Source organism: Coenobita brevimanus, chromosome 101 (assembly GCF_032717465.1).
Source record: "Coenobita brevimanus isolate Jiangsu-jjx chromosome 101, ASM3271746v2, whole genome shotgun sequence".
NCBI classification, from domain to species: domain Eukaryota; kingdom Metazoa; phylum Arthropoda; class Malacostraca; order Decapoda; family Coenobitidae; genus Coenobita; species Coenobita brevimanus.
The window spans coordinates 59,809,247-59,881,335 of record NC_137054.1 but is presented as its reverse complement, the minus strand read 5'-3'; the positions used below and the strand labels follow the sequence as shown (position 1 = coordinate 59,881,335).

Below are 72,089 nucleotides of genomic sequence, written 5' to 3'. Positions count from 1 at the left end.
GTTCATCGAACTCGTCATCTTCAAGGTTCTCTTGCATATCAACACAGAATTGTTTGTGCTTTCTCTTCTCATCTGCCTTTAAGGTCTGAACGAGCTACAGCTTGTAGGGTTGTCCTCAGGACACGCCAAACTGTTGTTGTAGGAATCTTGGTTTCCAGACTTGCTCTTTTTATGGACTTCTTGAGGCTTTGCAAGAGTTTTTCACGAACCCACTCGACTGTCTCTTCCGATGCTGGTGGTCGTCCAGATCCTTTTGCCCTGCACAGACACCCTTCCTCTCTGGACTTTTTATGCCATGTCCAAATCTGCATTGCAGTTGGTGCATTTTTAGAGAATTCTCTAATAAATGCACGCTGCACAATCTTGTTCGACTGTCTTCGAGCATACTCTAACACACAAAAAGCCTATTCTTTTCCAGTGAATGGCATTTCTATACCTGAAAAGATAAAAACATAAAAACATTAAACATAAAATTTTGACCTGTTTATAGCCTACACATGCTGTTAAAATCTGAGGTCATTTGAACGACAATTGGCACCGTTGTTAGATTGCGAAATGATATCAAATTTTTTCAAACACCCTGTATAAACTTCAATAAACACTTCACTGTTTTCACCAGTACCGAAAATAATCTGCACTAATGCATGCCAGCAACTCTTCACAAACTTCTCTGACAGCACTACACTTAAACTGAACCAAAACCGACTGCACTTCACTTAAACTAACCCGAAACCCGAATAGACCTGTAATAATCTCTACCCCATCTTATATAAGCTTAAATTATTCGAGTGACGTCTAAATTCTACGAGAACAACAGTTGCCAACTCGGAGATATGAAAACATGCCTGAGTTGTCTCACAGTACAAAACACTCTAAATCATTGGTAAATTTTTACTTTAGTCCCACCCTGCCATATTTTCTCAAGAGTTTCGGAATGCAATGTTTTATAGTGTTTCTCATGTGAATCTGATAGTGATTTGGTAAATTTTTACTTTTACTCCCGCACGCCATTTTTGCATGGAATTTTCATTTTCCTAGTATTTTCAGTGTAATTCATTTGAATTTGACCTTCATTTCTGTCGGAACTCACTCGTTTTTTAGTTACACCCCCCCCACCCCCAATGTTTCACTGTTGAACAGGAGGTTCTGGCAGGTTGGATTACGCAAAAACGAGCGATTTCCGACAGAAATGGTCAAATTCAAATGAATTACACTGAAAATACTGGGAAAATGAAAATTCCATGCAAAAGCCTAACCTTGCTGAAATAACCCTAACCTAACCATACTTAAACCGGTAAATTTTTACAAGTGGACAATACACCCCCTAGGTAGTGCAATATATTTTTCTGGCAGTTTTTGATGCGATATCGAATGTTTCTGACCTTCATTTTCGTCGGAACTGCCTCATTTCCCCTCTTTTCCAATCATGAACTTTGGACAAGTAGGTGAAATCAAGCATTTTCCCAAAAAAGTGAAGTAAAAAACAACTCAAATCGCATCAAAAACCACAGAAAAATATAATTTTAAGTTTCTTATCGAACTTGTTTCCTAACTGGGGGCTCCGCCCCCAAACCCCAACCTGGCCGTGTTTCCCTAACTGGGGGCTCCGTCCCCCAGACCCCCAGCCTGGCCGTTTCTAACTGGGGGCTCCGCCCCAGACCCCCTGACATTACCCTAACCTAACCTAACCTATCCTAGGGGAGTGCTTACCTTGAGATACGATGGTCCAGGACGAGAGTCGTCCGTTTCTTGCGTCTTTTCTTGGTCTTATTCAAATAAAAAGTATGCCTGCACCGCCAGATCTTGTCTTTTTCTGTATTATGTTCTGGGCACTTTGGAACTGTAGATCTAATTACTCCATGGTCTTTCAAGAACGATATGGCACTATCTTCGTTTTCATAAAACGTAGCGAAAGCTTTCATGTAATTTAACTCGCACCAATTACAGATCGCCAGAGCGCAATGACTTAGTTCAGGGGACTGACGAAGTTTCAAAATTTGAAATTCGAGGGGAAATGAAAAGGATGCACTTGATTGGCTATTGTCTATTGAATGTGATTGGTTGAAGCCGACTTACATGCGCAGTTCCACCCACGCAGCGGTAACGCACGTACTAACACACACCCTACCCTTGCTAACGCACGCACGAACACACATAATATCCTAGCCTCCACTCCGTCAACATGTCCGCCCGCCTCTGTCAGGTACATTAGTTAGTGGTTAATTAAACTAGTAAAATGAAATTTGCGACGGGTAGGACACACTCTGCGTTGCTAAGTATCATATTCAAAGTAAGATAATGGAAGAAAATGTGTCCGGTGCTGTACGGGAGTAATTATACAATAATACCAGTGATTTCTGTCGCAAATCACTCGTTTTCCGTAACCCCCCCCCCCACTGTACCAAGGTTATTGGGGGAATACGACGAAAACGAGTAATTTTCACTGAAAATGACCACCAGAATCACATGAATAACACTAAAACATTGCATTCTGAAACTCCTGAGAAAGAATAATGGGGGACCTGTGGGAAAGCGTGGTTTTGGGTGGGGGAAACACGGAAAATCGAGTGATTTCCGACTGGAACTGGTATCCAAATCAAACGAAAAACACTAAAATCCTTCGGAAAAATATAATTTTCAGCTCCTTGAGTTCGTGTTTCCTAACTGGGGGGCTTTGCCCCCCAGCCCTGGCCGTTTCCTAACTGGGGGGCTTCGCCCCCCAAACCCCCATTACATTAACCTAACCTAACCTTTCCTAGGGGAATGCTTACCTAGAGATCAGAAACGGTGAATTTGCACTGCACCTTCCCCTTACTCTTATTTTTTTTTTTTCCACCGGCCACAGTACCACTGATGTCTGTCTTCCCGATATTTGCAGAGCAAATCACACTCTTTACACTGCACTGCACTTGGCAAAACCCCGTGTTTTCTTAGTAGTTCAATAGATGTTTCGTTATTACTGTGACAGTCCTTGATAATCTGCCAGTAGTCCGTCTTATTCCCGATACAAGCTTTGAAATCGACAACACGTTCCCCTGCACCGGAGGCCATGACTGTGACTGACTTTCAAATCTCGGGCGTACTTGCGTCACCCACAAATACTGCAAGCTGATTGGCTGGTTTTACTTACGACTGTTGTGATTGGCTGGTTTCAAAAGTCCCTCTTCCTTTGCGACGCCTGATTGGCTGTTTTTAAAGCTCACATATACGAAATTACCAGCCGAGTACACTCGAGTCCAGCCGACTTAGACCGAGTGAACGTGCCCGCACCAGCAAATATGGCGCGACATTCATCTCAAATAATTAAGAAAAATAACATTTATCTCGGAAAGTATTTATTTGCGACGGATGTTTACTGAGAAGAAAATGATGTACTCAATACACCCGACATATAGAGATAAGTCACATTTTCCAGCGACCGGGTGGGATTAAAGTAAAATAATACCAAATCATTTTCCATACGAACTTAAATTACATATTTTAACAAGCAATCACTTAAAACATTATAAAGAAAAAAAACAAAAATTAATGCACAGCTTACGAAAAAACTACGCTCACAAATAGCAGACAAACCGGCACTCTGAAGTACCGATACTGGAACTACCGAACACGAAACGCCGAGAAGCTTCTCGAGCAGTACCTACCTGACAAATCTCACATTTTAACAGAAGGAAGTGAAATAGTGACAGGACAAAACTCTGGGGAACCCCATTACCGATCTAGCTTTGTAAGAAGAACGGTGGCCGTCTACAGCAGCAGCTATAGAACGACCAGAATGGAAGCTGAAGTCACAGATAGAAGGACAGAAACCGTTGGATGGCAGTTTAAAAATTAATGATTTATGTCAGACTTGGAAATGGTTGTAAGTGCCTTCTTTACCTTATGATAATTCACTGAGATTCACAAACTCTGCACGTCTCTCCAGACATTTTTATCTCGCTAATTCGGACTTTTCTTTCTTTCTCTTTTTAAAATTTAGGTTTCAACAAGTATTATTCATTTCAGTTGGTATGTACATTATTATCATCTCATGGCAGTGTGCTGTCAGATGTGCGAAACTAGACTTTAAATATTTTAAATCTTAACGGGAACTTTCGAAATGCCTATAACTACGTCCAAATCCAGTCCTATGCTCTAAAGCAGTCGTGAATTATATTTACTCCCGTGTCGAACTGTGAGATATAGATATGACATACGTCATTGAAATTACTAAAATATTACTTAGAAAAATAACCAGTACTAATTACTGTTTTAATATTTCATTTACGGTAATCGGCTCGCTGCTCATCCGAGTCCTTCACATCATCGCACTGAAATATTTTATATGGTTTAAACACTGTAGATGCTCACTTTCGTATTATCAAATTAATATTAACTTACCTTAATAGGAAGGAAGGAATAGTGAAGAACTAGCACCAAGCCATAATATGGCTATATGGCACTGTAGTAGAGGGAAAATAAAGGCCAGAAGAAACACGGAAATACCATGAAGAGACAGGACGGAAGAGCAGAAGAGGACAGGAAAGAAAGACTGGAGACAGAGAGGCCCCTGTTAGTCGCCTCTTGCGACAAACAAGGATACTGGGGAAGTAATCTTCCCCTCCCACGAGTATACAGTACTTTAATAGGAGCTGCCAAGCATGGGCCAATCAACGTACTGCATCTAATCATAACCTTAACCAGCAGGCTATATTGACTAAATTAATTGCAGAAATGAGGGTTTTGTCAGAAAGAAATGTAAAAATTATGATTACTTTTCGCCTACTTATAGATAGACGAATATATTAGGGTGACTATAACCGGTTCATATTGAAAACTTTAGAGATATCCTACAACTAGCACATAGCCTACAGTATGTAGCGCACAGTACAGCATGCTAGGTTTTGTGGCACCTCTTCCCTTAGCGACACAGGTATTTTGCATATTACAACTTAACAGTCACTTCTATGTATATCGTTTTAATAGCGACACAATTTGCTAATACATACAAAGGGACATATAAGATGAAGTTGTACCAAGTCCCCAGTGTCGTTTAGAATTCGACGGTCCTATAACCCGACATAAACCTTCCTTCCTTCTTTCCTTCGGTTCATAGATGGGATGGGAAAGGGAAACCGTACTGCATGTAGCACATGAAAAGCAGGCAAGACCCTAATTGTGCCTCGGATGTAGTATGATATGACTTTAACTTTCTTCATACTACTACCAGACTCCATTTACAACACCCATATGGCGAATGGAGTTAATGAAGGCTGCACTATCCTCCCGTTCAGTCTCTCCAATGGTGAGCAGGATCGTCGCCGAATACGAAGAATAAAACGAGATTTATGTCACTGGAGTGAAGGGAGTAATTTAACTAAGTCCAATAAGCTGGCCGCATTTTACCTGGTACTTTTTGCCAGCGAGCGCAGTTTTACGTCCGTTTTCTCATAACATTATACAGCATATATCAAGGTAAGGTACCGTACATAATAAGAATCAACAACTATTGGACCTCACTACCATGATTACTGCAAGTCAGCATAGGGTCTCCATGATGAAATGTTGAGACTTGTCACTCCCAAGCGAAAAGCTTAAGGTTCGCCTTTAGCGAAACCTAGTGAAAAGTGAGGTGTATGTCTGGAAGAAAATTCGTATCACGAAGCGGTATTTGGTAAATCTTAAGAGTCAGATAACTAAAGCAATGATACGCTTCAATGAAGCACTACTATTACTTGGAAATACAATGTGATTGTAGATATGACGGCAGACTCCACCAACCGACAATGTTTAACCCGCCTCATCCCGTTGACGTGAATAAACGTCCACACGTTTTGTCACTGCCAATCCCGTTGACATACATAAACGCGAATCAATTGCAAGGTCCCTAATTTGCACAATTTTCAATTTTCGCAAGTGATTTTTGGTACATATACACGGAACACCTTCCTCTACAAGATGCCAGGCAGGGACAATGCCTTACCCAGCATGACCTCTCCCCCCCCCGAACGCCATTGTCTCGGCAATTCACCTGTTACCAGTGACCTGGCCAGTAAAGACATGTCGTGCCACGGTACAAAATTCAGGGCCAGAGTGGTTCCTCACTCAATGACAATGTGGGGGACAAACTTTACATTGCATTAGAGGAAGAAACAGTCAGAAATGATGATCAGGTAATGTCGCCAAAAAAGGTCAGGTATGTTGATGTGTTTGGTGAGTGAAACAATGCTTATATTGCCTATATTACTGTGTGAAAACCAAAATACTCTTGTACTACATATACATTCGTACCAAACAAATAAATAAAAACTGTTTATGAGTGGTGTGAAATGGTTACCCTCCCATAGAACTCGTTTTCTTTGGAGCCAGCCTGATAGAAAACACAGTAAGGTGAGGAGGTACTGCTACCTGTATCGAGTATTTTAAACCTCAGGTGAGCGATTTCTCTATGAATTTTCAATGTTTCTCACCAAAAGCAAAGGTTTGAGCCAAAAAATATTTTTTCCAAAAATGGTCAGGATTGGGAGGAGTCAGTGGTGGAAAAGTGGTCGGGACGGGGCGGGTTAAGGGATTGTGGGATGGAAGACTGTTATGCTAGGTGTTTAAGGGTCAGCTTCCCGAGCTGGGTTCTCTTTCTAGACTGGAACTTAGACAAATAAGAGAGAGGCAGGACACAAAAACTCAGGGCAACAACCTTACACGTGTATTGACAAATTCTAGATGTGGAACAGGCAGATGTCACAAAACAGGAATTCTGACCAATTATAAGTCATATACAGAGATAGTGGGCAGTAGTATCGCGCAGGATACTATGTAGACAATAGTTCAGGGCAAAAAGGTGAATAGCACAATGAACAGCACTTAAAGTCTTTGGGCAGGGGAATCGATCACTGTCACTTTGAGGGAAGTTTACACGGTACTTAGAATGGGCAGCTTGTACATAGATTTTATGATAAGGAGGAGCTATACTGCTAGGGCAGAAACAAATGTTCACTGGAGTCACTGTTGAGTTTTCCTTATTTTCTCACTGTTTCATTATTTGCCCCAAACTGTAGCGGCCACAACACTAATAGATCTTAGGCTTAGTTTCCCTCCAGTAATATAACACACTGCCCGATGTTTTAGGTCACTGTTATACTGTCACTGCACTTTCACTGTCACTCACTGTCGGAACTGGGTAGGGTGACGGCGTGGTTAGGGGCGGGCGTGAGGGCTCACAGCCCGACTCCTGATGGGGGCTGAGTCCCGCCAGTGGCCTCTGAATCCAACGGCCACGGGATCAATCATAGGGGGCGTCCTCTCTCGTCTGGGGCTATGGGTGGGGGAGGGTCTCTCACTGTCGGGCCCCGGAACTGGAGTGGGGCCCTCAGGGGTGGCGCTGAAGAGCCTCCTGAAGCGCTCGCCCAGGCGCCTGATGGAGGACGAGGGTTGTCTGTGTTGGGGTAGCAAGAGGCCTCACCCGGGAGTCCTGGGGGCAGCCTAGGGGGCCCATCAGCTGTGGTCTCCTTCCGTCGGGAACGCCGTCAGGGGTGAACTGCAGCGTCAGCCTTCATTGTAGTCCATCAGGTAGGGTCCCTCTGGAGCTGGTTGGGCAGAGAACAAACCCTGGGGATAGTACAGGGCCTTTCCACAGGTCATCGGGAATGAGGCTTTCCTCCTGTGGGTTGCCTCTCTGGTGGTGGACAATAGGATCGTCTGCACCTCCACCAGTCAGCAGGTCTTATGACAGAGGACCCTCTCATAGCAGAGTCACAGGGGGCGATGAGCTTTGGTGTTCCTCCTCGGCGCGGCTACTGGCCATCGCTGGGTTCCCGTGGGCAATGAAACAAGGGCTGCTACTGGCTGTCCCTTCATCGTAGGCGTGGCTACCGGCTGTCTCCCAGGCCCAACTCCCTGACGGGGGAGCAGGCAAAGTGTGGCTACCGGCCGTCACTTGCCTGTTGGCGCAGCTACCGGCCATCGCCTTATCCCCACATAGACAGCGACGTGCAGATGAGTAGCGGCTACCAGCTGTCGCCTGTGTCCTGTTCTCTGAGGCAACTACAGGAGGAGAGGGGACGTACCCTTCTCTCCCCAGCGTGGCTACCGGCCATCGCTGGTTCCCGTAGGGGGGTAGAGCAGCACCTGACAGAGGAGTGGCTACCGGCCATCTCCTGCCATGTGGCCCGGCTACAGACCATGGCCTTTTAAGGGTGCGGCTACTAGCTGTCGCCTGGACCCAGCTACAGGCCATGGCTCTTAAGTGAGAGCAGCTACCGGCCATCTCCTAAAGGGCAGAGTGGCTGCAGGCCATCTCTATTAAGCCTTCCAAGTGGCTACCGGTCGTCTCCTGAAGGTCCGAGCGGCTACTGGCCATCTCACAAATGGAGCGGCTGCTGGCCGTCGCAGGGGTGCTGCTTGGAGCTATAGAAGTAGCTCCACCCCGATCCCTGTTGAGGGTCAGCTTGCCCACAAGGTGGTCTCCGTTTCCCAAAATGGTGGCGGCGGGCAAGTTCCGCGTCATAGGGGTGCATGGCCCAGGCGGACTTACGTCCCTGTTGCCCTGAGTCGGGCCGCGCTCTGTCCACCCCTCTGTAGGCTCCTCCTGGGGGGGTTATGATGACCTCTGTGAATAATCCCGGCATTTTAGAGATTAATTTATGCAATTGCAAAATACCCAGTACTAAATATTCATTTACATGTGATATCTTTTTATTAACGAGTATTTTAGTGACGACAGGCCTTACCAAATCACATTAATTTATGCAGACATATAATATTCACGATAGTTACACTAATGTTTCAGGCCTAGGACCGACTTAGGTTTGTCACCTAGGGAGCAGACGAAGTTTAGGAGGTCTTCCATTCTCTCTGCCATCTAAGCAGCATCAGCTAAACACCTCTAGGCATGGGACGCTCTTGACTGTCCTTGTTGCCCAGGGATACTGTGCATGGTTGTGCGTAGAAATGGTCCAAAACAATGTTTTGTCAGGACCGTTATAAACCAGAGGCAGTTTTTCGCGACGTTACAAGTTATTTTGGCAATCTTACGTGTCATAAAAATACCCCCACTAATACCAATACACCAGTCCAGCATGAGACAGCCCTAGCATGTATTCAATATGGACGGTGGGTGTTAGCATCGAAGTGGTGACATGTAGAGGTGTATGATATGTAGGAGGACTACTGGGCCTTGGGAGCAGGCTGTGAAGCCTATGCCCAGAGTTGGACACACACACACACACACACGCACACACACACACACACACACACACACACACACACATATATATCCATCCATCCATCCATTGCCAGACGCCATGTATCCCAAACGGGGTGGTCAAGGGCTTAGAGTTAATTGTTTTACAGGGAGGGGCACTAATCCTCCACCAACCCCACTTGACACGTAGGGATGCCAACAGCATCTGGTGTTCCCAGGCGGTCACCCATCCAAGTACTAACCAGAATATATATATATATATATATATATATATATATATATATATATATATATATATATATATATATATATATATATATATATATATATAATTTGTGGTAGGTGGGGGCTCTCACCATCCACTCACTCGATGTAGTGCTGCTGCCGGGTGTCTGCCCTTTCCTCTCCTCCATCCTTCTTTCCTTCCATCCTCTTCTGCCTTCCTTTACTTCATTCTTTCCTTGTCTTTCTGCCTACGGATAACTTTACACTTCCTCTTCTATCTTTATTTCCTTCATTCTTTCCTCTTCCTTCTGACTGTGGGTGACTCTACACGAGTGACAAGCCAAATGGTTTCCTGTACACCAGGAAACCATTTACTACGCTGGGTGGTAACCATATAACCAAATTTTGGCGCCTGGTGGTTTAGTGAGTAATTATTGCGCTCCAATCGGATTGAGCCGGTGAAGGTTTATATCCAAGGAATGGTTGGGGTTGATTGCTCATGTAATGCCACTCAGGGATGAGTGAGGCTGGTTACTCTCATCTTAAATGTCGGGACCAACTGCTTAGCCTCGGACTCCTACGCTCCTCATGGGGCAATGTAGGATTGGATGATGATGATATATATATATATATATATATATATATATATATATATATATATATATATATATATATATATATATATATATATATATATATATAGTGCTGATACCCGTTCTTGTGAGCACCCAAAGTCAATACAAAATTGAATCTTGGTCAAGATTAGTCTCAATTAGTCTATGTTCCTCCCGCGGTATTTTGACTGGTACTAACTTAACATTAGTTTTCCATGATAAGAACATCAAAATCTCCAGCTGTAACCGGCAGGAAACAGTGAGAAAGAACATCTCACAGTATAGAAAAAACTGACGCTGATATTTTATAAGAAAGTTCGAAAAAAGACACCGCCGTGAAACCTGAAAAAGGCAAAAAGAATTACCTTTGACCTGTAGATTTTTCTTTGTTAATATTATAATTCCTCCTCCTTTTCTTAAATTTGTCCTTTCTTCAAATATTGTATTCCTTTTAGTTTAGGGTATCGTTTGATATCGTTTGGTTTATTTTGTTTCAGTTACGCAAATAATGTAGTTCTTTTTCTTTGGTATAGTCTTTCGCCTCTAATATTTTAGACAGCATTCCATCTACATTTGAGTACATCAACTTAATTATCTTGTCTACATACATGCCCTAGCTTGAGTCTACTACCGTCCTTCTTTTTGTTCCCTCTTGGTTATGTGCCACTTTCATACCTCCAATCCAATTACTTCCTAAAAAAAAAAAAAAATTACCGGTACTCTTCCTCTGATCTTTCCTCCTTTGTTTTTGCTTCCTCCCTCTTCTCCTTAAGCATTCCCAATTCCTCTTTAGTTAGGCATTTTTTTTCCCATACTTTTTAAAATTCCTTCTTTTCCAAGGGTTTGTTTGCATTTTGTGGTATTTCCTCCACAGTGTTCACACTTTGGAAGGTTTCTGTCAAGGGCCTTGGCTTATTTCTCTCATATTTCCCTAGCTTTTTGTGTTCCTTTATGTCTTTATCACAGATGTCCTCTGATACTTCCTTCAGTATGTTCATTATATTTACCATCTCCTTTTTGTCTCTCGAAATTTTTGTTTCTTATACATTTCTTCTTCATCAATACCAGTGATTATTACTGTAGATTTGTTGATATGCTGAATCTTTGACCAGTTTTGGGGTGTTTTTAATTATTTCTTTGACTTCTTTTCTAATGCTTTTTTCTTTGACTTTTGTTTCTAAGTCTTTCCTTAGGCTAGTTTCACCATTTCAACATACGTAGTTTGTACTTCATCTTTGCAACTTCTCTTCATTTCGTTCACCCGGGTTATCTTCTCTTCAGTATCACTGCTTTGGTCTAGCAGACTGTTTGCTTGCGTAAACTGTCTCTGAATCATTTCTGAACTCCTCCATAATACTCTCATAACAACTGTACAACTGTACTTGCCACTTCACTAGTTTTCCTTCTAATTGATGCTACCTCAACTGACAGCTCATCTATTGTTGTGTCATTATTGTTTAATTCCTTTACTCATTTTTCGTTTTCTTCCTTTTGCATGCGTAATTCCTCCTTAATTTAACCTATTTCACTGTGGAAAATTTTCTCCAGTCTATTCACTTTCACTACTAATTTATTATATGTTTCCATTTCAGTCAGTTCTGGATAGAAATGATCATCCTGTTTTCAACCTTTATCCCTTCTCTTAACTCCTTCCATATTCACTTTCCTAAAAAGGGTGCTCAACTTGCGGTAATTCTTATTTAGAAAGATAACTCTTACAGGTTTGCATCTCCCTGCTACCCAACTGGTGATAGACGACACCCAGCTGATGATCCATTGTATCAGCGAGTTCTTGCACTATTCTATTATAAGGACAACACTTTTGCTTATACTTGTTCTGCTATATGAGAACATCGCTTCATTTAACCTAGTACAGAACCTGACTCATACAAAGATACTGTTTAGCAGTGGCACGTTGTGGCCAAAGGTAGCCAATGCAGAGCGAAGTGACGGACGTCCTCCCTCTTTCCCTCTCGGTGTGTGTGTGTGTGTGTGTTCTTACCTAATTGTTCATACCTAACTGTATTTTTACAGGAATGAGTCAAGCTAGTACTGTCCCGTGTCTTAAACCATATTTATCGTACATATCCTTAAATTTGTGAATTGTTTTGGCACACACTATTTCATTCGGTAGCACATTCCACTGAACAATTGCTCTGTTTGGGAAACTGAATTTCCTTACGTCTTTATCACCTCTCTTCTTATGCAGTTTTTTGCAGTGTCCTCTTGCTGATGCTTCCCCATAGGTTCATTAATCATTTATGTCTATATTCTCCTTCCCTGATATGCATTTATATAGCATTATCATGTCACCTCTTTTCCTTCTCCTGTAGTGTTGGTAGATTCAGTTTATTTAGTCTTTCTTCGTAGCTTAGATCCCTTAAGCTTAGTACCCATCTTGTAGCGGCCCTATGAACTTTTTCAATCTTGTCTATGTGTTTTTTGAGATGAGGACTCTAGACTACTGATGCATACTCCAGGGTTGGTCTGATGAATGATGTTATTATCCTTCTTAGCATGTCTTCATTTATGTATGTGAATGCTATTCTCATATTTGCAAGCAGTGTATACATGTTCCGTACCTTCTCACTGATGTGGTCAGCCTGAGATAGTCGTTATTGACAGTCACACCTAAGTCCTTCTCCCATTCTGATGTATGTTGGGTTTTATTTCCTAACGTATAATCCCAATCAGGTCTTTTTCCACTTTTACCAAACATGATTATATGACACTTGTCCACATTGAATTCCATTTGCCATGTATTACTCCATTCATGAAGTTTATTTAATTCTTCTTGTAGCTCTTTACAAGAGTCTGTTAGTAATTCTCCCTTGTATTTTTGCATCATCTGCAAACATATTTAGATAGCTTTCATTTCCAGTGTTACTGTCCATATCATTTATATACACTAAAAACATGATTGGTGCCAGCACTGAGCCCTGTGATACTCCACTAGTCACTTCTTTCCATGATGAGTAATTTCCCCTTAATACTGTTCTCATTTCTCTTTTTATGAGAAAATCTTGCATCCAACAAAACAGTTTGCCTCGAATTCCTCCTTTATGGTACAGTTTCCATAAAAGTCTTTGGTGTGGTACTGTGTCAAATGCTTTCTTGAAATCTAAATAGATACTGTCCATCCATCCTTCTCTTTCCTGTAATGTGTCTGTTACTCTGTCATAGTAGCTCAACAGATTAATAACACATGATTTTCCTTTTCTGAAACCAAACTGTCTTTCTGTTATCATATTGTGTTCTTCTACATGATTTACCCAAGCTTTTCTTATAAGCTTTTCTAATACCTTGCTTACAACACTGGTCAGTGATACTGGTCGGTAGTTGCGTGGATTTTGTCTATTCCCTTTCTTGAATAAGAGGACAATGTTTGCTTTCTTCCAGATATCAGGTAGTTTACCTTGACTCAAGGATTTCTTGAAAATTAAAAATAATGGTTTACTCAACTCCCTTGCACATTGCCAGAAGCGAGAGTGGGAGTATATGTTCCCGTCGCTCCGAGCTTGCACCTCCCTCTTTTTTTCGTATGCATTACTGTTTGCCCTGTTATTTTCCTAGAGTCAAGTTGTCATGCCTGGAAAGTACTGCTAAAGCGATGAGAGGGTCCGTATCATTGCATGGAGGCAGGATAATGTCCCTATCAACACGATTTGTGAACATACTTGACGCGCAAAGTCGACCGTCATGAAGATTCTTGCTGCAGCGCACAATCTGTCACCTGATGTCGTACCAGAGCACAAGCATGGTGGTGGAAAGAAGAGGACGACTTCCAGAGGTTCAGATACTCTTCTGAAGGGGGAATTAATCAAGAATCCTCAACTGACAGCAGTAGAATTGAAGAGAATGTGTCCCCAGCTGTTACAGGACATCTCGATTCGAACTATCCAACACCGCTTGCAGAAGGAGATGGGTTTGCCCAGGATATAGGTGGGTCCTGAGTTTGCCAACCCGCACTGCAGCCAAGAAACCGCTTCTCACTGATTGCATGAAGAAGCAGCGCATTCAGTCTGCCAAGAAGTATGCACACTGGACATCGGATGAGTGGAGAAAAGTAATGTTTTCCGATGAAAGCACGTTTCAATGTTCCAGGTGTGTTCTGCCAAGGTTCGTTGCCCTGCCTCCCGTAGTCGATATGACCCTGCTTGCACGGTGCCGATTGTGAAGCACCCACAATCAGTAAAGGTATCGGGGTGTTTCTAAGGTGAAATGGGAAGGGGAGGCCTCTGCTTTCTTCCTAAGAACTTGATGATAAATGGTGGCTGGTACATTCAAGTTCTGAAAGATCATTTGTTAAACTTTTTTGCTATTCATGGGTGCGACTTTTTCATGCACGATTCAGCTCCATGTCACAAGTCAAGAAAGGTGACAAAATGGCTTCAGGATAATTGGATTGAGGTCCTCGACTGGCCTGGCAACAGTCCGGATCTAAATCCGATAGAAAACTGCTGGGCAGAGTTGAAGAAAATCATGACAAAGAAGAAGACATCCAATTCAGACAACCTCAGGACTGAACTGGGGATGTATCGGATGTCAGAATTTAAACATCCGCGGATGCAGATGTGAATGGGGATATCATGTTTCTGTATCTTGCGGATGCGGATGTCTGTTTCTAAAAACTGCAGATGCAGATGAAGATGCGGATGTGAAACTATGACATCCTCGCGGATGCGGATGTTTTCAGGGTATTTTGTTGCATAAAGCTCGGCCCTTGGAGACAGCTGCCTATCCCTTATCCCGGCCTTGGGAACTGATTTTTTCCTACTCTTAAAATATTCATAATGAACTCGGCTACTGTAAAAAATAGTGTGAGACAGTGGTACTTTCAGCACCTTTCTTTAACTTACTGTGACACTTCCCTAGCCATAGTCTCCATAACACATACACACAGGCACACACACACAGCCATACACACCAATATAAATGCATTTTGACTCCTAATAACCTTGTCAGACATTACAAAGTACCAAGGTAGGCATATTACCCATACGACTCTTATCGACTAGATGGAGTTAGTTTGGTCTTGTGCAGACCAAAGCATTATAGTATAAGTACAAAATTTTTGCCCTTATGACCGCCTACCAGGGTAAACAGTAAACACAGCAAGCTGGTCGCATCGCGGAAAAACACTGTTTTTGTTTATAACGAAGGCGTAGTATTTTGTATATCCACCACATCCGGTTTGTCTCATTGCGGATGTATATTTTTACATAAATGTGGATGCGGATGCTGATATCCGATACAGCCCTAGATTGAACTGACAAATGTTTGGTGCAAAGAAATGTCAGCTTACTTTAGAGATCTAAGTGATTCCATGCCAAAACGCATCCAACTGGTCCTGAAAAACAAGGGAAACATTATTTCATATTAATGAATGGTATTTCATGAACAAACATTGTGATATACTATGATTTCTGTGTTTTTTAATACTTTTTTGGGGGAGGTCATATCAATTTGCAGTAGCTGTATCTTGAGAACAGTTATCGCTGTTAATGGTAAAGTGATGTGTGATGGATTGGAGTGTTTTCTGCAGTGTAAATACTGACGTCATCACCAATATGGCGGCTGCTTCTTTCCAGCCGCAAAGAATTAAAGTATTGACAGCTTTGTCAGTGCAATTGAAAAAGTAAATTAAAAGATACTGTAAGCTTCTTAAGTACATGGCAGTGCATTTGCCATGTTTCTCCAGAACCTGAAGCTCGTCTAATAGACTGCGTTACATTTTACAAGCCGCTAAATGCTTGGACCTTGGTCTTGGCCTAAGAGACCTTTAATCCCAATGTTTTCGCATTCTCAGTAAATTCGTCGAGGGCATTCAGTTGTATCTCCAGCAACACCGCTATAATAACTGCATCATCAACAGAGTCAAGGTCAGTAACTCTGAAACTGTCAACCGTTACTCCGCAGTGACTTTGACTCAGCCCTCCCAGGTACCCAGTTCATGCACATGATGAAAAGCATGGGAACAGTGACATTCCTTTCTTATACCAGTACTTACTGAGAAGAAGTCGGATGTTCCTCCTCCACCTTGACAGCACTCTCAGTGTGTGATTTAAGGCCGGCAATCAGAGTATCACTGAGGGGATCATACGGAGTCACAGGAATTCCCACAGTACCTTCCAGTTTACTGTACTGAGTCAAACACCTTGAGATCCAGATAGGTTGCAAGCAGACCTTGTCAGTACTCAAGGCAGCTTTCCATGAGTACTCAAAGAGCTAGGATAAGGTCAACTTTACTCTTCTTGGGTGTAAATCCAAATTGCTTAGGCCTCTGAGACCTCAGCGTGTAGTCAGGGATAGGCATCAGGAAAATGTGAGCAAGAACCTTACCTAGCAGACTGAGCACTCTAATACCATGATAGTTATTACAGTCACACTAGTTTCCTTTCCCTTTCCATACAGGGGTGACCTGTCATTCTCTGAAGAAATATTTATGCGCTGTTTATTATCTCCTAATTCTACTGACTATCAAAAATTCTTTGACTATCTTATTTCTGCGATGGAACACATTCTATCCATTTCTCCTTTCTCTGAAATCTCCATTCAAGGAGATTTCAGTGTTCACCACCACCTTTGGCTCTCCTCTTCTTTCACTGATCCACCTGGTGAACAAGCCTACATCTTTTCTATCCTTAATGACCTAGAGCAGCTTGTACAGCATCCTACCCATATCCCTGACCGCCTTGGAGAGCTCCAGCATACTTGATCTCTTCCTTACAATTAATCCCTCTGCTTAAACTGTTAATCTTTTTTCTCCGTTGGTCTCCTTCGATCATAACCTCATTACTTTAACCTGTCCTATCGCTCCAGTACGGCCTGTGGACCCTCCAAGGAAACGCCGTCTGTGGCACTTTAGAGCTGCGGATTGAGAGGCCCTCATGCAGTACTTCTTTGATTTTCCCTGGAATGATTATTGCTTCCATAGCCGGGAGCCATCTGAGAGTGCCTTGTGTATTACGGAGGTTATTCTCTCTGGCATGGAAGCATACATTCCTTTCTCATACCCTCTGACTAATGCAAGAAAGCCATGGTTTAATCACGCTTGTTCTAATGCTGTCTGCAACAAGGAGAGGGCCTATAAAAGGTACCGGAGCCAACCCACCTCTGAATCACATCTTTTTTATGTTTCTGCCCGGAATCGTGCTAAGTCTGTTCTTCGCTCTGCTAAAAATAATTTCATTCATACTAAATGGTCTCAACTCTCCAACTCAAATTCTTCCTGCTCCTTCTGGCACCTTGCCAAAAATCTTTCTAACAACTTTCCTCATCATCCTTCCCTCTTCTTTTCTACTCTGATGGCTCTGTAGCTATTTTCTCTATTGATAAAGCAGATCTCTTCACTAAGATTTCCTCCTCCAGTTCCACCTTAGACGATTCTGGTGCTGTTCCTCCATCACTTCCCCCCTCTGGCTTCCCCATGGCTGACACTAAAATTTCTTCAGCTTATGTATTTTCTGCCATTACTGGCCTCAGTACTAAACAAGGCATATGGGCTTGATGGAGTCCCTCCTGTTGTCCTCAAGAACTGTGCTTCTGTGCTTACACCCTGCCTAGGCAAACTCTTTCGTCTTTGTCTTTCAACTTATACCTTTCCTTCTTGCTAGAAGTTTGCTCTCATTCAGCGAGTCCCAAAGAAGGGTGACCATTCCCAACCCTCTAACTATCGTCCAGTTGCTTTAACATCCTGTGTCTCAAAAGTTTTTCTTAACACAAAAATGTCAAAGTATCTTTCCTATCACAACCTTCTTTCTGATCGTCAGTATGGGTTCCGTCAGGGACGCTCCTCTGGCGATCTTGTCACCTATCTTTCAGACTCCTGGTCATCCTCCTTTCGGGACGTCGGTGAAAGCTTTGCCCTTGCACTTGACATCTCAAAGGCTTTCAATCGAGTCTGGCATAAATCTTTACTTTCCAAACTGCCCTCTTACGGTTTCTATCCTTCTATCTGTGCCTTTATCTATAGCTTCCTTTCTGGTCGTTCTATAGCTGCTGTTGTAGACGGCCATCGTTCTTCTAGATCTATCAACAGTGGTATTCCTCAGGGCTCTGTCCTATCATCAACTCTCTTTCTTTTATTCATCAGTGATCTAAGCTGTACATCTAATGCTATCCACTCATACGCTGATGATTCCACCCTTCACCTTTCCATTCAGCTTCTGCAACGTCCATCTCAGCAGTTACTTCAACAAAGGGATGAGGCTCTGGCACACCTAATGTCTGACTTGGCTTGCATCTCTGACTAGGGTGAAAATAACCTTGTTGTTTTTAATGCATCAAAGACTCAGTTTCTACACCTATCAACCCGTCAAAATCTTCCACAGGAGTAGGCTACCCACTAATGTTTACTAATATCCAGCTCCATCCTACATCATCCTTGAACATGCTTGGGGTTTCATTTACTCGAGACTTACCTTGGAAAGATCATATTGCATCTCTTGTAAAATCTGCTTCCAAGAGATTAGGTGTGCTAAGCCGACTCCATGCCTTCTTTACCCCTGCACAGTTGTTGACTTTATACACGGGTTTTATTCGCCCCTGTTCAAAGTACAACTCTTATGTTTGGGGAGGCTCCCCACATACAACTCTTCTCAATAGAGTGGAGCCAAATGCTTTTCGTCTCGTCAACTCTCCTCCTCTTACTGGCTCCCTTCAACCTCTGATTCTTCGCCTCACTGTTGCCTCTTTATCACTTTTCTAACGCTACTTCAATGGTCACTGCTCCCCTGAACTGTCTGCTTGCATCCCTCCACCTCTACGACGAATGCGTAGCACCCATCTAGCAACAAACTCTCATCCTTTTTCTGTCCAACTCTCTAATGCAAGAGTTAACCGTTACTCCCAGTCTTTCATTTATGCAATAGGTCAATTCTGGAACTGTCTCCCTCTGTCTGTATTTCCTACTTCCTATGATCTACAGGCTTTCAAACGCAATGTGTCCAGGCATCTTGAATTGGACGTATCTTGAATTTGGCTCTCTTTTGTTTTGTTTTTTTGTTTTTTTCTTGGAAGGAACTGTTTTGCTGGCTTAACCTTTGGTTCCTTCTTCCTCGCATTAAAAAAAAAAAAACACTAGTCCAGTCAGGAGGAATGATACCAGACCACCAGATGGCTTCAGTGACTGCATGTAATATCCCGATCATGGCTTCACTCCCAGCTTTGGTCAGTTCCGCAGGAATGCCACAAACACCAGCTGCTCTACCACTTTTCATTCTATCCACTGCCTTCCTTCTTTCCTCTGGAGAAGGCATGGAATCATCAATTGGTGAGAGAGCAGTCAGTGGTTGTACACTAAGCCCAATGAGCCCTATACTTACTCGCCCCTGACACGAGCCATCCATCTACTGTCCAGACAGAGTTTATCCATGAAGCAGATCTGGAGTGGAGCTTCAGGGCTCGGTTAGCAGGTCGAGGGTCATTTGTATGAAAGCAGCGTTCCACCTCCTTAGTGATTTCCCTGACATACCTCTTCATGCTCTTTGCCTTCTTGCCCAGTTGAAAAAGAAGTCTGTGTTGCTCCTCATTCCCAGCCAGTCTGACAGCACGCCTTTCCTCTGCTATGGCCAGTGTCCCCGGTGTGACAAAATCTTTCCTTGCTCTCAGGTGATCTCCAGCACACTCATCAACTACTGATAGGGTAACATGCTTAAAGGTATCCCATCCTTTAACAAGGTCCTCAGCAGAACTGAGCACTTCACACTGACTGAGAGTGCCACTGCATGCTCATAAGCATACGCCTCATCCTTGAGTTTCTCAGTATGGAACTGTTTGGGGGGAGCGTATTGAGCCATTCTCTCAGTTTTGATTTGTAGCCTTAGAGTAGCAATAAGTCTGTGATCAGTATCAAAGAAATCTGCACTTCTGAAAACACTGTCATTCTGAAGGATCATCCAGTGAATGCTGACAAGGATGTGTTTAATCTCCTGTGCAACCCCTCCAGTAGTGGAATACCTAGTTCAGGGGTGAAGGTCTGGCAGTTGGATCCAGGTTCCAGCAAGTCTCAGTTTATGGAGCTTTGTGAAATCCAGAAGGTAAGAACTACTGGAATACCTGCAGACCTACGCATTCCTCAAAGCCTTCCCTGTCAGTGCCAGTTACCACACTGAAATCACCCACAACCAAGAGTTCTTCTCACTGGGGATGCTGTTCCACAACTGAGTCAAGTTTGGCAGAGAACAGCTCTTTCTCTTGAATATCACTCATCTTGGTCGAAGCATACACTGCAATAAACGAGATGTAGCCTAAGGAGTGATTCAACCTCAGCAGCATTATTTGCTCATCAGTCAGACTAACCCTGTTGACATGAGACAAAGTGAGCAGTATTTACCACAGCAACACCTCAAAGTTGGGCATCATCGTCACAGCCTCATTGGTAGTATGTGTAATCATCTCGACTAATCTCGCCATGCCCAGGTCACCTCAGCTCACACAGTGCAGCTATGCCATCTACCAATCACCCCAACTCTCGTGACAACAAAGGCAGGTGATCATCCTTTGAGAGGTTTAGAACATTCCAAGCCCGCACTTGGAATGCCTTCTGAAGGTTGAACCCCTGTATGGTTCATGTGTCCTCTGTGCCAGCAATATGCTGGTTAAAAACAGGACTGGGGCTAGAGGGTTCCCTTCCAACAGTCTGGCTGCTGGGGTCCCGTAAGCTTTACCCAGCAAACATCATGACTTGCGACAGTATGACAGGAAACCAAAAGTCCTGTCAGGATGGCATCCAAGGGGAGACTCCTCGACAGAACTGGGTCAGTGTTAGGCAGAAAACACTGGCTCTGATCCTTTAACTTCTTCTTATGTCGTGCGAATGCAAGTTTTACAGGGAGGGGACACAAACCCCATCTCGAACCTCCCAAGTCAAAGGAGGACTCTCCACTAGCCCATGGACAGGGGCATGGGATCTCTGACAAGGGCTATCCAGGTTTAAGACAGAGTTTTCCTTCTTGGTGAACTACCAACCAAGGCTTACAAGATCCATCTATCCTACATAAATAACTCATCCGCCTTTTGATAAGTCTTGTTCTTCATCCTGCGGGGTGACTGGTCACCCTATTCACTGGGCTAGACAAGTGGGGTTGCTGAAACATGTACACATAGTACTGGATTACATGTTACCAGTAGCAGAATAGTGTCTGACCTGACGCCAGTATTCTAATGAATATTCTAAAGTGTTTAACAACAATAACAACAAAAAAGATAACAAAATTAAAAGGGTAATGTCTAGATTGTGTGTGGCGACTGAGGGCGGTTAGGGTTGTTTTGCTATCGACACAGCTGCCCCCACCTTTTGCAAAATGTTACACGTGGCCCATCCTCATGCATTGCAGGCTGGTAGACACATCAACCTTCCTTCCCATCCTCTTCCTACCACCTCCTTAGGATTTCCACCCCTTTCCTCATCGGTTCCATCTGTCATTCCTAACCAGACAACTCTCCTAACTCATCATAACCTGACCACACAGTACCCTTAACCCATTCATTCACTCCCTTATCACCCAACTCATCCCAATACTCCACCTACCCTATCCACCCCCGAAGATCGTCTTAGCACTGGATGTCAAGCAATAATCTACCACTTGTGAGCCAGTGCGGGGGAATCTGCGAATATTAACAATTTGATTGTCGGGTATGGTTGATGGTTAATTTCAAAACTTTCTCCAAGCAGAGGATACAAAACAACCACAGTAAAGTACGGTAAGCATACTCTGCTCGTATATACCTGTGGTATCACAACACAGGCAGCAGATCACAACTTTTGACTCTATTTGGCAATCTTATATTTCTGTATTGCCCGCACGTAGGTTGAAAAAAAAAATATGAATGTAAAATTATTGAGTAAAATCAACATCTTATTACACAGAGAGAATGGTCACGATACATTTTGTTTGTAGTGCATCAAACATACAGAGCTACTGTACTATCTGTTTATAGTCAGATGCCATAATACCACAACAGGCGGCCACAATGAAATCATGTCGCCCTATCTCTGTCATCAGGTGGCCCTCTATCCCTCATCACAGCATTGGTCTCCTTCTCAGCCCTCGTTCCTTTACCTCACATATGCTTCCCTAGTCAAACTCTTACTCTCTAGTTTGTACGTATGGACAAACTTTCTAATTGTGAACAAGTCAGGCCATGTCAAGTGCAGTTTGATTAAAGTTCCATGCTGGTCTCTTCAGATACACGTACGTTCATTCAAGTCCACTTACTTTCATGCAAGTCCAGTAAGACAATGTGATGTTTATGCATGGTCCTACTGTGGCGTGTTCAGGACGTTCTGAATGGTGTTGCCAAGGTGGGGCACAGCCCAGCGAGGTGAACCCCTGGCATGGAGGTGGACAAAAAGCTTAAGTATGATGATTAAAACATATTTAAACGTTTAACATATGTTTCCTACATTTCCCCATTAAACTATATCATACATCAATGTATCTTTGCTTTCAACGTCAAATGCCTTTTAAGACCATGGGAACACATCTCTGACTTTGAGTTCTTACTGATCAACAATTCTAAGTGAAATATTGAGAATAATACCAATCTACCCTGAGAAAATATGAGGAGGTTTCCACCCACTGTACTTTCACAGAGTACAGAATGTAATTATTATAATTATTTTTTTCTAACCAGTAATAGCCAAGTAAGACACTTCAGAAACTTAGTCATTTAAGCCCATGGCAAAAGATAACTTTATAATATAGTCATAATTATTCACCTAACTCCGTTTACTGAATGCATTAGTCTATCTATCTCTCAATTGCCAGACGCCTCAATCCCGTAAGGGGTGGCCACAAACAGATCGCCTCCATGTCCCCCTGTCCCCCGCCATTTCACTGCCCTCCCCCAGCTCACACACCCCTCTATCATATACCTCTTCACTCCATCTCATCCTCGGCCTCTCCTTCCCTCTTCCCCCCCCCCCACCTTACTCATATACACTTTCCTCGTTAGCCTTTCGCTCTCCATCTCTCCACATGGCCAAATCATCTAACCTTATTTCTCCTAACGCTTTCTGTCACATACACAGCCACACCACAACGTTCCTTCACTTCCTCATTTGTCAGTCTGTCTCTCCATGTGACTCCATATGCTCCTATCAAATAATTCATTTCCATTGCTCTCGCTCTTGACTTGTGTCCTTCTAACAAGGTCCAAGCTTCACTTCCATACGCTAGAGTTGGTATCACTGTACTATTATGCAACGACTTTTTTATTTCCATGCTCACTTCCCTGTTTCCTATCACTGCTTTCAAAGAACCTTTCTTCCCTGTTGTACCCTTTCCAGCACTTCATACTCCAGACTTCCAGCCTTACTCATCACATCACCGAAATATTTAAACGCACTCACATTTTCCACTTCCATATCATCCAGCCTCACTGTACATTCAGTGACTTCATTTCTCTCGAAGACCATAACTACTCTTCCCTACATTCACCTTTAGATTCCGTTTCTTACACACTCTCCCAAACTCTTTCACCAAGTCTTGCAGTTCCCCTTCATCATTTAACAATACAGTATCATCTGGAAATAACAGTACAGGATGTTTCCAAACACTGCCCTTTCTCACTAGGGCCACTTCAACATCCATTGCCCTACCTTGTATCACATTTATAACCCCATCCATATACATATTGAACAACCATGGAGACATGACACATCCCTGTTTCAATTTAGTATTCCGATAGAAAAATTCACTCACTTCACTATCCACAAGCAATGCAGCCTTAGCACCATCATACATAGACTTCACGGCATTCAACAGCATCCAATTTACTCCATATATTATTAATGTTTTCCACATCCCTTGTCTATCCACTCTGTCATATGCATTCCTCAAATTATTGATGAAATGTAAACCGCGTTTCAATTTTCGCAAATCATAAGAGACTAAACCTAGGCACACAAAACAGTCCCTACATACAGTTCAGGATCACAACTCACCATCTTTACAAAGTAAAGCTGATTACAGTTGTAGAACAGCTAACTGTTATACTGCTGGAGAGAGAAAAGTTTAATGACCTTGTCCATATCTAATACTTGCCAATTCTGGACTCAGTGCTGAGAACACCCACATACATCCAATCTACTATCCGTCATAGTTGTGTGCAAATGGGTCTTTATGATCTTAAAATCTGAGACGCTGCACTCACAGGCCGCGCCTCTTTGTGGAAGTGCTAAGGCCGTCCTGTATAGTCGGAGCAACTAATTAAAACATCGCTGTAGGCCTCAAAAACACCATTCTTTCTGTTAAAGTGGGCAGCTTTGCTCTCTGCTTTCAGCAAATATTAGTGTAAACAGCAGTTTTTGTATTACTACGGAGATAGAACCCCCTGGACACACCATTAGGCATTTGAATTAGCTACATTAGGTTCAGTTAGATCCACTGACACCACTTTAAGTCCCTTCATATCCTGTCACCTCAGTCCTGGTCTATTCAAATCAGTTTAGATTAATTCATGTGCCGTTTTGTTGATTCTGGTCCATTCAGACTCATATCCCGTGCACACACTCAGGTCCATTTACATCCATTCAGACTATACCCGGCCCCATTTAGGAGATGCCGGTCAGGTTGAAGAGAGTGGACTATTGATAATAAATATCAGCCAGCGGCTAGGCGAGGGAGCGGTTTGAGGGAATGAATTTCGTTTTAACAGTCTAAAACTACTCTTCCTCAAGAGCCATCACCCCGCTGAGGGGAGTCACCTTGACGTGGTGGCGGGGCTTGAGCGTGGCTGGTAGTGCCACCTACTTTGGAGGCATGCCTATCTTTGTAGGGTTCGGCATTTGTCAGTGTCATGGACCAAGCACCCCCTACATCACTGGTGGAGGGGGCCTGCTGGTGATGCTAGTCCCTGCTCACTTGCCATCTAGGGCGGGACTGTTGCCTCCCCACGTGTTTGCCGTGCGTGGCGTCCCGTAATGCTGGGAGACGGGAGTCCTGGAGGTTGAGTGATGCTGCATGGTGTGCCCTGCAGCTAGCAATACACCTCTTTGGTCCCTTATTCTGGCTAGACAGGCGGCCTGGTTGGGCCCGACCAGGTCAATCGGCTGGTCATGCGTTGGGTAGGGTCAAGTGGGCACTGGGGGGCCTGGTGGCTCCTATCATCCTGGAGTCACCCTTGTCCAGGTCCCCCGGTGGTTACCTGCGTATACTCTCCCACTACCTCTGGGGTCGCCAGTGGTGTTGTCCCTGGCATACAACCTCCCCTTGTTGGGCTCCATGGTGGGTGGAGGGGTGGGGGAATGAAGTTTTTGTTGTATCACATGGCACAATTAAATAAAACTGTTGACGATGATGGATCTGTCCCCGGCCATTTCTCAGACTCTCCCCTTATTGCCACTCTGGAGCCTTTCCAGGCCCCTGGGGACTTCTGTTCTCTGCCCCAGCGTTCAATTGTGACTGGGAGGAGGTCTCGTAGGGTTGCTTTGACTCCAAGGTTCGGCCCAGAGGAAGCAGTAAAAGAAAATTTCAAGAAGTATCTAGTGCTGAAATCCTCTGCAGGTGGCTCAGTGCTGGATATGGACATCTTTAATCTGTACCGTCCCATTGTGTTTGCCTGTGGCCGTGAACCAGTGATATCCACCCAAGGGGATGGTAGCCTCCTAATTGAGGTTTCCTCCCCAGAAGAGAGCTCACGTCTCCAGATTCTGACCTCCGTTTCCGGTCACAGTGTATCCTGTACACCTCATGGCACTTCTAACCAGTGTAAGGGGGTCATTTACTCCCGGGACCTCTTCCGATACCCTGAATCACGGTTACTAGAGGAACTACGGTCTTATGGTGTTGTAAAGGTTGACCGGGTACAGAAGAAGATCGATGATATTCTGACCCCAACTCCAATGCTGTTTCTGATTTTTGACCGCTTAACTTTGCCTGCTTCCGTGAAACTTGCTTGGCTCTCTCTGCCTGTGAAGCCTTATGTTCTGAACCCAAGGCAGTGTTTCCACTGTCAGGGTATGGACATGTAAGCAAATTTTGTCAGCGTGCACTGGCTGGCCTTCCTGGTGTCTGTATCTCCTGTGGTGAATCGAGTCATACCAGTGATTGACCAGGACCCCTTAAATGCTATCACTGCGGGGGTCCTCATCCTGTATCTTCAAAAAACTGTCCTTGTTACTGCCTTGAAAAGGAGGTTCTGAGCATTCGCACACGTGAGAAGGTTTCTTTTCCAGAAGCAAAGAGGAGGGCCCAGACTCTCTTCTTTCAGCCTGGAGTTACTTATGCTTCTGTCCTTTCAGGGGCACCTGTACATCGTACTGTGACCCAGAAGTTGCCACGACCCTTTACAGTGACCACTTTCCCAACTACTGATTTGACGGATATTACCCCTGAAATTACTAGTATATGTGAGAATGTTTCACGCCCACCCACTGCTCCAACTGTTTCTACCTCCATTTCGGAGGCTGACGGTTTGCGCACTTCTGTGGTGGTGGCGGATGTACATGTTGATGTAATTCATCCTGTCTTGTACAGTATGCACAAGGCTCCTTCTGTACCCAGTAAACGTCACCGTAACTCATCAGAGGCCTCAGAGCCTGACAACCGGCCACCCAAGGTCTCTGTTGTCAAACCTTGTATCGCCCCCTCTCTTGTTCCCTCTGCCTCAGAGGCTGAGGGGTCTAGCCAGGTAGAAGATGCAGCTGGTGGTTTACCTGTGGTCAAGTCCCCGCCTGGAGATGGTGTTGGAGAAACCGTTGGTGCTTTAGTTCTGAAAAGTACAGTCATCCTCACAGGGTTCGAATCCCGTTGACACTCTTTCCACTTCTGGGGCTTCTAACAGAGGCACTGGCCGTCCCATATCACCCAAGGCGGCCTCCAAGCCACTTTCCAAGCTGAATGTTACTCCACCTCAGAGGAAGAGTGTTGTAAAATTTTCCTCTTCCTTGTCCTCCCGTTTCCCCACGGATGCTAGACATAGGGTGCGGGTTCCTGGTGCTGGGCAGTCTCTTCCCAAGGGCCTTCCTAAGCATCATTCCAGACCCGCTCGTATGTCAGGTGGTGTACAGTCCCGCACTTAATCATAATTTTCCCTTTCACTATGGGTTCTATCATCCAGAGGAATTGTCGGGGTTTACATGCCAGCTACGAGGAACTGTTTCATCTAGTTTCTCAATTTACTCCTTTATGCATGTGTATCCAGGAGACCATGGTTGGTGAGGCTGTTCCTCCCGGTCCTTCTGGCTACAATGCTTTTTATTCTGATCCTGTGCCAGGCCAAGGTCGTCATGGAGGGACTGCTATCTTCCTCCGCCAGGATATTCCATATAGTCATCTGGATATTTCTGGTCCCCTGCAGGCAGTTGCTGTCCGGATGTTTTTACGTCGGCAGTATACAGTTTGCAGTCTTTATCTTCCTCCCAGTGCTACTGTTGAAAGGGCGGATCTGGAACGCCTTATTCATGGCCTTCCTTCTCCCTTTCTATTACTAGGAGATATGAATGGACACCATCCACTATGGGGTAACAGTGAGGTCAACCCTCGGGGTGTAATGCTGGCCTCTGTAGTGGAACATGAGGAGTTGGGCATTTTAAACTCCAATAAAATGACTTATTTCCATAGCCAGACAGGAACTTTTACTGCCATTGATTTGTCCTTATGTTCAGCTGATGCTGTTTTAGATTTTAACTGGGATCTGTTGCCAGACCTATATGGCAGCGACCATTTTCCTTTACTCTTAACTGCTGGTACAGGTGGACCTCAGCCACGTCTTCCTCGTTGGCTTCTGGATAAGGCTGACTGGCCACGTTTCAGAGAATTAAGTTCCATTTCCCTTTCTGTCAATGAATTTGGCTGTCTTACTGAGGCAGTGTCATATTTCAATACCGTGTTGCACTCAGCAGCCCGATTATCTATTCCAAAAACAAAGGGTCAGTTTCCTAAACGTCCGGTTCCTTGGTGGAACTCTGAGTGCAGTTCCACAGTGAGAGCCAAACGAGTCGCCTTCTCTCGACTTCTTCATCACCGTGGGGATCCTCAGTATATGATGGCGTATCGGAGGGCACGAGCTCATATGAGGCGGGTTTTAAAGGAGGCCAGGCGTTCATCCTGGAAGGGATATGTTTCCTCCATCAATTCAAGGACTTCCATCACCCAGGTGTGGAACCGGGTAAGGAAAATTTCAGGGAAATTTACTGTTCCATCTCCTCCCGTTTTATCTGCAGCAGGTGGAACTGTGGCTGATCCTTTTGCTGTTGCAGAGTTGCTTGCTGAACATTTTGCCAGTGTGTCACAGAGGAATGCAGATACACCTTCGGCTTGCCACCGTCGGCGCCTAGAGTCTCGTGGTCTCAGTTTTGCCTCTGCTGGGGGAGAGCCTTACAATGTTCCATTTTCAATTTCTGAACTCCAGACTGCTCTGTCGCAGTACAGTGATTCTTCACCTGGTTATAATAATATTCCTTATGCTTTTCTACGTCACCTGTCTGATGAGTCCCTTTTGCTTTTGCTTTCACTGTATAATAAGATCTGGTGTTCTGGGAAGTTTCCGGCTTGTTGGGGTGTTGCTGTGGTTATCCCCATCCCCAAACCAGGTAAGGACCATCTACAGGCAACAAATTGTCAGCCTGTTTCTCTAACGTCATGTACGAAGTATATGTAAAGTTCTGGAAAAGATGGTCAATGTTAGGCTTGTGTGGTTTTTGGAGAGAGGTGACTTATTATCTCCTGCCCAGTATGGTTTTCGAAAAATGTGATCTACCTCTGATGCACTGCTGATCTTGGAATCTTCTGTTTGTGAGTCTTTCTCCACTAACCAACACCAGGTCACAGTTTTCTTTGATCTGGAGAAGGCATATGACACTGCTTGGCGTCATGGCATTTTACTTTCCCTTCGTGAGTTTGGTCTTTGTGGGCGCTTGCCTATTTTTATCCAACAGTTTTTATCTAACCGTTTTTCAAGGGTCAGAGTGAGAGGAGTGCTTTCTAATGCCCGTGAACTAGAAGATGGTGTACCACAAGGGAGTATCCTAAGTGTTACTCTGTTTGCTGTAGCCATTAACAGTGTAATCAGTGTACTTCCTGACGGTGTACGAGGATCATTATAAGTCGATGACCTCTCAATTTCCTTCACCGCATCTAGAATGTCTCTGATAGAGAGGAAGTTGCAGCTTGCTCTTAATAGAATTTCTGACTGGGGTGAGTCTCGCGGTTTCCGTTTTTCTTTAACAAAGACAGTGGCTATGCATTTTTGTCGTCTTCGAGGAGTTCACTCAGACCCAGACTTGTATCTCTATGGTAGGAGAATATCTTGTGTGGATGAGACGCGGTTTCTGGGTCTTTTATTTGATAGACGATTAACATGGGTTTCTCATATTCGTTCTGTTAAGGTGGCTTGTCTTAAAGCTTTGAGTCTTTTGAAGGTTTTAGCTCATACCTCTTGGGGTGCTGACCGTCAGACCCTGCTCCTCTTGAATAGGTCTCTTATTCTTCCTAAACTTGAATATGGATGTGAGGTTTACTCCTCTGCAACAGATGCCCGTCTCTATCTATCTATCTATCTATTGCCAGACACCATAATCCCTTAAGGGGTGGCCATTTGACTTTGAGTTATTTGTTTTAAGGGGAGGGGCACTAACCCTCCACCAACCCACTTGTTCACACGTAGGGAGCACGTATGGTTTGGTTATATGGTTACCACCCAGCGTTGTAAATGGTTTCTTGGCTTACAGGAAACCATTTGGCTTGTCACTCAATGTAAAACCACCTGTAAAGGAAAGAAAAACAATAAGAAGTGACAGGAAAGATGCGAGAAATAGGAAGAGAGGAGGGGAGGCACAGAAAAAGAATGATAAAGGCTAAGAAAGAAGTAGGCAGTACTACATCAAGTGAGTGGATGATGGTCGCCACCACCTACCACCAATGCCCGTCTCCAGTTGTTAAATTTTGTGCATCATGCTGGTGTATGTCCGGCAACCGGGGCATTCAGATCATCCCCGATTACAAGTTTGTTAGGAGATGCTGGTGTACTCCCCTTGGATTTGCGATGCCAGTTGCTAATGATGAGATGTTGGTATTGTCTTCGCTGCATTCCAGACTCAGTTTCTTGTGCCATCGTCTCCCAGGATTCCCAATCTTCTGTTTATGACACCCATCCTAATTTCCCGAAGCCATTTGTTTACAGGGTCCGGTCTGTTATGTTAGCCCTCTCTGTTCCGAGATTGGCAATTTGTCCATGTCGGATCCCAAGGGTGGGTTCTTGGCTATTCCTCGTGTGACGTTTTGTAGGTCCGTTGTTGAAAAAAAGAATTCGCTTCCCTCTCAGGTGTCCCTCTCTCTCTTTTTAGAACATGCCTCCATTCATGAGGGTTCTGTCCCCGTCAATACTGGCGGGTCAAAGACTGATACTGGAGTAGGATTTGGTGTTGTTTTCCCTTCCTTTAGTAGGGGCGGTAGCCTTCCTGGCATTACTTCAGTGTATATGACAGAGCTGACTGAAATTTTATATGCTCTTAAAATCATTTTTACTCTCCCCGAATCCGTTTTTGTGATTTATAGTGACTCACGTAGTGCTCTGTCTGCACTGGAGTCTTTTAATGCATCCCATCCATTGATTTTATCAATTTTAGAGTGGCTTTTTCTTCTTGGCCGTCGTGGCCGCCATGTGAACTTCTGTTGGGTTCCTGCACATGTAGATGTGGTGGGCAATGAGACGGCAGATACTTTAGCTAAAGCTGCGTCTTCTCAACAGTCCCCAACCGACCACCCACTTCCTGCTTCAGATGTAACACCTTACCTGCGGTACGCAGTTCGTACGTGTTGGCAGAGACACTGGGATGTTGTTTCTCATAATAAACTGAAAGAAATCTTTCAGAGAGTGGTTGTGCCAAGAGTTCTTCGCTCTATGTCTCGGCGATTGGAGGTGGCTTTTGCTAGGCTTCGCATTGGGCATTCTCGGCTTACCCATGGGTTCCTCATGGGTGGTAAGACTCAACCATACTGTGATGACTACCTTGTTCCCCTTACTGTTCGTCACTTCCTGGTCGAGTGTCCGAGTCTGGGAGACCTGCGTCAGAGATTCCTCCATAGGCATAAGGGGGCAGATGGTGCCTACCATTTGCCCTCGATGCTCGGTGAAGCCTCTAGCGATTTTAATGATGTTTTTAGTTTTCTTCAGGAGGCAGGCCTCTTTCCACTTTTATAAGTAATTGATATTTTATAAATTATGTTTTTATTATTTTCAGTGTTTTATTTCTACTAACAGATATTAACTTTATTTTGAATATGCATTTTTTATTTAGCTGCACCTTTTACTTTGGTGTCCGGCGGCATATGACCCTGGCAGTTGCGCCGCCAGTTTTTAATTATTTTCAATCAATCAAGAACCATCAACACATCAGAAAACACCATAGGTGTTGACGGCCAAGCACCGACACGTGAGGGTGTGTGCGCCACATGTTAACGGCACGCAAGAGGATGCAGGGCCTCGGGGAACAAACTGCAGGTATACTGTAATCTATGCCCTGAGTTGGATACACATAAAAAGTTGGATTAGTCCAGGTTCGGTTCAGCTCAGGACCATTCATGTAAATTTAGTTACATCCATTAAAAACATTCAGGTTAGACAATGTGTGTACATACTAATCTTATAAAGTTCAGATCTAATCAAGTCAATTTAGAGCCATATCTGTCAGTCACATCAATTCATTTCCATGAGCGTCACGTCAGATCCACTAAGGAATCAGGTCAATCCAGCTGACTTTCGGTCTGGTGCAGTAACCTGTTCGATCTGATCCGAGAAGAGACGAGCCTAAAGCTTATTAGGCCTATTTTGGTGGGGTCAGTGGGATCGGATTAGGATCGAGGCGGATTACTGATCCAGAAGGGTCACTCCAAAACAGTCCACCAGTTTCGGATCGGCTGTCTTGTTACCATGGCAACACTCAAGTGGCCCCACCTGACCGATGGCGGCTGAAAGTTCTGAGTGGGATGATTTGGTCAGCAGTAATTCTGCTCTCATTTTCAGCAATACGGTCCCATTACTGATGAAACTAGACACAACTGAGCCCCTCATACCCACCTTAGTAACTGGCAGTAGCATTTTATCAGTATACTATTAGAAAAACAAGTAAATACGGCATTACATCGTTGGAGCTGACGCTATATTTGCTTTGGTGTAACGTCACAATCCAGGATCGCCCAGCTCAGTCTACCTCGGGGAGGTGGACTGCCTCAGATCGATCCGGGATCAACTTTCACTCCAATCCAGGACCAGGACTATGCCTCGCCAAAATAGGATCAGTTGTCGGGATTGACACTCTCTCGATCCGGGATCAAACTTTTCTCTCGCCAAAACGTGCCCTATGAAAGCTGGCAGTTGATTGGTTGTCCGAGTGCTTTCATTAACGACACATTTAAAATTATTTTTATTATAAGGATTACGATAGCCGTTTGACGATAAGATTGAGCAAATGAGATGTTATATATAGTTATTTGCATATTTTTATTTAAAATAAGGGCCTTACAAAGTTTATGGCCTGGATACATGTGAAACTTTGAATTCTTGGAACAAATCAACATCCAGGTAAAGTTTCAGGAATACCTTGGTCTATTTCTCATGTTCAGGCAAACTAAGGTAAATTATGTCATTATTGCGACATAATGTATAGTCTGACCCAGTAAAACATCGGATTTCCAGAGAAATGTGGCATAACTCGCTGAATTTTGATGAATGGTAGAACGGGGGGAAAAAGGGGGGTGTTATGCCGTTCGTAGGATGTCCCACTTGACCAGCGGGCAAATATTCGAACAGCGGAAGTAGTGGAAGCAATGAAGAAGATCACGATGGGAAAGGCCCCAGAAATCTGATGGAGTGTGTGGTGAAATGTTGAAGTACGGGGGTGAGATTGTTGTGGAGTGGATATGAAAGTTGTATAGATTGGCTTGGGAAGAGGGAAGGGTTCCAGAGGACTAGAAATCAAGTATAATTGTTCCTTTATACAATGGAAAAGGGGGAGAGAGAAGTATGTGATAACCATAGGGGTATTTGCCATCTTAGTGTGACTGGAAAAATATATGGCAGAATACTCATTGATAGGGTTAGGCATATAACAGAGGAGCTAGTTGGAGAAGAGCAAGGGGGATTTAGGAAGGGAAAAGGGTGTGTAGATCAGATATTTGTTCCAAGATGTTTATTGGAGAAATTGTATGCTGCCTTAATGGACTTGGTGAAAGCTTATGACAGATTAGATAGGCAAGGTATGTGGAAGGTATTAAGAATATATGGAGTGGAGAGGAAATTGTTGAGTGCTGTGAAGAGTATGCACGAAGGAGCTAGGGCTACGGTGCGAGTGGATGATGAGCTGAGCGAGTTCTTTGATCTCAATGTGGGACTGAAACAGGGTTGTGTAATGTCTCCATGGCTGTTTAATATATTCATGGATGGGGTTGTAAAGGAGGTGCAAGGTAGGGCAGTGGATGTGGGGGTGGCTCTAATGAATGAGGGCGAGATTTGGAAGATTCCGGTGTTGCTGTTTGCTGATGATACAGTACTGTTGAGTGAAGATGAATGGGAGTTGCAACGTTTGGTGAATGAATTTGGGACAGTGTGTAGGAAGAGGAATCTGAAAGTTAATGTAAACAAAAGTAAAGTTATGGTGTTTGAGAAGAATGAAGTCACAGAATGTACAGTGAGGTTGGGTGGTGAGGCTATGATGAATGTGAGTGCATTCAAGTACTTGGGTAGTGTGATGAGTAAGGACGGAACTTTGGGGGATGAAGTGCGTGAAAGGGTACAGCAAGGAAGGAAGGTTGTTGTTACACTGAAAGCAGTGATGAGAAATAGGGATGTGAGTATGGAGGGTAAGAAGTCATTGCATGATAGTATTGTGATCCCAACCCTGACGTATGGAAGTGAGACATGGACCTTGTTAGAGGGGAACAAGTCAAGAGTGAGAGCAGCGGAAATGTGTTACTTGAGAGGAGCATGTGGAGTGACATGGAGGGACAGGTTGACGAATGAAGAAGTGAAAGAACATTGTGGGGTGGATGTGGATGTGGTTGAGAAAATTAGAAGAAATAAGTGATTTGGACATGTGGAGAGAATGGGACAGTGTGTAGGAAGAGGGTATACAGTATGTAGGTGAAGTGGAGGGAGGGAGAGGGAGGGGAAGACGGAGGATGAAGTGGAGGGATGGAGTTGAGAGGTATATGAGGGAGGGGGGAGTGAGTTGGGGGGAGGGCAGTCAAATGGTGGATGACAGAGCGACTTGGAGGCGTTTTGTCTGCGGCCACCCTTTTGCGGGATTAGAGCATCGTGCTATAGATAGACAGATAGATAGTTTTGCTGTCGCATCAGTTTGCATTACGTTTTCTGCTTTCGCACCATCAGTAAGTTTTTGTCTTTTAATTTTGTATAATTCTCTAGTTACAACTTTACAACAGAGCTGTAACACAGTATGGGCTGCGGGTTATATAAGTGACAGATGCAGCTTCTTCACCCGTGTATACCAGTCGTTTTTCACTGGAATTTCGATGTTTTACTAGGTCAGATTTTACATAATGTCGCAGCAGTGACATGATTTACCTTAACGTGCCTGAACATGAGAAATAAATCAAGTTATTCGTAAAATTTTACCTGGATGTGTTTTGATTTGTTTCGAGAATTCAAAATTTCACACGTATCTCTGCCAGCTGATACCCTAAACTTTGTAAGGCCCCGATTTTAAATTAATATATGCAGATAACTGTATACCGGTATATAATATTTGATTTGGGCATCTTATTGTCAAACGGTTGTTGTAACCTTTATAATCAAAACAGTTTTAGATGCGTCGTCAATAATGAATGCACTCGGACAGCCGATCAGCCACCTGCTTTCAAGAGCTTAATTAAAGATCATCTTTTCTCAGATCAAATCGAATAGGTTATACTAATGACTCTTTATTAAATTTACCACTGGTGTTGTCATGCCGTTATTACCAAGTCCATGAGATACATGTAGCTCTGCTTTACATCACGCTCTGTCAGATCCGCGAAGTTCAGTGCAAAAATCCTTATCCAGTCAGTGTACAACTGCTGCTACTACTACTACTACTACTACTACTACTAATAATAATAATAATAATAATAATAATAATTATTATTATTATTATTATTACTGTACCTGCGCACATGTAAAGTGTGACTAAGGTATTGTACTTCGTGTGTGTGTGTGCGTGTGTGTGTGTGTGTGTGTGTGTGTAATTCACCGGGTCGGTCAGGATCACTTGATGGTCGTGATCGTCAGTTTTTACCCTCCCGGAAGGGAGCTGAGAGCTCATATAGTCCGATCTAAGGGCAAGACTGTGACCTTCACGCACGCACACACCCATCCCCTTGCTCAAGGGGGGCAGTAACCACTCACTTCGTCAGTGAAACTTTTCACAACCTGAGCGAGGCGCGAACTCCCGTCTAGCAGATGGCAAGCGAGAACGTTACCACTGAGCCAGCGAGCGGTGTGTGTGTGTGTGTGTGTGTGTGTGTGTGTGTGTGTGTGTGTGTGAACAAAATAAGTCAAGCAGATTTGATCCCATTTGGACCTAACTTGGTGGAAAGGCTGAGAATCTTCCAATGGACTGACTTGTTTCTTTAGAACAATGAGTCAAAGGTCAAGGTCACAACAAGGTCATCTTTAGAACAATAAGTCAAATCCAGGTCACACGCCAAGGTCGTCTTAAACAATTCTGACCCGATTTAGACCCAACTTGGCTGAAGGACTGAGGGTAAGGAAGGATGGATGATCTGCTTTGGAAAACAAAGATAAAAGTCACAGGCCAAGCTCAATGGGTCGACCCAGTAACTCAAACAGTTTTTATTCAATGTGAATAAACTATGTGGAAGGGTTGAGAGTCAGCCAAAGATGATATTCGATTCTGAGAAAAATTGATCAAAGGTCAAGGTCACAATGTAAACAGTTTTTATCCAATTTGGACCAGATATGGTGGAATGATTGAGGGTCAAGCGAGGATTAAGTGAATCGATTTTGAGAACAATCGGTCCAAAGTTAAGGTCATTGGTCAACCATTTGGCCTTAATTGCTCTCCAGATCGAACACTGCATCCTTACTTGACCCTAAACCCATCCACTAAGTTTGGTTCAGAGTGGATTAAAATGGCTCAAGTTGACCTTATGCTGTGACCTTGATCTTTGACATGTTGTTCTGAAAATAGAATAATTTTATCCTCGTTTAGCCTTAAACCCTTCCACCAGCTTTAATCTAATTTGAATTAGTCCAGGACCTGGTTAAAGAGGCCCATATACATTTCTGAAGGCAGAGGATTTGACGTTGATCTCTATATGTATGGGATGCCCCAGGCTTCATGGAACTATTACATGCAATTCAGAAATCTGTAGAGTAAACCGGAAATTGCCATTTTCCAAAATGGCCACCATCACGTGAGAGTTAAATAAAAAATGTGTATACATTTTGATAGAAACGTAGTAGAGAGATGATTCTGGTGTCTGTTGTAGGATTTTCTGATATGCACGATACAACGACGGCCTCCATGGGGGAGGCGGTAGCTCAGTCGGTAGAGAGGTGACCTGCAGTCCTACCGGACCCAGTTTCAAAACCCCGCTGGGGCAGGGAACAGTTTAAGGATTTGAATTCAATAAAAAAACAGACTCTACTGATCTACCAGAAGACCCGCCGACATGTCGTAAAAACACCCCCGCTAACACCAATACACCAGTCTTGTATAAGACAGCTCTAGCATGTATTCAATATGGACGGTGGGTGTTAGTACCGAAGTGGTGACATGTAAAGGTGTATGGTATGTAGGAGGACTACTGGGCCCTGCAGCAGGCTGTGAAGCCTATGCCCGGAGTCGGACACATTAAAAAAAAAAAAAATGCTGGACGTTAATAAGGTACCAAAAACCAAGATGGCCTCCGCCATGCAGTATGTCATACATGAAAACGTTTAATGTAGGAGGAGGATTTAGGTATACAGTATATTATGGGGTTTTCAGGTATACCCAACCTCTTGGTGATGTCCTCAACAATGTTGGCACAACTTACTCAAGTTCAGTTTAATTACCACCTAAATCTGCCATAAGCTTGAGAACATATATATCTTTTGATGGAGGGTAATGCTGTTGCTTAATCTGCGGCTCTGTTTGTTTTATGGCGCTCTATTTAGCATTGCAGACTGTATGGTTAAGTGTTTATAGTAATTTCCTGTCATTTTTTTTTTTACGTGTGTATGTACAATAGTATTCATTCTTTTACAAACGTAATTTATTTTTCATTCTGCAGTAGGCCTACTTGTCTTCAGATGACATTCAAACCATCATCCACGCATATAAAAAAGAAATCTACTGCAAATCGGCTACAAACCAACCTCTGCAATAAGTACAGCACCCACAACTGTATCACCCAAGGTTTAGCAGCAGCTCAGTGTGACACTGAGATCATGCAAAAGCAGCGCAGGGCACACGAATCTATCGTAGCCCATTATATCAACCCATTTGTAGAATATTTGAAGGTGACCTTTCCAAACCCGAAAAACAAAGTGATTGTTGAACAGAAGTATTTGATGGAGGATGATGTGCATTTTTCTAGAGGAGACTTATTAATTGTCTTAGACTTTATGTGAAAAATTTGATTATTTCCAAATTTAGCATCATTTGGAACATTCTATCAGGTAATTACATGTGTTCTGTTTGTAAGTACATGTGTTCTGTCTGTGGCTGCTCAGTTTGCTGGAGGACCAACCTCCATGTAGTATTTGACGGATACCTGGAGTCATCCATCAACGCTGGGGGAAAGCTTCGTCGTGCTGGGGGAGAGGATTCTGTTGACATTATTGAGATTACTGCAATTGTCCCCATACCACAACAGCTTGACAAGTTTTGGACATCACCAACCAACAAAACTAAGTTGCAACAGCTTGTTTGCTAGCTGGCTTCAACTCCTCAGCTGGTGAAGCTGACTGCCATGCTCAGCAGGTGTGCATCACAGATGAGGAAGTTGTGCTAGCACAGTTGCTTCATGCAGGTAAATCGTCACTCCCACCGTCTGTGACAGTATCTGCTGACGTATTGACATATAGTGCACTTCACTGTGCATGGGAGATGCATCGAAGGAGTTATCAGCTGCTCATAATGTCCACTGATGCAGACACAACAGTGTGATTGCTTTATCCCTCAGTGGTGCGAGAGATGTCTTCAAGAGGTGGGTAGAGGTTGATTCTGGTGAACATAGGCAACACGTACTATTACATATTCTGACAGTTAAGTTGGGAGTGGAACCGTGCAGGTTCACTGTGAAGGTGAATGTTCTCACAGGAGGTAATGTGCTCATTAAGACTGAAGCAAGTCATAGTGGCTCTTTCCAGCGATCAACAGAAGTTCCTAGTATTTCAGCGTTGGATTAATTAACTGAAAAGGTTGTGCAGAAAGTCAAGGGGCATCTTGTTAATGTGTGGGCCGGTGCAAAGTCCAAGACAGAGTCTCAGGCCTTCAACCAACTTCGAGTGGAGTGCCATATCCTATCTGCAGGACCAGAACCCCTGGAAGCCCTACCCCCCACATCAAGTGTCATTCCTGGCCATATCAAGAGCTTTTCTTGTTGTACATTATGTCCTTCGCGTGCTAGATGATCCCAACTCGAATCCAGATCCAGTGCACTATGGCCAGATCATTGATAGTGACATCCTCTTGCCTGCAAAATGTCTAAATCCACTACCCCATGGAATGATTGTCAGCCTTAAAGCATGGGGGAAGTATAATGAAAAGTCCTGCCCTTGCAATATAGCCGGGAAAAACTATGTGACCTTTTGTCAAAAACAACGACAAGTAGTGCGTCAAATAAGTAGCCAACCTGTTAGGTCACTGACATCTTGGATTGCGTAGATAGGTCAATAGATTTAATTTTTACAGTTCATCCAGTGTCTGGATGAAACATGACAATTAGGTTCTCTAAAATATGCCCAGTACTACTTATGCTGTCGTTTTATATACCCTAATAATGATTTAATTAATATGCATAGAAAATTCTGTTTGAGATTTTTTTTTTTCGGATTAGCACATAGCTACAAATAACCTTGTTAAGTGATCAGTGTTCTTTGAATATATATTGCTCTTATTTTCTTTTGTGGCATACTGTATGATCTCTCTCAATAAACTTATTAGTATACAACAATTAACCCTATTAGTAGCCTATTTTAACACTCTGTGCTTCAAAACATATAGTATATTCATACCATAACTGGCCATAAACACCAAAATTATCTCTCTAGTGCATTTCTGTCACAAGCAATGTTTTCATGTTTGAAGGACTTTGTGTGTGACGGCCATCTTGGTTTTTGGTACTTGTGCGACATCTAACCCTACAGTGGACCCCAGAATTATCTGTCTACTACTTTCCTAACATAATATATACACATTTCTTATTTGACTTGACCTGATGGTGGCCTTTTAGGGAAAGTGACAGTTTCCGACTTACGCTACAAATGTCTGAATTCCGCCTAATAGATTCATGAAGCTAAGGGTTATAGCACACTTGAATCATCTTTCAAACCCTATGCCTTAGGACTTGTTTATGGGCCTCTATCTCCAGGGCTAAATGAGACCTACTTGAGGTAAAAAGGCCGAACCTAACCCTGTAACCTTTGCCTCGGACCAATTGTACTCAAACTGAATCACTTTACTCTTTCTCATTACTTCTTCTCATCCATCAACTCTCCCATCAAGTTTAGTCAAAATCGGATCAAAACTGTTTGAGTTGAAGTATGATCTATGATCTGTGATCTATGACATGTTTTTTGCCAATTACTAATTTTGTTCCTCTGATGGTCCTAAACCAGTATTCCATGTTCAGTATGTTATTTTTTTCTTTTTTCCATAATCTTGCTAACATACAGACAGACGATTTTTAACAAATGCATAACCCTGTTGCATTATACACACGAATATAATTATTGGTAATTGACTGGATACATTTCAATAGATGGGAACAACTCCACAAATCTTTATAAACTGTGAACTATCTTCCACAGTCTGCATTTCATTCTACCCGTGAAATCCAGTCTTATATGCCCAATATGTCTGAGTCCCTTGAACTGAACAGATTTTGATTCTGGCTGTCTTTCGTTAAAATTTTCCAAGAAACGACAGCTTTGTGTAAGCTTCAGTCCTTTGGCTCTTTCATTTTTGGAAAAAAAAAGATGGATTTCAGTAATTGTATATGTTAATAATAAAGACTGGTAATACAACTGGAAAAGCCATCTATTCTATAATAAGCCCCATGAAGAAAACCATTAAAACAATGAGGCAAGAAGTAGCATTCAGATAGTGCAACACCCGCGCCCATCAACTGCTCTAACAGTCGAACGTTTGATTTTGCTCTGCGACCTTGACCTTCAACCACTTACACTAAAAATCGATTTACTTCCTTCTTGCGTAACCCTTAAACCTTTCACTAAGTTTGATCCAAACCCAGTCAGAACCACCTAAGATGACCTTGCCCTCTGGCCTTTACATCACACCTTTCTCAATGACTTTAACCTTCGACTGATTTCTCACAAAATCAAATCCTTTTATCTTTGCCTTACCCTGCACTTTTCCACAAAGTTTGGAGATGGGTAAAAACTGTTTAAGATGACCTTGACATATGAACCTGACCTTTAACTTGTTGTTCTAAGAAACAACACGTCAACTCCATGACTGATCCTCAACTCTTCCACAACGTTTAATCCACAGCAGATAAAAACAGTTTTAGTAAATTCTACTCAAACAGACACAGCTCAAATTTGGCGGTGTCCAGTGACCTTGAACTGACCTATTCTCAGAATCGAAGCCCATCGCTCTCGTCGTACCCACAACCCTTCCACAAGTTTGGTCTAAATCGGATAAAACCTGTTTAAGCTGACATTGCTTAGTCACGCATTGACATAACCCTGTGGCCTTTGACCCATTTTTATCAGAAACATAAGGCAGCTCCTTGGCTTACTCTCAGCCCTTCCACAAAGTTCTGTTGAAGCTGTTGAGTCACTCTCTTCACACACACACACACACACACACACACACACACACACACACACACTTAATAGGTTAGTTTACTGGCCAAAAAAAGAAAAAAAAAAAAAAAAAACTAGTACATCTTAAAGCAGATTTTTTCAAAATATAAGTTCTGAACATAGCCGCTTGCACTTGGCAGCGCGGGTGCAGTTCTAGTAACAGATCAAGCAGCAGTATACAGTGGCCGTTAAGAAAACCAACAAACCATTTGGATCTGTAAGTAGGTTCTTTACATATATATCAGAAATTTTTCTGATGACAGAGAAAAATAAGTTTTTAATATCTTATACCAAGCTGCATTTTCTCACGCTCAGAAATGTTTTCTGACTTTTGGAACCAGTTGTGTGTGTTTCATAATTAACTCTGAGTATATTTCTGTATATTGCATATTTAGCGTTTTCGCACATTATTATGCGGTTTTTAGCATCACTCCCGTATAATAGTTTTGTATCACTCTTGAAGCGGGTACTGGGGATGGTAACAAGTTCAAATTTTTCACTATATTTTATATATGAAGTTTCGGCTAAGAAGAACGAAAAAGTTAGTAGACCCTCTTGTAAAGGTAAAAATCCAATCTCAAAACTACTTCTGCAGCAGTTCTTAGTTAATACTTTTGCAAGCTGTTATATATATATATATATATATATATATATATATATATATATATATATATATATATATATATATATATATATATATATATATATATATATATATATATATATATCAAGCAAATGAACTTCCTGGGAATGAGGAACCAAGTTTTAAAAGTTTATTAATTTCATATCAGCACTGCAATTGTTTCTCTGGTTGTAATATTCATGTGACTGTCAATACCTGGTGGCTGGCAGCTATATAGTGTTGCCAGCCACCAAACTGCCGGCACATTCGAGTCCGGGGGTGAGCAGTTGTGCGGCAGGAGGCGCCAGTGAACCCAGGTGTCCTTCCACCCTAAGTGGGTTTGTAGGTAAGAAATATTTCGAAGAAGACTGAATGAAATCACGTGGCGCCTGTAAGAATACAACAATGAACATGCGTCTGTACCTGAAAATATCTTCTAGGAGAGGCGCACTCTACCCTAAGGTAAATAAAACTATCTACCAGTAACAAAAATAACAGTAAATAAATTGTATGTCTGTCTGTTAGTTGGTTTTCATGTCTTCGTCTGTGGGAGTGTCATATATCCATTAAAGGTAAATACGATCGTCTGGCTGTAGCAGGAATGCATCAGTCACTGTGTATTGATGTTTGTGGTATTTTATTTCTTTTCTTCTATCGGTTTTTCTGTCTTTCACGTCTTCGTCTTCTGAGTCAATCTCCCCTAAGCTGAATAATATTGCCAGTGGGTACTAGGAATAAAGCAGCAGTACTAAGGGTAAATAGATAAGGCACAGTTTCTCTCCGTCTGTGGGCCTTATTGGAGGGGTCTTTTCTTACGTATGCTGGATCTAATCGCTCGGCGTTAGCAAGACTAAAATAACACTTGTGCTGAATCTCAAATGTAGTATGTCTGTCTGTCCGTTAATCTGTCTTTCTTGGTTTGTCTGTCAGTTTGTCTGTCTGTCTGCCTCATGGAAGGGACGTTATCTTAACCTAACTTGGATCGATTCGTTTGGCGTTTGCAAGACTAAACCAAATATCGTGTTCAGTTTGATGTGGAGTATGTCTGTAGGTTCGTCTGTCTGTCTGTCTCTATGTCTGCGTGTCTGTCTATCTGTCTGCCTGTCTTGCGGGTGGGGTTTTCTGATCCGAGCTGCGTATGATTGTTTGGCGTTAGCAGGACTAAAATACCAATGAGCTGAATCTCTGCTGGAGAAGGTTAGTCTGTCCCTGTTTCCGTTTCCTTACCAAAGATCCGACTATTTACCTTTGCTTCAAAATATCTGGTGGTAATGAAGTATAAGTAATCTTGATGAATCTGCCACGGCAGATGCCTGGCCTTCTGCCAGTTTTTCTGTCTGCCTGTGTACCTTTGTCCTTCACTTTTTCCTTAGGCCGTGGTGTGGTTCAATGGTGCAGTGACGCATTCTGCCTGCTTGTCTGTCTGTATGTATGAATGTATGCAGGTGGGGGCGCGCACCATCCACTCACACGATGTAGTGCTGCTCTTGGGTGGCTGCCGTTTCCTCTCTGCCTTCCATCTTTCCTTCCTTCCTCTTATATCCTTCTTTCTTTCCTCTTCCTTCTGTCTATGGGTAACTATACACTAAGTGACACCAGGAAACCATTTACTACGATGGGTGGTAACCATATAACCGAACTATGGCGCCTGGTGGTTTAGTGGGTAATTAAGGCACTCCAACCGGATTGAGCCTGTGTCGGTTTACATCCAAGGGATGGTTGGGGTTAATTGCTCATGTAGGCTAATGCCACTCAGAGATGAATGAGGCTGGTCACTCTCATCTTAAATGTCGGGACCAACTTGCCTAGCCCCAGGCTCTTACGCTCCACTTGGGGCAACACAGGATTAGATGCTAATGATTCTCTCACCCACAGTAAGCAATATAAAATCGCTTGCAGGTAGAAATAATAAATCAGGCAGCGTAAAGAGTTGATTATATTATATAATTATTGGGCCCTATGTGTCTTCGTTTGTTTATCTGTCGTATGGCACAATGGTAGACGTGGTGTCTCACCTAGGTGAAGAAAATACTGCTATCCAATAGTTGCAGACGGTAGGTGGAAGATTATCAGTCCCATTCCGGCAGTATTTGAACTCTGATATTAAAACCTGTTGTGCTGGTCAGTTGCGTCGCTTGACACTATGAACGTCAGAGGTTTGCTGATGGTTTTGTACGAGTAATACTGCTCTGAAGGTGACTTCTGGCTGACTCCAGTATTCGCTACAGAACTCCAAATGTGATGGATTGTTTGTGAAATAAGTTTTATTTTGAAGTTACTAAACCACTCATTAGCTACTGCAAAACACCATGTTTGTATGTAACTGTGAAGTCAGAAAGGCTTCATACGGATTTACACAATACAGGTTCTACAACACGTCCTGAGCGTCAAGTGATGTTTCGATTCGTGCAACAAAAGAGTTGGGAGGTGGGGGGATGAGGGGGGATGAGGAGGTAGGGAGGGGGTTCTGGAGCTGTGTCTAAACATCAGACCCACAGTACTCATGGTTTACTGGCCAGGGCTGGGCAGCCCCACAGAATAAACTGGTCAACTCACCAGCCCGTGCACCCAGGTAGGCGGGGCTTGGCCAAGGCTTGGGGTGACGTATCAGGCAGGATTCGAGTGGTCCAGATTTCTCTCTCTCTCTCTCTCTCTCTCTCTCTCGGGTGGCTTTGAGCGTGTCGAGATGTCACCGCATCTCTCTCTCTCTCTCTCTCTCTCTCTCTCTCTCTCTCTCTCTCTCCTCTCTCTCTACAGTATGTAATCATTTCTCATTATATTTACAGTATTATGGGAAGAGAGAGAAAAGATTGGTACAAAAAGAGAGAGAGAGAGAGAGAGAAAGAGAGAGAGAGAGAGAGAGAGAGGGTGTGGGGGAGGAAAAGAAAGAATGAATCACTGACAGCAGGTGCCAGTTAAGTATATTATTTCGTGATGTACATGTATGTGAACTGCCTCTAAAGTTCTTCAAATTCTCTGTGTGAAGAACGTAAGAAGAGTGCTTAACTTAAAATGCATATCTGCCTACCAATTTTAACAGGACAAAATTAACATTATTTGAGAAGGAACATCATGATGGCAACATTGTAAGGATTAATGCTGAGGTCAAGGCCAGAATTTACTTATCCCCCCCCCCCTCTCTCTCTCTCTCTCTCTCTCTCTCTCTCAAATTGAAATGGATATCACGAATGCATCTAATCCACCCATCGAAAACCAAATAATAATAATAATAATAATAGTACTACTACTACTACTACTACTAATAATGATAATAATTATTATTATTATTATTATTATTATAAAAATAGTAATTAACCCAATGAATTATAACTACAATAATAGTTATAGTAATAATAATAATAATAATAATAATAATAATAATAATAATAATAATAATATGATAATAATAATAATAAACTATAACAACAATAAAGGCTATAGTAGCCAGTGCCTCCTTTTCCCTATACCGAGTGGCAGCCAAAGACTGCACAAGTATAGGGCATTGTGCATTAAAGCGTGTCACACAATTTGTCAGTTGGTCCAGAGAAAACGGAGTTCCCACTGATGTATACTCAGCACCTGACATGCCTGGACTGACCCCTACTGAGTTATACCCTCAGTACATCCTTGCCGTGACGTCACGCCACCTGAGACCCGCCTTCTGCGCCAACCTCTACGAGTTTAGCGTGCTGGTGGGTTGACCCACAGGGTTGACCTGTTCTATTCTGTTCTGTTCTGTGGGCCTTGGGCCAGGGCATCATCAAGGTCTGGGATACTTTCTTTGGGTCGAGTCTGTACTAGACAGATGTGGGGCCACATGGTGCTTGGCTGAAGTGAAACACCAGTGGGGCTGTTAGAGTAAAGAGCTTTACATGTGAAAATAATTATGGAGCTAAAGTGAAGCACCTCACGGGGCTTTACTACAATGAACCATCTTGTGTCTGAGAATCTGTAGGCGCAACCGACTGACCAGAACGCTGATTTCCGTTCTGTGCACCATTTTGCACTTTTCCTATTCAGGAAAGTCTAGGTTAGGTTAGGTTAGGTTTGTTTTCTTAGTATCAGGCTAGGTTTGTTTGAATATTAGTCTGTTACGTTAGGTTAAGATAGGTTAAGTTAGGTTAGGGTTGCCATATCTGAACAGTCAAAATACAGGACGCCTCTGCTGAAATCCATGACCCCCCCCCTCCAATATGAAACTTGATATATATATATATATATATATATATATATATATATATATATATATACACACAAACACACACACATAGTACTTCTGTACTGTACCACAATCTTCAATCTTTTTACAATATAATCGACAATGACTGAGAAATACTAAAGCCTCTTAGACGGAGGATAAGATTATCATAACAAATGTTTCTGTGTAAAAATGAAAACTAAGCCAGTAATTGTGTGCAGCTGCCATTTACTTTATGGCTATAACAGCACTAAGTACGAAAAAAAAAAAAAAAAAAGCTCGTGGTTGAACAAGAGGAAAAGACAGGACATTTTAGCTGCTAGCGCTAAATCTCTCTCTCTCTCTCTCTCTCTCTCTCTCTCTCTCTCTCTCTCATTACAGAGTTTAATGGTATATGTATATATATATATATATATATATATATATATATATATATATATATATATATATATATATATATATATACAATATTTCGAGAAAAAGTCATGGAAGCTGAAATTCCGGACTTTTGGAGAAAATTCCTCCCGGACGAAGATTTTGACACCTAAATGCAGGACATGTCCGGGAAAATCCGGACGTATAGCAACCCAGAGTTAGGTTAAAAAAAATAAATAAATAAAAAAAAGAAGAGGAATTATCATCCTGAAAAATGAACTTAGCGCCAAATGCAAATGTCGTATATTGAATGGAAATCTGCGACCAGGCCACTCTAAGAGATGCTCTCACATCTTAAAGAAAAAAGAAACAGTCTACATTACCTCTTCTCTCAAAGGCCAAGTGAACGTTAAGCCTGCCAAAGTAAAGCTGGTTCATTTGGTGGTGGGTGGATACAATGCGTTTAAAAGACTGCCAGGGGATTTCAGTGCACAAAATTGTCAAAGGACATGATAATATGGCAGTCCAAAAATACTTTTCATTACACTTAAATTATACTAATAGTTATATTAAATTGTTGGCAAACGTTTCTAGACACAATAATCAGACATGAAGAACAAACAGCCATGCAGCATGGCAGACTGTGATTCAATAGGCCTACTAACCATACAACCTCGCTTGTAGAAGCATGTGGCTACTAGTCCCGAGCTGAGCATGGTCACGCCTGAATGATGCATGTCTTAAGGTTAATCCAGTCCTGTGTTTGTGTTTGTGTGTGTGTGTGTGTGTGTGTGTGTGTGTGTGTGTGTGTGTGTGTGTGTGGGTGGGTGGGTGTTAGAGCAGCCGAAACTAGTAAAATGTTTTCGATAAAACTAGGCAAGGTGGTTAGAACCAAGGTAAAGAGAAGAGTATACTGAGAGGTAAGTACAGCACCCCCGAGCCGCGCAGATTCTGTGACGTCAAATTTAATAAGAGAGAGAGAGAGAGGGGTGGGGGTGGTGGAAGAAAACGGGAGCTTGACAGAAAACCACCTGTATGTATGGTATGCTTTTGTATTATGAATGTTCACACAGTTCGCTACTCAAGACACTCACAACCTATGTATATTCCTCACGTCATCATTATCTGGGACATGTGACTGGAGGAGAATTACGAAAATTTTGTTTCATTGATCTATAATTATAATAGGTAAACTACATAATGATGATATATCAATAGGGATAGCAAGTAAATATAGCTTGAGCAGGAAGATGATTATGGAAAATATCCAGAGTTGAAAGTTACACAAGAACCAGGAAGCAGAATCGGAGCCCAATCATGAGGAGACACCTGAAGGCTTTGCAAGAATGTTTTCATTTTTTCCCTCTGTGATTTCCCTGTATAGGGAGACTTAAGATTCCCACCTCAAGTGCGGCTGTTACTTGTAGCCTTTAATTATATACCTTAACTGTTGGGTGGAGATAGTACACTTGATCTCTCACAAGCTTACATTCAGCAAAACATACCAATATCATTTTTAGTGCCTTGCAATCATTTAAGGGGAAAAATATAAGTAATTCACATAATGTCTTATTCTTTATTTACAATACTTGTATCCCTTACCTGACATGCTTTCTTAGTTCACAAAATTATCTGTATTGCCATAGCCACCCCTAAAAAAAGAAAACGGAGTACCTATCCACAGGCAGGTGTATGTGTGACTGGCGTGTGTTGAGCAGGATGAGCTGCAGTCTGTATTAACTATGACGTCATGCGCAGACCGAGACGCATTTTAGCTCCCCCTCACCCCCCCATGAAACTACCTTTCATTCTCTTTACCTTGGTTAGAACTGTGTCACAGATGGACTATAGTTTCACTTTCATGTCGATTGAAATTTTCTGAAGGGGTGTTTTGACCCCTAATAACTGTCGCTAATGATGCCGCATTACGTGAAAATGCGGCGTGGTTTTTCCGTGGTTTCCTGCATTTGCTCTTGCGGAAACACACAGTTGGCTTCGAGCAGAGCAACGCGCGGTGCAGAAACAGCACTCATTCGGGCACGTCCTGGGCAGACAGCGCGTGTATTGTCAATAATACAAATCAGGGAAAACCCAACTGCCAACCCTTATCGATATGTTACCTCTGTCTGACCCGGGGCCGTATTCTCGTCGAGTAAGAAGGCTCCCTAACATCTCTTCCTCAACGGCTTATTTTCCAAACTATTCATTAATATCCTCTTGTGTGTTTCTTATGTCTTTTCAGTCTCGACATAGACTACATGAAAAGACTACAAGAATACAGTATAGTAACGACATAGACTTCATGAACAGACAACAAAGTAACGGAGCAGAATCCGAAATAAATCGGAAAGGAAGAGGCTTCCTAACCGCACAAGAATACCACCCGTGATGTTACTCCTCCACACATGGCAGGATGGCGTATATAATGTGTTTTGTATACATCATTTCCTAAAAAATTTCCATGACGGGCTCTGTGCTGCATGATAGTCCTTCCCACGGGTCGGCTTTGGCTGGTGGCATTGATTTACGGCAGGAGCCTTCTGTAAGTGAGCAGATGTTTGTTGCTGATACCGTACATCGTGAGTCAAAGGTGGTGGAATCTCATGAATTGGCAGAGGCCAGCTGCCTTCTTGCCAGATCTGCTGAGGAGACTGTTCTATGTGTACACAGTGTAGTCACGACATTGGGCAACACACACGGGAAACTCTCTACCTTTACCCTGAAAGATTATGAAAGTCAGAGTCTCAGAGATCAACTACACGCCCTGGGTGTAACATCTGAGCCCCCAGTAAAGTATCCAGTAGTAATACGGAGTCTTTAAGAATAACCTGAAATCCTGATGATAAATCTATGGACACACATGTCACAGTTCCTACTTTGGTATACTTGTCTTTGACCCAACAGAACAGGTGTATACCTTAGTCATACTCTACCCTGTATGGTAAAGGTAAACATATCTGTTACTGTATGTTTACTTAATACTTTGCATTGTTGCAATAGGCGTCCATCGCTCCATCCTTGTGGCTGGTTCCCATCGCCACCCACGCATGGCCCACACGAGGAGGGAACGGGCAGGTTATTTTCGTCTGCCGAGGAGACTACATAGTATCTTTTCCTTATCAGTTTAATCCTGTATATATTACTCTAAAATTCAGCATGGTACGTTGTTTATGCAATATAACTCGTTATAAAAACACCAGTAATATAGAAGAGAGCATAAGCCTCTTCACCACAAGGGGTCTCGTGCATAAAATCGTTTGGCGTAGCAACACTGAAATCAACAGGACGCCATCTTACTGGATGTAGTCCACGTGTCTTCATATATTAAACCTTTTATCTCAGTCTTTCGCTGCTGCGGTGGCTCCATCAATACGTACTCGTCACGTGATGCGTCCGTCTCGAGTCTAGGGTTGTAAACGGTGGCGGACATTGGAAGTGGGTGTTGACAGCATTGCGTCTCATATATCTGCCTGCAGCATGTTGACAGCGTCGGTTCTGGCGATGACACATACAGACACAGCCATTAATCTTCGACTTTCACAAGCATTACAATTCCTAGACACACACACACTCTTCTCCATTCGTATTTCGCCAGTATGGGTAAGGGTTAATTGTGGCTATGGCTCTTTCTCCGAGGCAAAGGTCCAATTCTGCAGTGGACCTAATATGGACTGCTGCAATACAGATAAAGGCAATGACTGTCACGCCCTGCATGTCTACCCGAAACCTATTCATTCAAGCATGCATTTATCCCTCTATATTATCAGCCATTCAATCCACCAGTCCTTTTTCAAACAGTCCAGTTACCTTTTCAGTAGATCTATCAACCTTCCAGAGTCTGTCTAGTACTTTGGTGGTGTTGGATGATCGCTACCACCTCTTGATATCAGTCTCCACGTGGAAAGTTAATTTCCTAGCGTATATTTATGAGAACTATGTTGATACTGGAAAAAATTAACATAACAATACTAATTAGCAATGTGCGATACATCAGTTTGCGCCTATATCTATCTAACCAATGTATATAATGTACAGTATATATATATATATATATATATATATATATATATATATATATATATATATATATATATATATATATATATATATATATCACTTGGGAAGCGTTGCTAGGAAGCCTTCTAAGTGGCACGGTACCAAGGCATCAGTGTTTTCACCACGGCCATTTTACTGAGCCGTGCTGGTACCAGTTTGTCTGTTGAAGCTGAGCGTTGCCTCCCGCAGCACAGTGCACTGTACAGTACACGGCCTGTGAGGCGTTTCACTATCTAGGTCGGGCCACTCAAAGTTAGTCACTTCCCCTCAAAACTATGAGTGGCGAGGGGGAGATGGATGGCTTCGGGAACCAAAAAAAAGGGGGGGGGGGGCTCGGGTGTCTTCCGGTGGCGTCGGCTCGGGGGGGATGGGAAGAGGAAAGGGAAAAGGAAAGAAAGGAGGACAAATAGAGACAAGAAAATGAGAAAAACTTGAGAGAGTCGAGGGAGGGAGTCCACGAGAAAGGATTGGGAAGAACTAAGAGAGTATAAGGAAGGGGGGGGGTGGCAAAGCAAAAAAAGAAAGAGAGAGGGACAGCCAACGAGAGAGAACTCAAAACAGGAGAGGAGAGAGAGAGGAGAGTGAGGAGACAAAGAAACAGTGCCGGAGAAGAGAGACAGCCTAGGGGAGGAGAAGGAGAGGAAACGTGAAGGCCCAGGGAAAAAAAGGAGAGGAAGAAGATAGAGAAAGCCAAAGGGAGGAAGGCAGGGGGAATTAAAGACACAAGGGCACGGGTTTACGTAACAGAAAGGGAGGGGAAGATGAAGGAGGAGCAAGGAGGGGGACTAACGTGGTGGAAAAGAAAGAGGAGAAGGGGTAGGAGGAAAGGAGAAGAACCTGCAGAGAGAGAGAGAGAGAGAGAGACCCGAGGGAGGAGAGATAAGAGAGATAGGAACACCAGGAAGAAGCTGTCTGTGGTAAGGGAGGAGGGAAAACAGGAAACAAAGGAGGGAAAGAGAGAAGAAGAATAAAGAGAAAGTTATAGATGAGGGAGGAAAGGAAGGAAGAAGGAAGAAAGGCTAGGGAAGAAGATGTAGGGGAGAAAAAAAATGTAAGGAAAAAGGAAGGAATAGGAACATCAAGGAGAACGGAAGGCGAGGAAAGAGAAAGAGAAGGATAACGATAATGATGACAAAGGAAAAGAATATGAGGATGTGGAGGAAAGGAGGGAAGTGAAGGTGGGGAGGGAGGAAGCGAATTGGAAATGGGGAAGGAAGGAGGGAGATGGGAACGAAGAGGAAGATGGGGATGGGGAAGGATGGCGGGAGATGACGATGGGAGGGGAGGAGGAGGGTAAACAGGTTGTGATAGTACAGTAGAGGAACACCCTGCGAAGTGTAAGAAGGGAAGGCAGAGAAGGAGGAGAAAAAGGAGTGGAAAGGGGAGTGATGAGATAATGATGAGGGGAGTGAGACTACGTGAGGGTGGGGGTAAGGAGGTGGGAGGGGGTTACTAGTGGAAGGGAGGGAACAAATGGTGGGGAGGTGAGGGTAAGAAGGATATGAAATGAGATGGAGATAACGGAGGGGGGGAGGGAATAGTGAAGGAGGTAAAACGGAGAGAGGGAAGATGCAGATAGGTAAGAAGTGCGGAAATGGAGGAGAGCAGATTCATGCAGGAAGGTAAGAATAGAGGGAAAGGGAAAAGATGAGAAGACGAGAGAAAAGGAAGAGAGGGAGACAAAGATGAAGGGTAGGGAAAAGGGAGAGAGATGAGGATGAAACAAGACAGAGGCTACGTAACGTTGGAAGGAAGGAGAAGGGAAAAGAAGGTAATAAGGTGAGGAGGAGTAGGGGAATACGGGAGAAATGAAGGGTATAAGTGAAGAGAGACGGAAGGGAGAAAACAAAGGGGGAAAGAAGGCAGGAGGAAGTAAAAGAGGAAAGAAAGTAATGATGGAAGGACACAAAGAAGAAGAAAAAATATGGAGGAAGGGAATGAGGGAAGAAAGAGCAAGAAGGGTAGACGGAAGTATGGAAAGGACGGGGTAAGGAAAGACAGGAATGATGTGGAAGGACAGCACGGAGGCAGAGTGGAAAAAGAAAAGGAAGGGGAAGGAAGTGAGGAAGTAAGTTGCGGGGAGGGGCGGGCTGAGATAAGAAGTGAAACTGTAGTTGTTCTTCGAGGAGCGACATGGCCCGGGAAAAATGTGGGGCCACTGGCAGGGAGGGAGGGAGGCGGCAGGGGGAGAGGAGGAGGGACGAAGGGAGGAAAGGAGATGGGAGGGGTGGCGGGGGGGGGATAGTAGAGAGGAAAAAGGGAGGAGGAGGAGAGTGAAAGGAAGGGAGGGAGGCAGGGTGCTGAGGGTGGTAAGGAGAGGCGTGGGGGAAGAGACGCGTCAGGGAGTCAAGGGGAAGGTAAAGAGGGTGATATGATGTGGGAGGAAAGCTGTGGGAAGGCTGATGGAGGGAGGGAGAGGAATGGGAAAGAGACGGGAAGTGGGATGGAAGTGACAGACAGAATAACAAGAGAGGAGGGGATAAAGGTGGATACCTGGACAGGGAAGAAATAGTGGAGAGAGAGAGAGAGAGAGAGAGAGATGGGAGGGAAGAAGAAACTATGAAGCATGGAAGAAAAGTTTATCATTGATTTTGTGTGTGTGTGTGTGTGTGTGTGAGTGTGTTCTTACCTAATTGTATCTTTACAGGAATGAGTCAAGCTCGTACTGTCCCGTGTCTTAAACCATATTTATCGTACATATCCTTAAATTTGTGAATTGTTTTGGCACACACTATTTCATTCGGCAGTGCATTCCATTCATCAATTGCTCTGTTTGGGAAACTGAATTTCCTTACGTCTTTATCACCTCTCTTCTTATGCAGTTTTTTGCAGTGTCCTCTTGCTGATGCTTCTCCATATGTTAAGTAATCATTTATATCTATTTTCTCCTTTCCTGATATGCACTTATATAGCATTATCATGTCACCTCTTTTCCTTCTCTCCTGTAGTGTTGGTAGATTCAGTTTATTTAGTCTTTCTTCGTAGCTTAGGTCCCTTAAGCTTGGTATCCATCTTGTAGCGGCCCTTTGAACTTTTTCAATCTTGTCTATATGCTTTTTGAGATGGACTCCAGACTACTGATGCATTTTCCAGGGTTGGTCTAATGAATGATGTTATTATCCTTCTTGGCATGTCTTCGTTTATGTATGTGAATGCTATTCTCATATTTGCAAGCAGTGTATACATGTTCCGTACCTTCTCGTTGATGTGGTCAGCCGGAGGTAGTCTGTTATTGATAATCACACCTAGGTCCTTCTCTCTTTCTGATGTGTATAGGGTTTTATTTCCTAACTTATAATCCCAATCAGGTCTTTTTCCACTTTTACCAAATTTGATTACACGACACTTGTCCACATTGAATTCCATTTGCCATGTACTACTCCATTCATGAAGTTTATTTAATTCTTCTTGTAGCTCCCTACAAGAGTCTGTGCTAGTAATTCTCCTTTGTATTTTTGCATCATCTGCAAATATATTCAGATAGCTCTCATTTCCAGTGTTACTGTTTATATCATTTATGTACACTAAAAACATGATTGGTGCCAGCACCGAACCCTATGGTACTCCACTAGTCACTTCTTTCCATGATGAGTAGTTTCCTCTTAGTACTGTCCTCATTTTTCTTTTTATGAGAAAGTCTTGCATCCAACAAAACAGTTTGCCTCGAATTCCTCCTTGATGGTACAGTTTCCATAAAAGTCTTTGGTGTGGTACTGTGTCAAAAGCTTTCTTGAAATCTAAATAGATACTGTCCACCCATCCTTCCCTTTCCTGTATGGTGTTTGTTACTCTGTCATAGTAGCTCAACAGATTAGTAACACATGATTTTCCTTTTCTGAAACCAAACTGTCTTTCTGTTATCATACTGTGTTCTTCTAGATGATTTACCCAAGCTTTTCTTATAAGTTTTTCTAATACCTTGCTTACAACACTGGTCAGTGATACTGGTCGGTAATTGAGAGGATTTTGTCTATTTCCTTTCTTGAATAAGGGGACTATATTTGCTTTTTTCCAAATATCAGGTAGTTTCCCTTGACTCAAGGATTTCTTGAAAATTAAAAATAATGGTTTACTTAACTCCTTTGCACATTCTCGTAATACCCAACATGAAATTTCATCAGGACCACTTGCTTTTCCTCTGTCTAATCTACTTAACTCCTCCTGTATTACTTTTTCTGCTATTTGTATATCTGGTAGTATGTGTGGACATGCGTGTTCCACATAGTCCCTCTCAAAATTTTTTCTTCTGTAAAAACTAATTGGAAATTCTTATTTAGTGCTTCACAAATATCTTTCTCTTGTGTATAAGTGATTCCCTCGTACGTAATGGATTGTATTATATCTTTTACTTTGGTTTTGCTTCTGGTATAGCTGTAAAACAGCTTTGGTTGATCACTACTTTTATTTATTATATCCTCCTCAAACTGTTTTTGGGCTTCCCTCCTTATTCTTGTATAGTCGTTTCTTGCCTGTTTGTAATTATTATACGCCCTTTCACTATTGTGTCTTCTGTATCTATTCCACAACAAATCTCTTCTTTCTTTTGATTTTTTATATTCTGTATTGAACCATTTCTGTATTTTCTTATCTGCTTCTTTGTGCTGTGGGATGTACTTCTGGACTCCTATTTCATAAAATTCACAAAAATTTTTATATACAGCATTTAAATCTTGTCCTCTAAGCTCATTTTCCCAATCAACTTCTAAGAAATACTTCTTTAGGTCTTGATAATTTCTCTTTTTATAGTTTAGGCTCTTTTTGTAACTGTCATTGCTGTTTACTATGTCATATGCTATCCTGAAGTCATAATTTAGTACTGCATGATCGCTCTTGCCGAGTGGAGGGTGATATATTAAACTGTCAATATCATTTTCTTGCCTTGTAAATATTAGATCTAGCACTGAAGGTACATGAAGTCCTCTTTTTCTGGTGGTTTCCCTCACATGTTGCGTTAAGAAAAACTCTTGTACGAGATCCAGGAGCTTTTGGTCCCAACAGCTTTCTATATCTAGAGTATTCTAATTTATATTTGTATTGAAGTCCCCAGTTAGTATAATTTTTTCTGATTTCTCTTCCATTTTATGTAGCAATGATCTTATACTCTGAATTGTACTCTCTGCCAGGTCCTCATATTCGTCTCTTTCCCATGTGTTTGATCTGGGTGGCATGTACAAATTGGCTACAATTACTTTACCTTCAGATGTGTCGATCTCTACTGCAATCAGTTCTACTTGTGATGGTATATCTAGGTTTATTTCCTTGACTTTTAGATTTTTCTTAGTTAATATTATAATTCCTACTCTTTTTTTTAAATTTCTGTGTCTTCTCCATATATTGTATTCCTCTAAGTTTAGTATGTCATTGGATATCCTTGGTGTTAATTTTGTCTCAGTTAGGCATATTATTTGTGGTTCATTTTCTCTGACATAATCATTCATCTCTAGTAATTTAGATACCATTCCATCCACATTTGAGTACATCAAATTTATCATCTTGTTTATATACTTGTCATGACATGGTTCTACTACCTTCCTCCTTTTTCTTCCATCCTGTTTGTGTACCACTTTCGTACCTGCAATCCTATTACTTTGTAAAAAAAATTTCTTCTTCTCCTCTTCTGATCTTCCCTCATTTTTTGTTTTTGCTTCCTCCCTTTTCTCTTTCAGTAATTCCAGTTCCTCTTGTGTTAGGCATCTTTTTATCCATACATTTTTGAACTCCTCTTTTTCCATAAGATTCTTTGCATTTTTTAGTGTCTCTTCCACAGTGTTTACACTCTGGAAAGTCACCTTTAGAGGTCTTGTCTTGCTTCTCTCGTATTTCCCTAACCTTTTGTGTTCCTCTATGTCTTTACTACAGATTTCCTCTGATACTTCTTTCAGTAAGCTCATTACATTTGCCATCTCCTTTTTGTCTCTAGTGATCTTGTTTTTTACTTCTTCCTCTTCTATACCAGTGATTACTATTGATTTATTTATTTCTACTGAATCTCTGACTAACTTTGGATTGTTTTGGATTATTCTTTTCACTTCCTTTTTAATGCTTTTTTCCTCCACCCTTGTTTCTAAGTCTTTCTTTACTTTCACCATTTCCGCATACGTGGTTTCTACATCATTTTTGTAGCTTTCCACAGCTTCATTCACCTGTGTTATCTTCTCCTCAATATCACTGCTCTGGTCCATAAGACTGCTTGCTTGTCTAATTGTCTCTGTGTCATTTTTTAACTCTTCCATAACACTCTCGTGATTGACTACTGTACTTGCCATTTCACTCACTTTCTTCCTAAGCGTACTCAATTCCACTGTTAGTTCACTGATGGTTGTGTCTTTCTTATTGGCCTCCCTTCCTAGTTTTTCTATCTCTTCCTTTTGCAAGTGCATTTGCTTCTTTATTTCATCAATTTCATTTTTGAAAGCCATTTCTAGTTTGTGTACACGTTCAACCAGTCTATTGTGAGTCTCGACTTCAACCAGTTCTTGGTAGAAATCATCATTTTGCTTTTTACTTTTATCCCTTTTCTTTTCCAAATTTGTTTTACTGAAGTATGTATCCATTTTGTAATACTAAATGAACAGAGTATGTACTTACAGAGTATGTACACTTTCCCCGTGTTGCTGTAGTATAAACAAACCCAGCTGACTCAACTCATCGTGGTTCTTTGTTCTGTTTGAACCAGTCTTATTTAAACTTTATTTATTATTTCTTTTCCTTTTAATATTGAAAAATCATTTAGTCTAACCTGGTACAGAGCTTGACTCATTCAAAGATACTAATTTAGGTAATGCCACTGGCCGTGTTGGTCTGGTATGGAGCGCCTGTGACGGACGTCCACCTCCGATGACTCCCTCTGTGTGTGTGTGTGTGTGTGTGTGTGTTTACTTCTGTGGGAGTTGACTTATTAATGTATGTAAAGTCGTCAGCACAAATTCTCTGCAAGCCTGCTCGTGTGATGTGGGTCATTTTGTCTGGCAACGGTGTATGGGAACTAGTTGCCCCACAGGCTTTTATACGCTTTAAAGACGTGTTTGTAAGAATTAATGCTAGAAATCACCCAGAATGCAATATTCTTTATATCTGATTAGCGTAAAAATGTGCAAAAGACGACAGATGAATGTTGTCGAATGGTGAAACTCCTGTTCTCTCTTCGTATCCATCCCTTGTCCCTCCCCACCGTCCCCTCCTCCTTCCCTCTCCCGCTATCCTTCATCTCCACTCCTCTCTCTCTCTCCGCCCTGTCTACCTTATATCACCCACAACGCTAATCTGCGTAATAAACCGCACTCTTCTCCATTTCTTGTCTATTCCTGTAACCTTTTTGCTCCTCAACATTCGAGAGTTTCATACCCTGCAACGGTCTCTTTCTCCCACTTGTTACTCCAAACATGTTGCAGCAGTTCGAAACTTAAGTGTTTCTGATACTGCTTCGTGATTCAGTGAACAGTATGAGGAGAATGGGAACATTTTCCTAGGGAAGAGAGAGGCCGAGAAGTAGGAGGAGTGGGCACAAATGTTTGTTTAATTTCGCCTACTGATATAATAGGCACAGACTTCCGGGCTCACTCAAACAAATACTAGCAAGGAATACATCACAAGAACGAGACCTCAATGTTCCTGTATCTCCCGGCTGTTGGTAGTGACAGAGGGTGGAGAACAGAAATACAACTGGAGAGGAGAGGGAAGAAGACGAGGAGGGTTTGAATGGAACCAGAACAGGAAGGAATATTGATAATAAACCTTGAATATAGTTGTTAATACTACAACCAACTGGGAATAAGGCAGACTGGGTTTAGAAAATAGTCAAGAGAGAATTGCGATGCGCCAATCGGGTTAGTGCCGTGGATAAATGAATGAAGGTAGAGAGGGTGGGGAGAGGAGACAGGGGAGAGGCATGAAAGTGAGTGGGGGATAGGAGGGAGAGGGAGGGGTGGGGGGGACATCAGGAGGAGTAAGGGGGAGAGACGGGAAGGAGCTTACACACTGTTATAATGAAGAATACCAGAGTATTACGCTCATACGTCGTTCCATAACATTGTCAACTCTTGCACTTTGTTACGCTAATCAATTACGGTATACAGAGGATTGTATTCTAGGCAGTCTCTGGTACCACTTTTGAAAAACACATCGTTAAAGTGTATAAAAGTGTATGTGGCAACTCATCCTTTTACACTGTTGCCAGACAAAAGGACTCGCATCACACTAGTAGACTTGCAGCGAATTTATGCTGACGACTGTACATATGCCTGCCTTTAAGCCGAAGTCGGCTCAGGCCTCAAGCACTCCTAATCCACAACTGGATGTCAGCCACACTAAAAGCCGTCTTCAATTTGTTATGCACCGTGTCGTTACTACACCGTTAATTCCCTGGTATTCTCATCTTCCAGCCACAGCGGTGTATGCAAAGTTAAGGACCCGCATCTCATAGGTTCCGGGCTCATTCCCCGCGCAGACCATGAGACCCATGGCCAAGGCCACCTATACGCCAGACCGTTTGCATCCACAGCTAATACTGAGGTATGGTCTGCAACTTGAACCACTGTGTAGCGAAGCGTGATGGAGCCTTGGGTGCTATCCTTGTCAGTCACAACCACATTCCATCACAAAGAAAAACTAGCAGCAGTTTTGTGTGTGTGTGTGTGTGTGTGTGTGTGTGTGTCCCCTATCCTTCAGAATATTACACACTCACTTGCCTATGCCTGCACATCCACATCGTCCACTGTCTCATACACACTCATATATCTTGCACGTGTTCTTGGTTTTCCTCTGTCGCCATTTCCCGTCGTCTTTCCGCTAATTATGAATTCTGACATGATTCCCCCACTTGCTAATTTGCTCAATCATTTTTATCTTGATTTCATTAGGGCCACTTTGTTAGGCCAAACCCTGGCTCCAACACTCACTCCACGCACATCAGCACAAACCTCTCCTTCCCCTCTTCACCGGCCTAGCCAGGTTTTCGCTAAAGGGAGAGGGCGATACACTTTGAACAAAAGGTTTCTGCTAACTGTAGAGTGTGATTTTGTTTCAAATTGTTTAACTTTGTTTTTTATATATCGTATATTTTAAGATAAATTTTGTACATCCATAGTTAATTTATTGAACCTTCTAACATATACGGTAAGGTATTACATCAAACAGTATGAATTCACAGAAAAGCACTCTACAATATACTGAGTCAAAGGAATGGAGCCATAAAGTATCGAAGGACAGATCAGAATGTTTCAGTATGTGGAGGGGAGTTTACTATGCCTCCGCATGCGTGGCCAGGCAGCGAAGAGGAAGGTAAGGAAGATCATCCTCCTGAAATGGAGCCTTATGGGGAAATTCTGTACCCATAATATGCTGGATTAAAAACATATCCAAGCACATGCAAGACGAGAGTTAACTTTACTGCGACACCCACAGGGGGCAGCTAAAAATAGTTCTTGTTCCTGTGTTGCCTACTCATGTACTCAAAGACCAAGTTACAGTAGCTTTTAGAGGGAAGGGTTCCAGGCCTGATGAAGGAAGGTTAGAAAAAAAAAATCTAAAGAGGGGCAGACCTTGACGCGGACCAGATTTAGTTAGGTAGGACCGCCAGGGGACCATCCTCATGTGGGGAGGAAGAAGCCAGTGAAGGGTCCCGGCCAATGTCAACATGCAGCGCGACGTCATATCAGATATACTGTACTTAAGATTACTTAGTACCCAGTCTGGTACCTCAGTAGCAAAAAGGTTCTGTTGCCGGTAATTTCATTTCATCTGAGCTGCGGCTGAAAATTCACGTACTGTACTGTATTTATCACAGGGCTATATGGGCTGTATGGAGGGTGCATCCGTGCTGCAGGTTGTCCATGTCTGGAATTCATACTGTAATGTTTAGGTTGGGTCACGTGTAGCCTCAACCCACACCCTTTCATACCCCATCACCGAGTACACCACTGAACACACGAAGGTCAGGGCTACCCACCGATGAATGAAATCGTCAGGCGTTACATAGAACATTAAACCTGGTGGTGAAAGGGTGCATCAGATTTCTTTCGGCGGGCTAAAAATCGGCAGGGTTTAGCAAAAAAAGTGTGTCTAGCAGTGAAAGGACTAATTCATTCATCACGACGAGTCTCTTTAAAATGAATAAAATCATCTGGTGGTGACATGGATGTATGTACCTCCATGGTTGGTGACAAATAATGGCGTCAGGGTACTGTAGCTTTAATGAGTAATATCTCTTACTCGAATCCTTATAGTGGTCTCCCATATGATAAATGAAAATGAAAATGTCTTGCAGTTGCAAGTTATCATAAAAATACACGTCATAGTAGCAGAGAGGCTAAGCGCAGGGACCCCTGGTCCTGGGCAGCAACAGCAGAGTGATGATGGATGCAAGAGATAATTGTGAGCACAGTTACTAGAGCGTGTTGTCACCGCTACGTCCCCACATCACAACTGTGCCCTACGCAGCCAGCTCTGTCCACTGTGTTACTCGAGTTCTTCGTAACGCACGTGCGCCATGATGCGACTATTGGTATTATGCAACTGGGAGAGGAAGAACACCCTGCCAGGAAAGTCATGTAACCAAATCAGGTGGAGGTACATCGCTAGTACAATGGTAACTGCCACAAATAAGATCAGCCAAAAGTGGATAAAACTGGAGACACTGGCAACTTTTTCACTGAGGTGGGTCGTCCTGTATATCTTGGAGCGTCCATTTAACCGAGAGCTGCAGTGGTTGACTTCAGAGGGCAGGGGAGAGTGTCGTTCATTTGGTGGCCTTCTCCCCTTGTTTGTTGCTGCCAGTCCTTTGAGTCAATGGTTTCTCCTAGTAAGACAGGGCCGGAAACTTATGAAGTTACACATTCTGATGACATTTTTCTTTACTGGACAATAAACAATTAACTCTCACCGTAACAGGTCTCCCCTGAGCTGAATAGAACCTTATGACGATGGCAAGAATATAAGACGTCATCGTATTAGTGGAAATGGCTTCAAACCCCTTCACTAAGATATCTTGTCTAACCTGGATGAAAAGTGTTTGACGGCAAGACATAAAGAAGAAAGAGAGAAAGAACGAGAGAAAAAAAGAAAGAAAGAAATCTCCGTGTTCAGCTTGTCAGATTATATTCAAATTCACCTAAGGGTTCTGAAATGCGTGGCTTGCAAGACAGTGCCCCCGGAAACGAGGTGAGGGAAGAACAGCATAGTGCCCCCAGCAACACGGTGAGAGAGAAACAGCGTAGTGCCCCCAGAACCACAGTGGGAGAAGAACAGCGCAGTGCCCCCAGAAACACACCGACACCCCTACCTGGACCCCACGAGTAGCCACACCCACATTAGGGGACCCAATACGACAACGGCATAAGCCAGCCCGGGCCGTGCACCCTTATAACACCCAACCGTCGCACCGACACCCTAGCAGAAGGAGGACGCTACCTTCAGGGAGTGGGACTGCCAAATCAGACCGGGGTGGAACTGATATCTCAGTTCCTGACACCGCCCCTCTGGAGACGGCCAATTGCCGCTCTCGTCTTTGTCAGTCGGCCAAGCGTCGCACTGAAGGTGTTTCCTCCAAGACGGCCTATTGCCGCTCATCTCTTCTGCCCAAGGAGATGGCCTATTGCCGCTCCTCCCTCCTGCCGAAGGAGACGGCCTATTGCCGCTCTGGAAGCGCTGACCCTGAGACGGCCTATTGCCGCTCACCCCTCCTGCTGAAGGAGATGGCCTATTGCCGCTCTGAAGGTGCTGCCCCTGAGACGGCCAATTGCCACTCTTCCCTCCTGCTGGAGGAGACGGCCTATTGCCACTCTGAAGGTGCTGCCCCCGAGACAGCCGATTGTCGCTCACCCCTCCTGCCAAAGGAAACAACCTATTGCCGCTCTGAAGGTGCTGGCCCTGAGACGGCCAATTGCCGCTCTTCCCTCCTGCCGAAGGAGATGGCCAATTGCCACTCTAAAGGCACTGCCCCTGAGACGGCCTACTGCCACTCCCCCCTTCTGCAGAAGAGACAGGCCAACGGTCGCTTGAGAGGTGACCAGAGGCGCGCTGACTCCCCCACACAGCCACGGCCTATTGCCGGGCCCCAGGCCAGAAGGAGGTGTCGTCATCGCCCCTGCGTGAGACAGGCGCCCGGCTCCCCAGCACCAGAGAGACCTCACAAGGCCTAATGGCTTCCCCTGGCCTCCGGTCTCTACGTCTGGCCCTGGAGAAGACTCGCCTGTTGGGCCCTAGTGCAGGACGGTGCTGCAGCCCCCACCTGACGGCGCCCCTTGATTCTGGGGACCGCAGCCCTCAGCCTCTCCAGGCCCTCCCCAGGACCCCCAGGCGCAACCTTTCCACGCCCAAGAGATGGCGAAAGACCTCCACCTCCGGCCGAAACCTGAGCCAGAGACATCTGGACCTGTTTGGCCCCAGCCCTGAGGGCCACACCCCTAAACCCAGCCCGGAGACTACGGGCCCTTGTGCCACGTGCAGCCCTGGACGCGAGATGACGCCCCTGCGAGTCGTCCCGTGCCCTCTCGGCACACCCTCCCTTGGTGGTGCCCCTAGTCCGGCAGAATAGACGCCGGTGTGTCTCCCCGCCGCCCCCACGACACGAGTGAATTATGTCAAGTGTGGTATTGCCCCAGGACTAGTGAAGTGAAATTATGTTAAGTGTGACGTTGCCCTAGAAAACAGGTTACAGTGATATAGTGACTTAATGTATGTCAAATGTCGGGGTGAGTGAAATCACGGGCGAATGAGTAAGGACGAGTACAGTGAGTGAGTTCTGAGGAATCCGACTCATAAGTGACGCCCTAATAGGAAACCAGTAAGACTCTTCCCCCGAGGAATTCTCTGTAGTGAAAATATACCCATGTCCCTTGTTACTAGAAAATAATAGAGAAGTGAGAGTAATATCCTCCCCTTTATATTACCGTAAACACAGTGAATATCTAGTGTCCCTCTACTCCCTCGCTTCCTACAAAATCCCCTCCCCACAGCTAACGTAACGTAAACGAGAGATAGAATCAAATGTCAAAACCCCTTTGCTATCAGGTGATACTAAGAGTGAATTAATAATACTTATCCTTTCCCAATATTGCCATAACTCTGTTCCGGCTCGTCACGAGTCCTTCCCCTCCCCCCCCTCGTGTGAACTCCCTCTTCCCGCGCTCCCACGCGCGCCCGTGTTCCCTGTACACCTGTTCACTAGACTTTCTGTATTGGCAACCGTATTGGTTAAGTCAGTATCCTGCGAGATACTAATATCCTAGTTAAGGTTTTATTTCTGTGTCACACATTGTGCTGTAATATCTGCTGTTTTTGTCCTGTGACTGTGGTAATATACGTGTAGAGGTTATTGCCTGAAGTTTTTGTGTCCTGCCTCTCTTTCATTGCACTAAGCTCCGGTCTCGAAATATGACCCCGCTACATGTTAGGTGCTTTAGGACCGAGGAGTCGGGCCTTTTTCACCTAGCATTACAGGTTCCTTACGATGAAAAGCTAACACTGATCAACGGTGGGTACTAACCAACACAGCCTACGGTATTGCGCCATGTGACTGGCCAGCCGACCACAGCACCTGGGCCGTGTGCAGCATTTGCGGCTGAGCTAAGCACCACACATGGGCGGGCTCCTGAAATACTCAAAACCAATAGGAACCAGTGCAAGGCCACAGGATAAGTACAGACAAGTTTGTGTTCCGACGTCACAGACGAATGTCTCGGTCGATGTTATCTAGACAGTTTAGTTAATAATTATATTGTCTTACAGACGTCGCCTTTTCTCTGTTATCTCCTTCGGAGCATGTCTCACATTCATGGTACTGACGCTATATTTTTACGAAGGAATCTCCCACAAGCAGAATCGCAGATGTAAACAAAACTGTACCCTACGAAATGGGATCGAAATTTTAAAATACTTCAAATGAATAAATATAAATCAAAATTTGACAAAAGAAACACACACACACACACACACACACACACACACACACACACACACACACACACACACACACACACACACACACATGAGAAATATTAAAATTAGGTCTCATCCCTCCATATGCCTGTCGGTACATATTCTGTCTTGTAATTCAAATTAAAGCCGATATCTCGGCACAGGAGCCAGTTCTGAAAACGGAAGAGACTTTAGGAAATGACTGGCCTGCACTTCCTTCTCTCCGCTGCCTTTGCTAAGGTATCACTGCAGACACACACACTCACATTCAAACATGCAGAAGAACAGCACATTCATTGCTTGTAATTGTGACAGTATACAGTGAGTGTTATTATTACCCAGACCGAATGAAATACAACATATTAACGGCGGTGTTTACATCAGTACTGTATAACCCAGAGGATTGTAAGAAAATATGGAATAGGTGGTCATGGTGATGGCAAAGTTGGGAACTGTGGTAGTAATGAAAAGAGACTTTCGGAGAGAAGACAATGGTACTGTGGTAGTGATGGCGTAGTTACATTAACAATGATGGTAGTTGCGGTGGTGACGATGGTGTCAATATTGTAGTGGTACAGATAGTGAAGCTAGCTGTGGTGGTGATGAGTGTGTTTGTAATAGTGATGGTGGCAATAGTGGTGTTGGTGTTAGTTGTAATAGTTGTTGCAGCAAAAGCTGTGGTAGTGGTGGTGGTAGTGACGGTAATATTGGTGTTGATGATGGTGGTAATATTAGTTGTGGTGGTGGTGGTAATATTAGTGGTGGTGGTGGTGGTGGTAATATTAGTGGTGGTGGTGGTGGTGGTAATATTAGTGGTGGTGGTGGTGGTGGTAATATTATTGGTAGTGGTGGTGTTAATATTAGTGGTGGTGGTGGTGGTAATACTAGTGGTGGTTGTGGTGGTAATACTAGTGGTTGTGGTGGTGGTAACATTAATGCTGGTGGTGTTAATATTAGTGGTGGTGGTGGTGTTAATATTAGTGGTGGTGGTGTTAATAGTGGTGGTGGTGGTGGCGGTAATAGTGGTGGTGGTGATGGTGGTAATATTAGTGGTGGTGGTGGTGTTATTATTAGTGGTGGTGGTGGTGGTAACATTAGTGGTGGTGGTGGTGTTAATATTAGTGGTGGTGGTGGTGTTAATATTAGTGGTGGTGGTGGCGGTAATATTAGAGGTGGTGGTGGTGTTAATATTAGTGGTGGTGGTGGTGTTATTATTAGTGGTGGTGGTGTTAATAGTGGTGGTGGTGGTAGTAATATTACTGGTGGTGGTGATGTTAATATTAGTGGTGGTGGTGGTGGTAATATTAGTGGTGGTGGTAATATTTGTCGTGGTGGTGGTGGTGGTAATATTTGTCGTGGTGGTGGTGGTGGTAATATTTGTCGTGGTGGTGGTGGTGGTAATATTAGAGGTGGTGGTAGTGGTAATATTATTGGTGGTGCTGGTGGTAATATTATTGGTGATGGTGGTGGTAATATTAGCAGTGGTGGTTGTAGTGGTGGTGGTGGTGGTAATACCAGTGGTGATAGTGGTAGTAATATTAATGCTGGTGGTGGTAATATTAGTGGTGGCGGTGGTGGTGGTAATATTAATGGTGGTGGTGGTGGTTGTGGTAATATTAGTGGTGGTGGTAATATTTGTCGTGGTGGTGGTGGTGGTAATATTAGAGGTGGTGGTGGTGGTGTTCTTATTAGTGGTGGTGGTGGTGGTAATACGAGTATTTGTGGTGGTGGTGGTGTTAATGTTATTGGTGGTGGTAATGGTAATATTAGTAGTGGTGGTGACTGTAATATTCGTGGTGGTGATGGCGGTGGTAATATTAGTGGTGGTGGTGGTGGTAAGACGAGTATTTATGGTGGTGGTGGTAATATTAGTGGTGGTTGTAGTGGTTGTGGTAATGTTAGCGGTGGTGGTAGTGGTAGTGGTGGTTGTGGTGGTAATACAAGTGGTGGTGGTGGTAATATTAGTAATGGTGGTGGTAATGCTAGTGGTGGTGGTGGTAATATTAGCGGTGGTGGTGGTAATATTAGTGGTGGTGGTGGTAATATTAGTGGTGGTGGTGGAGGTATTATTGGTGGTGGTGGTGGTGGTGGTAATTTTAGTGGTGGTGGTGGTAATATTAGTGGTGGTGGTGGAGGTATTATTGGTGGTGGTGGTAATATTAGTGGTGGTGGTGGAGGTATTATTGGTGGTGGTGGTGGTAATATTAGTGGTGGTGGTGATGTTAATATTAGTGGTGGTGGTGGAGGTAATATTGGTGGTGGTGGTAATACGAGTGTTTGTGGTGATGGTGATGGTGGTAATATCAGTGGTGGTGGTGGTAATATTAGCGGTGGTGGTGGTAATATTAGTGGTGGTGGTGATGGTGGTAATAGTGGTGGTGGTGATGGTGGTGATATTAGTGGTGGTGATGGTGGTAATATTAGTGGTGGTGATGGTGGTAATATTAGTGGTGGTGATGGTGGTAATATTAGTGGTGGTGATGGTGGTAATATTAGTGGTGGTGGTGGTAATATTAGTGGTGGTGATGGCGGTGGTGATATTAGTGGTAGTGGTGTGGTGGTGGTAAGACGGGTATTTATGGTGGTGGTGGTAATATTAGTGGTGGTGATGGTGGTAATATTAGTGGTGGCGGTGGTGGTAATATTAGTGGTGGTGGTGGTGATATTAGTGGTGGTGATGGTGGTAATATTAGTGGTGGTGGTGTTGGTAATATTAGTGGTGGTGATGGTGGTAATATTAGTGGTGGTGGTGGTGGTAATATTAGTGGTGGTGGTGGTAATATTAGTGGTGGTGGTGGTAATATTAGTGGTGGTGGTGGTGGTGGTAATATTAGTGGTGGTAGTGGTGGTGGTGGCAATATTAGTGGTGATGATGGTGGTGGTGGTAATATTAGTGGTGGTGGTGGTAATATTAGTGGTGGTGGTGATGTTAATATTAGTGGTGGTGGTGGAGGTAATATTGGTGGTGGTGGTGGTGGTGGTGGTGGTAATATTAGTGGTGGTGGTGTTAATATTAGTGGTGGTGGTGATGTTAATATTAGTAATGGTGGTGGAGGTAATATTGGTGGTGGTGGTAATATTAGTGGTGGTGATGGTGGTGGTGTTAATATTAGTGGTGGTGGTTTTAATATTAGTGGTGGTGGTGGAGGTAATATTGGTGGTGATGGTGGTGGTGGTAATATTAGTGGTGGTGGTGGTGGTGGTGGTAATATTAGTGGTGGTGGAGATGTTAATATTAGTGGTGGTGGTGGAGGTAATATTGGTGGTGGTGATGTTAATATTAGTGGTGGCGGTGATGTTAATATTAGTGGTGGTGGTGCAGGTAATATTGGTGGTGGTGGTGATGTTAATATTAGTGGTGGTGGTGGAGGTAATATTGGTGGTGGTGGTGATGTTAATATTAGTGGTGGTGGTGATGTTAATATTAGTGGTGGTGGTGGAGGTAATATTGGTGGTGGTGGTGATGTTAATATTAGTGGTGGTGGTGGAGGTAATATTGGTGGTGGTGGTGGTGGTAATACCAGTGTTTGTGGTGATGGTGATGGTGGTAATATTAGTGGTGGTGGTGGTAATATTAGTGGTGGTGGTGGTGGTAATGTTAGTGGTGGTGGTAATGGTGGTAATATTAGTGGTGGTGGTGGTGTTATTATTAGTGGTGGTGGTGGTGGTAATATTAGTGGTGGTGGTGATGGTGGTAATTTTAGTGGTGGTGATGGTGTTATTATTAGTGGTGGTGGTAATGGTGGTAATTTTAGTGGTGGTGATGGTGTTATTATTAGTGGTGGTGGTGGTGTTATTATTAGTGGTGGTGGTGGTGTTAATATTAGTGGTGGTGGTGGTGGTGGTAATATTAGTGGTGGTAGTGGTGATGGTGTTAATATTAGTGGTGGTGGTGATGGTGGTAATATTAGTGGTGGTGGTGGTGGTGGTAATATTAGTGGTGGTGGTGGTGGTAATATTAGTGGTGGTGGTGGTGTTGATATTAGTGGTGGTGGTAATATTAGTGGTGGTGTTAATATTAGTGGTGGTGGTGGTGGTGGTGTTAATATTAGTGGTGGTGGTGGTGGTGTTAATATTAGTGGTGGTGGTGGTAATATTAGTGGTGGTGGTGGTAATGTTAGTGTTCGTGGTGGTAATGTTAGTGGTGGTGGTGGTGGTGGTAATATTAGTGGTGGTGGTGGTAATATTAGTGGTGGTGGTGGTAATATTAGTGGTGGCAGTAGTGGTAATATTAGTGGTGGTGGTGGTGGTAATGTTAGTGGTGGTTGTGGTGGTAATATTAGTGGTGGTTGTGGTAGTGGTGGTGGTGGTAATACTCGTGGTGGTGGTGGTGGTGGTAATATTAGTGGTGGAGGTGGTGGTAGTATTAGTGGTGGTGGTGGTGGTGGTATTAGTTGTGGTGGTGGTGGTAGTATTAGTGGTGGTGGTGGTGGTGGTAGTATTAGTGGTGGTGGTGGTAGTATTAGTGGTGGTGGTGGTGGTGGTGGTAGTATTAGTGGTGGTGGTGGTAGTATTAGTGGTGGTGGTGGTAGTATTAGTGGTGGTGGTGGTGGTAGTATTAGTGGTGGTGGTGGTGGTGGTGGTAGTATTAGTGGTGGTGGTGGTGGTATTAGTGGTGGTGGTGGTGGTAGTATTAGTGGTGGTGGTGGTGATAATATTAGTGGTGGTGGTGGTATTAGTGGTGGTGGTGGTAGTATTAGTAGTGGTGGTGGTGGTAGTATTAGTGGTGGTGGTAGTATTAGTGGTGGTGGTGGTGGTGGTGGTAGTATTAGTGGTGGTGGTGGTGGTAGTATTAGTGGTGGTGGTGGTGGTAGTATTAGTGGTGGTGGTGGTGGTGGTGGTAGTATTAGTGGTGGTGGTGGTGGTAGTATTAGTGGTGGTGGTGGTGGTATTAGTGGTGGTGGTGGTGGTAGTATTAGTGGTGGTGGTGGTGGTAGTATTAGTGGTGGTGGTGGTAGTATTAGTGGTGGTGGTGGTAATGTTAGTGGTAGTGGTGGTGGTGGTGTTAATATTAGTGGTGGTGGTGGTAATGTTAGTGGTAGTGGTGGTGGTGGTGTTAATATTAGTGGTGGTGGTGGTGTTAATATTAGTGGTGGTGGTGGTGGTAATATTACTGGTGGTGGTGGTGATGGTTATATTAGTGGTGGTGGTGGTAATATTAGTGGTGGTGGTGGTGTTAATATTAGTGGTGGTGGTGGTAATATTCGTGGTGGTGGTGGTGGTAATATTAATGGTGGTGGTGGTGGTTGTAATATTAGTGGTGGTGGTGGTGGTAATATTAGTGGTGGTGGTGGTGGTAATATTAGTGGTGGTGGTGGTGGTGGTAATATTAGTGGTGGTGGTGGTAATATTAGTGGTGGTGGTGGTGGTGGTAATATTAGTGGTGGTGGTGGTGGTGGTGGTAATATTAGTGGTGGTGGTGGTTGTAATATTCGTGGTGGTGGTGGTGGTAATATTAGTGGTGGTGGTGGTGGTGGTAATATTAGTGGTGGTGGTGGTGGTGGTGGTAATATTAGTGGTGGTGGTGGTGGTAATATTAGTGGTGGTGGTGGTGGTTGTAATATTAGTGGTGGTGGTGGTGGTAATATTAGTGGTGGTGGTGGTGGTAATAGTAGTGATGGTGGTGGTGGTTGTAATATTAGTGGTGATGGTGGTAATATTCATGGTGATGGTGGTGGTAATATTAGTGGTGGTGGTGGTAATATTCGTGGTGGTGGTGGTGGTGGTGGTAATATTAGTGGTGGTGGTGGTTGTAATATTAGTGGTGGTGGTGGTGGTAATATTAGTGGTGGTGGTGGTGGTTGTAATATTAGTGGTGGTGGTGGTGGTAATATTACTGGTGGTGGTGGTGATGGTAATATTAGTGGTGGTGGTGGTAATATTAGTGGTGGTGGTGGTGTTAATATTAGTGGTGGTGGTGGTGGTGGTAATATTAGTGGTGGTGGTGGTGGTGGTAATATTAGTGGTGGTGGTGGTGGTTGTAATATTAGTGGTGGTGGTGGTGGTAATATTAGTGGTGGTGGTGGTGGTAATATTAGTGGTGGTGGTGGTGGTGGTAATATTAGTGGTGGTGGTGGTGGTGGTGGTAATATTAGTGGTGGTGGTAATATTAATGGTGGTGGTGGTGGTGGTAATATTAGTGGTGGTGGTGGTGGTAATATTAGTGGTGGTGGTGGTGGTTGTAATATTAGTGGTGGTGGTGGTGGTAATATTAGTGGTGGTGGTGGTGGTAATAGTAGTGATGGTGGTGGTGGTTGTAATATTAGTGGTGATGGTGGTAATATTCATGGTGATGGTGGTGGTAATATTAGTGGTGGTGGTGGTAATATTCGTGGTGGTGGTGGTGGTGGTGGTAATATTAGTGGTGGTGGTGGTTGTAATATTAGTGGTGGTGGTGGTGGTAATATTAGTGGTGGTGGTGGTGGTTGTAATATTAGTGGTGGTGGTGGTGGTAATATTAGTGGTGGTGGTGGTGGTAATATTAGTGGTGGTGGTGATGGTAATATTGGTGGTGGTGGTGATGGTAATATTAATGGCGGTGGTGGTAATATTAGTGGTGATGGTGATGGCAATATTATTGATGGTGGTGGTAATATTAAAGTGATGGTGATGGTAATATTATTGGTGGTGGTGGTAATGTTGGTGGTGGTGGCAGTGGTGGTGATAATATTAATGGTGGTGGTGGTAATATTAGTGGTGGTGGTGATGGTAATATTAATGGTGGTGATGGTGATGGTGGTGATGGTAATATTGGTAGTGGTGATGGTGGTGATGGTAATATTAGTGGTGGTGATGGTGGTAATTTTATTGGTTGTGGTGGTAATATTGGTGGTGGTGGTGGTGTTGATATTAATGGTGATTGGTGGTAATATCAGTGGTGGTGGTTGTAAAGTTGTTGTTGCTGGTGGTGGTGGTGGTCATGGTGATATTCGTGGTGGTGGTTGTTAATACTAATGGTGGTAATATTGATGGTGGTGGTGGTAACAGTGGTGGTGATGGCAATATTAGTGGTGGTGGTAATATTTGTGGTGTTGGTGGCGGTGGTGATAATATTAGTGGCGAAGGTGCAAATATTGATGGTGATTGTGGTAATAGTAATGATGCTGGTGGTAAGAGTGATGCTAATAGTATGGTGGTGGAAATTGTGGTACTGATGGTGGTGGTGATTGTGGTACTGATGATACTGATGGTAGAAATGATGGTGGTGGTGGTAGTGGTAATACTGGTGGTGGTGGTGGTGGTGGTAGTGATGGTAATGGTAATACTGATGGTGGTGGTGGTGGTAATAGCTTTGGTACTGGTGGTGGTGGTGGTAATTGTGGTGGTAATGGTGATAATGGTGGTGGTAATGATGGTGGTGGCGGCAGATATAGGTAGTGGTGGTGGCGGCGGTGTGGTGGTTGTATAGGGAAGGTGGTGGTGGTGGTAGTAATGTGATCCGGTAACAGTATTGGTGAAATGCTGGTGACTGGCAAATAAATGGCGGCGCTGACGGTGCTACTAATATTGGTGGTGACTGGGCTGTGGTGGAGGTGGTACAGGTAATGGTAGTGATGCTGGTGGTAGACAGCTGTGTTGGTGGTGGCAATGGTGGTGACGGTGGCAGTAATAGTGGTGACGGCAATTGGCGTGTTGGCAGGCATGGTGGCAGTGGTGGTTGTGGTGTGATGTGTTGGCAGGCATGGTGGCAGTGGTGGTGGTGTGTGGTGTGCTGGCAGGCATGGTAGCAGTAGTGGTGGTGTGTGGTGTGTTGGCAGGCATGGTGGCGGTGGTGGTGATGTGTGGTGTGTTGGCAGGCATGGTGGCAGTGGTGGTTGTGGTGTGGTGTGTTGGCAGGCATAGTGGCAGTGGTGGTGTGTGGCGTGTTGGCAGGCATAGTGGCAGTGGTGGTGGTGGTGTGTG

The 72,089-nt window shown here is 43.6% G+C and overlaps 1 protein-coding gene across 1 annotated transcript in view; it reads right to left on the bottom strand.

Annotated features, from left to right (window-relative positions):
- Positions 1–37, bottom strand: part of LOC145415048 (uncharacterized) — a 516-nt gene extending 479 nt beyond the window's left edge. The window contains exon 1 of the mRNA XM_080284462.1: positions 1–37. This exon is cut by the window's left edge and continues 479 nt beyond it. Within this exon, the coding sequence (XP_080140588.1) occupies positions 1–37 (37 nt within the window).
- Between the last annotated feature and the right edge of the window lie 72,052 nt (positions 38–72,089).